We start from the raw sequence: 72,089 nt of genomic DNA, 5'->3' as shown, positions 1-72,089 counted from the left end.
CAGCAATCGCAACAATTATCCCAACAATCGCAACATCAATCGCAACTACAACAAACGGCCCAACAACAACAACAACAACAACAGCAACTACAACAATCATCCCAACAACAATAATAACCGCAACAACAACAACAACAATCAGAAGCAGCTATGCCAAAGGTGTGAAAAGTATCACTCGGGGTTCTGCACCAAATTTTGCAACAAGTGTAAAAGAAATGGTCATAGCGCGGCGAAGTGTGAGGTCTACGGACCAGGGGTTAATAGAACGAAAGGAACAAATGGTGTCGGAACGAGTAATGGCGGAGCAAGTAGTGTCGGAGCAAGCTATGCCAATGTAGTTTATTATAAATGTGGAAAACCGGGCCACATTATTAGAAATTGCCCGAACCAGGAGAACACGAATGGACAAGGCCGCAGAAGAGTTTTCAATATTAATGCGGCAGAGGCACAGGAAGACCCGGAGCTTGTTACGGGTACGTTTCTTATTGACAATAAATCTGCTTACGTTTTATTTGATTCGGGTGCGGATAGAAGCTATATGAGTAGAGATTTTTGTGCTAAATTAAGTTGTCCATTGACGCCTTTGGATAGTAAATTTTTACTCGAATTAGCAAATGGTAAATTAATTTCAGCAGATAATATATGTCGGAATCGAGAAATTAAACTGGCTAGCGAAACATTTAAGATTGATTTGATACCCGTAGAGTTAGGGAGTTTTGATGTGATAATCGGTATGGACTGGTTGAAAGAAGTGAAAGCGGAGATCGTTTGTTACAAAAATGCAATTCGCATTATACGAGAAAAAGGAAAACCCTTAATGGTGTACGGAGAAAAGGGCAACACGAAGCTACATCTTATTAGTAATTTGAAGGCACAAAAACTAATAAGAAAAGGTTGCTATGCTGTTCTAGCACACGTCGAGAAAGTACAAACTGAAGAAAAGAGCATCAATGATGTTCCCATTGCAAAAGAATTTCCCGATGTATTTCCGAAAGAATTACCGGGATTACCCCCACATCGATCCGTTGAATTTCAAATAGATCTTGTACCAGGAGCTGCACCAATAGCTCGTGCTCCTTACAGACTCGCACCCAGCGAGATGAAAGAACTGCAAAGCCAATTACAAGAACTTTTAGAGCGTGGTTTCATTCGACCAAGCACATCACCGTGGGGAGCTCCTGTTTTGTTTGTCAAGAAGAAAGATGGTACATTCAGGTTGTGTATCGACTACCGAGAGTTGAACAAACTTACCATCAAGAACCGCTACCCACTACCGAGAATCGACGACTTATTTGATCAACTACAAGGCTCGTCTGTTTATTCAAAGATTGACTTACGTTCCGGGTATCATCAAATGCGGGTGAAAGAAGATGATATTCCAAAGACTGCTTTCAGAACACGTTACGGTCATTACGAGTTTATGGTCATGCCGTTTGGTTTAACTAATGCACCAGCTGTGTTCATGGACCTTATGAACCGAGTGTGTGGACCATACCTTGACAAGTTTGTCATTGTTTTCATTGATGACATACTTATTTACTCAAAAAATGACCAAGAACATGGTGAACATTTGAGAAAGGTGTTAGAAGTATTGAGGAAGGAAGAATTGTACGCTAAGTTTTCAAAGTGTGCATTTTGGTTGGAAGAAGTTCAATTCCTCGGTCACATAGTGAACAAAGAAGGTATTGAGGTGGATCCGGCAAAGATAGAAACTGTTGAAAAGTGGGAAACCCCGAAAACTCCGAAACACATACGCCAGTTTTTAGGACTAGCTGGTTACTACAGAAGGTTCATCCAAGACTTTTCCAGAATAGCAAAACCCTTGACTGCATTAACGCATAAAGGGAAGAAATTTGAATGGAATGATGAACAAGAGAAAGCGTTTCAGTTATTGAAGAAAAAGCTAACTACGGCACCTATATTGTCATTGCCTGAAGGGAATGATGATTTTGTGATTTATTGTGATGCATCAAAGCAAGGTCTCGGTTGTGTATTAATGCAACGAACGAAGGTGATTGCTTATGCGTCTAGACAATTGAAGATTCACGAACAAAATTATACGACGCATGATTTGGAATTAGGCGCGGTTGTTTTTGCATTAAAGACTTGGAGGCACTACTTATATGGGGTCAAAAGTATTATATATACCGACCACAAAAGTCTTCAACACATATTTAATCAGAAACAACTGAATATGAGGCAGCGTAGGTGGATTGAATTATTGAATGATTACGACTTTGAGATTCGTTACCACCCGGGGAAGGCAAATGTGGTAGCCGATGCCTTGAGCAGGAAGGACAGAGAACCCATTCGAGTAAAATCTATGAATATAATGATTCATAATAACCTTACTACTCAAATAAAGGAGGCACAACAAGGAGTTTTAAAAGAGGGAAATTTAAAGGATGAAATACCCAAAGGATCGGAGAAGCATCTTAATATTCGGGAAGACGGAACCCGGTATAGGGCTGAAAGGATTTGGGTACCAAAATTTGGAGATATGAGAGAAATGGTACTTAGAGAAGCTCATAAAACCAGATACTCAATACATCCTGGAACGGGGAAGATGTACAAGGATCTCAAGAAACATTTTTGGTGGCCGGGTATGAAAGTCGATGTTGCTAAATACGTAGGAGAATGTTTGACGTGTTCTAAGGTCAAAGCTGAGCATAAGAAACCATCAGGTCTACTTCAACAACCCGAAATCCCGGAATGGAAATGGGAAAACATTACCATGGATTTCATCACTAAATTGCCAAGGACTGCAAGTGGTTTTGATACTATTTGGGTAATAGTTGATCGTCTCACCAAATCAGCACACTTCCTACCAATAAGAGAAGATGACAAGATGGAGAAGTTAGCACGACTGTATTTGAAGGAAGTCGTCTCCAGACATGGAATACCAATCTCTATTATCTCTGATAAGGATGGCAGATTTATTTCAAGATTCTGGCAGACATTACAGCAAGCATTAGGAACTCGTCTAGACATGAGTACTGCCTATCATCCACAAACTGATGGGCAGAGCGAAAGGACGATACAAACGCTTGAAGACATGCTACGAGCATGTGTTATTGATTTCGGAAACAGTTGGGATCGACATCTACCGTTAGCAGAATTTTCCTACAACAACAGCTACCATTCAAGCATTGAGATGGCGCCGTTTGAAGCACTTTATGGTAGAAAGTGCAGGTCTCCGATTTGTTGGAGTGAAGTGGGGGATAGACAGATTACGGGTCCGGAGATTATACAAGAAACTACCGAGAAGATCATCCAAATTCAACAACGGTTGAAAACCGCCCAAAGTCGACAAAAGAGCTACGCTGACATTAAAAGAAAAGATATAGAATTTGAAATTGGAGAGATGGTCATGCTTAAAGTTGCACCTTGGAAAGGCGTTGTTCGATTTGGTAAACGAGGGAAATTAAATCCAAGGTATATTGGACCATTCAAGATTATTGATCGTGTCGGACCAGTAGCTTACCGACTAGAGTTACCTCAACAACTCGCGGCTGTACATAACACTTTCCACGTCTCGAATTTAAAGAAATGTTTTGCTAAAGAAGATCTCACTATTCCGTTAGATGAAATCCAAATCAACGAAAAACTTCAATTCATCGAAGAACCCGTCGAAATAATGGATCGTGAGGTTAAAAGACTTAAGCAAAACAAGATACCAATTGTTAAGGTTCGATGGAATGCTCGTAGAGGACCTGAGTTCACCTGGGAGCGTGAAGATCAGATGAAGAAGAAATACCCGCATCTATTTCCAGAAGATTCGTCAACACCTTCAACAGCTTAAAATTTCGGGACGAAATTTATTTAACGGGTAGGTACTGTAGTGACCCGAACTTTTCCATGTTTATATATATTAATTGAGATTGATATTTACATGATTAAATGTTTCCAACATGTTAAGCAATCAAACTTGTTAAGACTTGATTAATTGAAATATGTTTCATATAGACAATTGACCACCCAAGTTGACCGGTGATTCACGAACGTTAAAACTTGTAAAAACTATATGATGACATATATATGGATATATATATATAGTTAACATAATACTATGATAAGAAAACATATCATAAAGTATATTAACAATGAACTACATATGTAAAAACAAGACTACTAACTTAATGATTTTTAAACGAGACATATATGTAACGATTATCGTTGTAAAGACATTTAATGTATATATATCATATTAAGAGATATTCATACATGATAATATCATGATAATATAATAATTTAAAATCTCATTTGATATTATAAACATTGGGTTAACAACATTTAACAAGATCGTTAACCTAAAGGTTTCAAAACAACACTTACATGTAACGACTAACGATGACTTAACGACTCAGTTAAAATGTATATACATGTAGTGTTTTAATATGTATTTATACACTTTTGAAAGACTTCAATACACTTATCAAAATACTTCTACTTAACAAAAATGCTTACAATTACATCCTCGTTCAGTTTCATCAACAATTCTACTCGTATGCACCCGTATTCGTACTCGTACAATACACAGCTTTTAGATGTATGTACTATTGGTATATACACTCCAATGATCAGCTCTTAGCAGCCCATGTGAGTCACCTAACACATGTGGGAACCATCATTTGGCAACTAGCATGAAATATCTCATAAAATTACAAAAATATGAGTAATCATTCATGACTTATTTACATGAAAACAAAATTACATATCCTTTATATCTAATCCATACACCAACGACCAAAAACACCTACAAACACTTTCATTCTTCAATTTTCTTCATCTAATTGATCTCTCTCAAGTTCTATCTTCAAGTTCTAAGTGTTCTTCATAAATTCCAAAAGTTCTAGTTTCATAAAATCAAGAATACTTTCAAGTTTGCTAGCTCACTTCCAATCTTGTAAGGTGATCATCCAACCTTAAGAAATCTTTGTTTCTTACAGTAGGTTATCATTCTAATACAAGGTACTAATCATATTCAAACTTTGGTTCAATTTCTATAACTATAACAATCTTATTTCAAGTGATGATCTTACTTGAACTTGTTTTCGTGTCATGATTCTGCTTCAAGAACTTCGAGCCATCCAAGGATCCATTGAAGCTAGATCCATTTTTCTCTTTTCCAGTAGGTTTATCCAAGGAAATTAAGGTAGTAATGATATTCATAACATCATTCGATTCATACATATAAAGCTATCTTATTCGAAGGTTTAAACTTGTAATCACTAGAACATAGTTTAGTTAATTCTAAACTTGTTCGCAAACAAAAGTTAATCCTTCTAACTTAACTTTTAAAATCAACTAAACACATGTTCTATATCTATATGATATGCTAACTTAATGATTTAAAACCTGGAAACACGAAAAACACCGTAAAACCGGATTTACGCCGTCGTAGTAACACCGCGGGCTGTTTTGGGTTAGTTAATTAAAAACTATGATAAACTTTGATTTAAAAGTTGTTATTCTGAGAAAATGATTTTTATTATGAACATGAAACTATATCCAAAAATTATGGTTAAACTCAAAGTGGAAGTATGTTTTCTAAAATGGTCATCTAGACGTCGTTCTTTCGACTGAAATGACTACCTTTACAAAAACAACTTGTAACTTATTTTTTCCGACTATAAACCTATAATTTTTCTGTTTAGATTCATAAAATAGAGTTCAATATGAAACCATAGCAATTTGATTCACTCAAAACGGATTTAAAATGAAGAAGTTATGGGTAAAACAAGATTGGATAATTTTTCTCATTTTAGCTACGTGAAAATTGGTAACAAATCTATTCCAACCATAACTTAATCAACTTGTATTGTATATTATGTAATCTTGAGATACCATAGACACGTATACAATGTTTCGACCTATCATGTCGACACATCTATATATATTTCGGAACAACCATAGACACTCTATATGTGAATGTTGGAGTTAGCTATACAGGGTTGAGGTTGATTCCAAAATATATATAGTTTGAGTTGTGATCAATACTGAGATACGTATACACTGGGTCGTGGATTGATTCAAGATAATATTTATCGATTTATTTCTGTACATCTAACTGTGGACAACTAGTTATAGGTTACTAACGAGGACAGCTGACTTAATAAACTTAAAACATCAAAATATATTAAAAGTGTTGTAAATATATTTTGAACATACTTTAATATATATGTATATATTGTTATAGGTTCGTGAATCAACAGTGGCCAAGTCTTACTTCCCGACGAAGTAAAAATCTGTGAAAGTGAGTTATAGTCCCACTTTTAAAATCTAATATTTTTGGGATGAGAATACATGCAGGTTTTATAAATGATTTACAAAATAGACACAAGTACGTGAAACTACATTCTATGGTTGAATTATCGAAATCGAATATGCCCCTTTTTATTAAGTCTGGTAATCTAAGAATTAGGGAACAGACACCCTAATTGACGCGAATCCTAAAGATAGATCTATTGGGCCTAACAAACCCCATCCCAAGTACCGGATGTTTTAGTACTTCGAAATTTATATCATATCCAAAGGGTGTCCCGGAATGATGGGGATATTCTTATATATGCATCTTGTTATTGTCGGTTACCAGGTGTTCACCATATGAATGATTTTTATCTCTATGTATGGGATGTGTATTGAAATATGAAATCTTGTGGTCTATTGTTACGATTTGATATATATAGGTTAAACCTATAACTCACCAACATTTTTGTTGACGTTTTAAGCATGTTTGTTCTCAGGTGATTATTAAGAGCTTCCGCTATCGCATACTTAAATAAGGACAAGATTTGGAGTCCATGCTTGTATGATATTGTGTAAAAACTGCATTCAAGAAACTTATTTTGTTGTAACATATTTGTATTGTAAACCATTATGTAATGGTCGTGTGTAAACAGGATATTTTAGATTATCATTATTTGATAATCTACGTAAAGCTTTTTAAACCTTTATTGATGAAATAAAGGTTATGGTTTGTTTAAAAATGAATGCAGTCTTTGAAAAACGTCTCATATAGAGGTCAAAACCTCGCAACGAAATCAATTAATATGGATCGTTTTTAATCAATAAGAACGGGACATTTCATCGGTCCCACCACTTTGGTCTCGGGGGTAAAATTTTCAACGTTATCGTTTTCCCAAGAGTACCAATTTGTCACCCTTACTTCTTCTTCATCCATTGATGGATCGATGATTTCGTCGGTAGAGGCTAATGTGTCGATATGTTGTGAAATTGGTAAGACTGAATAAAAAGTATCATCGGGATAGTTGGTGATTTCGGAGCTCTCGAATTCATCAAAATTCGATGATATGAGATTTTCTTGCACAATACTCCTCAGATCAACAGGTGTGTAGTCTGATAGAGTTTCAGCTTGTCGGTTTACAAACTCGCTCATTTGTTCATTTTGAGCATTGAGTTCTTCGAGTTTAATTTTCATATTGTCTAATAAATTTTCAGACACGTAATTTTCCTCGTCTACTGGTTGTTGAGTTTGGAAATATTCCTGGGAATAATCCCAATTTGAATTGTATTCTTCATAATCATTCCATTCAGGTTTCGTGGGTGCGTAATTTTCCATAGGAACGTATTAATAACATTCCCATGTTGAGTGATAATCTCCACAGATTTCACAACCAGTTATTGTTTCGTCATTCGTGATCCAAGATTGACCGAACGAATTGTCATCAACACCCGTTTGAGAGTATTGATTTAATTGATTTTTGATATCAAAAAGAGTTTCCATAGCCTTGTTTTCAAAATTTTCCATTTTATTGCGATGGCCAAATTTTAGCTACAATGTGGTGCATTTACTAATTATCCTATTAGTTATAAAAATAGAAAAACTTATATAAGTTGTCCAATTAATAGACTTTTCTGCTTTTGCCCACGTTTCGAATAGCCAAAAGATGCATCAGGGAGCCAGAACCCTTTAAATCGGAAGCTCACAACTCAGCCACTAACAAATCCAACTATTACTACGAAGCAGAAAATTGTCAACGTCCACTAATTTAACCACTTAAATAATTTTTCTTTCCGTTTGAGATATTAGATAAGAAATAGAGAAAATTTCTAAGTCCTAAAAACTAAAGCGTCGAGAAATAATAAAGAAAAAGAATGCGCGTCGAAAAACGTCAAAAAATAAAAATAAGAAAATAGCGCGTCGTAACTTAAAAGGCACTAAAATTTTAAAATGGCGTCGCAAAATTCTAAAACACCTAAATCTTAGTCTAAAGAAAAGGCACTTAAGGAATTTTACGGCAAAGCCTAAGAATCTAGAAATAAAAATAAACCACGGCAAAAACTATGACTTAAAACTAAGTACGAGCGATAAAATACAAATATTACGCTAAAACAAATAAAAAGATACAAAATATAAAAAAATAATCTTAAAGTTGTAAAAAGTACAATTTTTATAAAAATATTATTTTTATATATTTATTTTATAAGAGTATTGATTTAAATATATAAATAAAATTAATTAAAACTTAATATAACTAAATAATTAAAATTAAATATTAATTTAATTAAAACCTGAATCTTAATTAATTAATAATAATAATTATTACACCGTATTAAATGCGATTAGGGTTTCTGGTCTGGCAGGTCAGGGCGGCTCCGCGAGTCGTGGAGTTTTAAGCCTGCAAACTCCGCGAGTCGTGGAGTTTGAAAAACGTGTTTTTTTTAAATTTTATATTATTTTTCTAAAAATATATATAAATATATTTATACAAAAATAAATTAAAAATATAGCGTTTCGCCGAGTTCCCCGGAAGCGGCGCCAAAAACTTGATGTCGTAGCGTGGGGGTACGAAATAGTTTATATTTTTACTAGAAAATGCTATTAAATATGCTACAATTTTACACAAGTTTTAATTATTTATTTACAAATGGGATATACCTAAACCTTGCTACAACACTATAGGCAGTGTACCTAATCGTAGAGTAGTATAGTTTTTAGGAAGTCCGGTTCGTTCCACAGGGAGCGGGCTTATTGCACACTATATTTTTAAACAACTATATTTGTACAAAATATATATAATTATATATAATAATATATAAAAGGGGGTTTACCGTTTAATGACTGGTTTGTCGATTTATATTTTAAGCGAAGCGTATAGTAAATGACGATATTTAAATAACAATATAAAATAAATAACAATAATTAAAATGACAATAAATAAAAGTACGAGGAAATATGAAATAAAATATATTATGCTTATTTAAACTTCCGTAACCATGATGGTTGACGTGTTGATTTTAGTTTTATGCCCATGGGTTAATTGTCCTTTATCCTGGATTATTTAATATGTCCATAATAGTCCATCAGTCATAAATATAAAGAGCGAAAGCCTTCGTCAAATTATTCTTATTCCCGAAGTCAAATATTCCAACTAATTGGGGATTCGAATTGTAACAAGGTTTTAATACTTTGTTTAATGAATACACCAGGTTATCGATTGCGTGTAAACCAAGGTTTTACTACTTTGTTAACAATTACACCAATTACCCTTGAATGTAATTCACCCCTGTTTCAACAAGTCTATTAACTATTAATCAGTTCCGTGTCCGGTAAAATGAATAATTATTGGTATTTATAGATAATCCGCCCACCGTACCCAGTCAAGCGTATGTGGTTATATATAAATACGTCAAATTATAAGTTTGTATATTAAATTAATAAGGTATTGTTTAGTTAATATAAAACCCATTAATAGCCCATAGTCTAATTTCCACAAGTGTGGTTCTTTTATCCAAACCCCAATTATACAAAGCCCAATTACCCAATTTTAATATTTTTAGCCCAACATCATGATTACTTCGGTATTAAATAAGCATAATAATAACTTAAGTACGAGACATTAATTTAAAAAGGAGAACATAACTTACATTGAGTATTTATCGCGTAGTGTTACACGGACAGAATTTCGACTTCAAAAACCCGTAAAATAACCTTTACATAACCCGAACTAATCTAATATAAAACTACCCTATACTATATATATATATATATATATATATATATATATATATATATATATATATATATATATATATATATTATTTATTACAGAGTATTATTATTATTATTATTATTATTTTATGTATTAAACTCGGCAGAATGCATGGCCTTTTATAGGCATTTCTGAAATTTCAAACTCCGCGAGTCGTGGAGTTTTAAGCCTTCAAACTCCGCGAGTCGTGGAGTTTGATTTTCCAGCTCACAATTTTTTGGATCTTAGCTTGTCGACGTAATTAAATAATAATATAATATATAAATAATTTTAAGAATTATTTAAATATTATATTTTATTTATGTGCATAGTTGACTTGTAATTTTTGCACCGTTGCGTCGCGCGTTGAGAGTTGACTCATGTCCCGGTTCCGGATTTTCGAACGTCCTTGCGTACAATTTAATATCTTGTACTTTGCGTTTTGTAACTTGTACTCTTGTAATTTTTAGACGTTTCTCATCAATAAATTGAACCTTTTGAATTGTATCTTGTACATTTGAGCTTTTTGGATGTTTGTGTCTTCAAATCTTCGTTTTCGCCTTTTGTCTTCGCACTTATTTATTTAAACAATTACAATGAAAATATAATACAATTACATATGAAAACCTATTATTTAGGAGGGATATTGCTATGAAATATATGTTCCTTTTTAGCCTTATCAATCGACGCCGAGGAGGTGCTTCCAAAAATTCGAAGTGTTCTTTACACATGAAGTGATGCTTCGACAATGACTCTTGTATATGTACGTTGCAAGACTCGAGTTTAAAGAAAGAATTGTTTGATTGGGGGGAGATAGAGATTTAAAGAAGATCCTACATCATATGGGGAGTTATTCGAATCATGCTATGTAAACCAATAGCATTCAACAGATATCTAGGGAGGAGATTGTTGTCTAGCAATTGACAAAGGTTGAAGTTGATAAAAGCTAATAGCAATTGTTCGAGACTTTGAAAGAAATATCCATTTACTTTCAGGGGGGAGCTTCTAGAGTTTTGACATTTCGTCTCAAATCAAGCAAATTCTACAAGCTATTCGCAATGGATATCTAGGGAGGAGAATGTTTTCTAGCGATCGAAAAAGGTAGACGTTGATGAATGCTTCAAGAAGTATCACAACTAAGTCAAGGGGGAGGTTACTCGATAGTGACCGATAGTGATGAAGTTGGTGATTCGATAATTCATTCCGCTGCGCACCACTCTGATAAGACCGTTGAAGAATCAAGATGAAGATCAGATCTGGGATTCAAGATTCGGCGGCACATACTTTATTTGAATAGGAATTAGTTAGTTAGCATAGTTTTTCCTTTTATGTAATTTTGTATGTAATTTTGTATGTAATTGTGACAGGGAGCAATTTTTGAAACATAATCTATCTCATGGGGGGAGATTGTTGACACCCTGAAATGAGCCAGATTATGTTTCCTAGTCATGTAATGTGGGTCCAATATGTGTGGCTATATATTGGACCTCATGTCTCCCTTTGCCACTTGCTTGCACCATTCAAAGCCCTTGGTATGAAATAAAGATGTTGACCATTTGACTTATTCTCTCAACATTCATACCATGTTCATCAATATTCATACACATTCATTGTTTATAGGGACTAACAGAGTGATTTGCTACCTATTTCGTATAGAAAGCTTAGGTTAAAACAGTCTAAAAATTCGAAATTGATTTCAAACCCATCGTGTTCTTCGTTTCACTACAGAGTATATTTTTTTTTATTATTCCGTCAGTTAAAATGAAACACTTATGGGTACTCTGTTTCGTTATATATATTAAAACAAACAGATTACAGTTGTCACAAAATTACAAACTGTTTTCGTGATTTAATTTGATGAAGAAGTTGTTAAACAGAAAACGAGTTTAATAGATGTTAGATTCATATAATTATAGATAAATTGAAACAGAAGATTGGATGAGATGGTGTTTGGGTATGCAAGAGATCGAGAGTTCGAGCTCGGTCTGAGGCATTTCTTTTTAGAGAAACTTTTATAAGGGTATACTCTTTTATTTTATTTCTATTATTATTATTATTATTATTATTATTATTATTATTATTATTATTATTATTATTATTATTATTATTATTATTATTATTATTATTATTATTATTATTATTATTATTATTATTATTATTATTATTATTATTATTATTATTATTCTTATTCTTATTATTATTATTATTATTATTATTATTATTATTATTATTATTATTATTATTATTATTATTATTATTATCACTGTTATTATTATTATTATTTACTAGTATTATTGTATTATTAAATTATTAACATTAATATAGATTATATTATTATGATTATTAGTATTAACATTATTATTATTAGTATTATTATTGTATTATTACTGTATTATTATTGTTATTATTAGTTATTGTTAATACTACTAGTATTATAATTATTATAAATATTATAATTAGTATCGTTAACATAGTTATAAGAATTATAACCAGTATTGTTATTATTATTATTATTATTATTATTATTATTATTATTATTATTATTATTATTATTATTATTATTATTATTATTATTATTTATTATTATTATTATTATTATTATTTATTATTATTATTATTATTTATTTATTATTATTATTATTATTATTATTATTATTATTATTATTATTATTATTATTATTATTATTATTATTATTATTATTATTATTATTATTATTATTATTATTATTATTATTATTATTATTATTATTATAAGTATTATTATGATTAGGATTGCGAATTGATATTATAGCAGCTTTAGTTATTAGTTAGAAATTAAACATGAAGACTATGATTATGATTAACATATGTATTGTTATTAATATTGCTTATTATTAAGTATTATGTATTATTATCAAAATTATTATTTTCATTATCATTATTATTAAACTTTTCATTTTATTAAAAATTACTGTTTTTATCATAAGATTTATCATTAAAACTATCATTAATATTATTATTAATAGAATCATTAATATTATTATCATTATTATTAATACTAGTATTATCATTATTATTTTAGTATTATTATAATTACTATTTTAATAAACAAATGAAATATATATATATAAAATATTTAATACATATAACATAACAAAACAAATATTCTTATATACAAAATGGAAATATAAAAACATATATATATGAAAAATGAAAAATGAAAATCTTGTGGTCTATTAAAATATTGAAATGATTGTTATGATAAACTAATGAACTCACCAACCTTTTGGTTGACACTTGAAAGCATGTTTATTCTCAGGTATGAAAGAAATCTTCGTTGTGCATTTGCTCATTTTAGAGATATTACTTGGAGTCATTCATGACATAATTCAAAAGACGTTGCATTCGAGTCGTTGAGTTCATCAAGATTATTAATAAGTCATTCATAGTTTGGATATATTATGAAAGGGTATGCATATCTGTCAACTTTCGATGTAATGGAAGTTTGTCTTTTAAAAACGAATGCAATATTTGTAAAATGTATCATATAGAGGTCAAATACCTCGCGATGTAATCATATGTTATTGTATTCGCCCTTGTGGATTAGGACGGGTCGTCTCACTAGGAGTCTAATCAGACCCCGAAAAACAGCAAACAAGTGCTCCGGTGGGTTTCTTGGTGCTTGATGCTCATCACAGTTCTCATCCTTGATGCGTGTAAGCTTCATGTGTACAACTCTTTGATGTTTTAGCATCACTTTGACCAAGTTTCAACTATCAACACACAATGTCAAGACTAAGCAAGAATACAACTGACTTAAGAGTTTTAGAATGATGATGAACCAAGGTTACATCATGTTCTTAGTCTTAACACAAATACAAGTTCTATCTACAACTAAAGTTACAAACTTTCATTCAATCAAACAAATAAGAACATAAATTTGATCAAACAAAGTAATAGAACCCTAAGCTAGAGAGCTTGGATCCTTTTAACATAAGTTATGAGATTTCAAAGCTAGAAAGCTTGAATCTTTTATGTTCTTGAAGATCTTCAAAGCAAAAGGCTAGATCTTCAAGTTCTATGAAGATCATAAACACAATTTTTGATCTTTTAACAAAATAAAAGAGATCATAAGTTAGAAAACTTAGATCCAACAAAAGTAATGAAGATTCAAAGCTAGAAAGCTTGAATCTTGAATGTTCTTGAAGATCTTTAAAACCTGAAGCTAGATCTTCAAGTTTCATGAAGATCATAAACACAAGTTTTGATATTTTAACAAAAATAAAGTGATATTAAGCTATAAATCTTAGATCCATTAAAGTAATGAAGATTCAAAGCTAGAAAGCTTGAATCTTTAATATTCTTGAAGGATTCAAATCAAAGTTTGAATCTACAAGATATAACAAGATCAGAAAGCTAACAAGCTTGATCTTATAATGATGATGATGATGTCGTGATTTAGAGAAGAAGAAGAAGAAGAAGAAGAAGAAGAAGAAGAAGAAGAAGAAGAAGAAGAAGAAGAAGAAGAAGAAGAAGAAGAAGAAGAAGAAGAAGAAGAAGAAGAAGAAGAAGAAGAAGAAGAAGAAGAAGAAGAAGAAGAAGAAGAAGAAGAAGAAGAAGAAGAAGAAGAAGAAGAAGAAGAAGAAGAAGAAGAAGAAAATTTAAAACTTACACTTTTTAGAGTGAGAAAGACTAGAGAAAAAATTAGAGAGTAAGTGTGTGTAAAATGAGAATGAGATCAAGTGTGAAATGGAAGGAAATAGCTTGGTATTTATAGTGGTGGTGAGGGGTGGTGGCCGTGGGGTTTGGGTGGACAAGGGGAATACCTTTTTGCTTTTTGGTTATTGGTGGTCTAAAGGTGGTTCTTATTGTTAGGATCCCATGCAACATTTGTGATAATGGTTAACAAAAATGCTAGTATGTTGGCTCTTATAATTGGGTTTTTGTCCTACATCTTAATGGGTCATAATCCATTTAAAATTGGGCTAATTAAATGGTCCATTAGCTAGAGTAGGGTGGGCTAAAGTCCAACAAGGTAGAAAGTCTAACAAGACTAACAAGTGAGCATAAATAAATTACTAAGCGTAATTAAGCAACCAAAAACCCAAGTAATTGTTATTAGGAAATAACAATTAGTATTACGTAGTCGTAATATTCCAATTACGACAAAAGTTAAACGTGTACCAAAACATATAGCTCGTTCTAAACGTCAAGTGACACTAACGATCATAAAAGCATTCGGGGATCAAGTTAAGTAACTAAGTACTTAATGGCACGTTGTATGGTATTAACGAAAGTAATTAACATGAAATAAGATCCCAGAATATAAACCAACACAGTATGCACAAATACGCAGTTTCGTGAAAGTAACAAGCACAAAAGTAAGTCGAAAAAGTTGGGTCGTTACATTGTATTCATTACACTGGTCCTAAACGCCCCTGTCATAAGACATGTCACTGGGTACTGCACTAGGCTTAAAGATTCTGAATAGACAGCAACATCCCTTACCCCCGATGCCCATGCAGTGTGACTACAGGCATACATGTTCAGACGGCTCATCCAGTTGAGCGACTCGGTTGGGTGACGTATTAACATTCCACAATGGTCTAAACTTTCTTAAGCATAATAGAATACATGGTTTACCATATCCGAGAGACGTGATGTGTTTCAATGCTTTCGTTAATGATTGGTTTTAAAAGATAGTTAGACCCTTAAAAAGAGTTCAACCATAAAGAACACCATGGCCAAGTCAAGCTGACTTCCATGAACATGTTCGGTTATCCTAACGGTCCAATCCTTTATGTGTCTAAACAAACAGTTCCTTAATTAACTAAGAATCCCTCAAGCAGGGTGCAATGCTTGAGACCACATTATGGTGCAGTGTACTAATCAACACTTACTGGGTTCCATGGCCTTACTTAGCAGAGGTACAGCTTACAACAACCGTTGTGCTTCAGCGTGCATGTACAAAGTTTATATTCTTGGTGACTACACTAGCATGGTTTAGGACCGACAATGTACTAAGGGTCTAGTCAGATGTTTTACTACGAAAGGTTCCTCAGTCGGAATCCAAAGCTCGATAGACTTACTACAACCGGTGTGCCTCTGTCAATTTTACATTGTATCCGATAGACTTCTCTTACCAAGGGGTGACACAGATAGTGTACTCTGAATCGGGGTTCGCGACTTCCCAATAACAGAGCCAATAACTACGTCCTATTAGTTGGAAAAGCGATTGAGTTTAAAGAATAATTGGAAAGCATTTCAACGACATACACAAACCATAACATTATTTCAGCATTATAACTGCTTACATCATAGCATACACTAAAGATAACTACTAGCTAATCATGGCAACAATATCACAGAACATAATGATAGAAGACATTATACAAAGATAAGGGATAGAAGTACCAGTAGATTAAACGAGTCCCGAATACAAAAGTGACAACTTCAAGACTCCAGACTGCTCCTAATACAATATTCGGTGTTCTTCTCCGGGTACTAATTTTTTGCACGGAGTCAAAGGCATTGAGAGTATGACTAATATTGTACAAGAGAGAGAAAGAAGTGAATTGAAGTATGTGTTGGAATGAATGACAAAGACCCTTTAAAAAGGCACAAAATTTTCCTACAAACGGCTGGCAGGCCGTTTGGCAAGCCATTTGCAGGGCCCGTTTGGTCAGGCAAGCCGTTTAATGAGGCCGTTTGATCTGGGTGTTTGGCAGGCCATTTGCCATACTGTCAGGCCATTTGGCAGCCCTTTTGGCAAGCCGTTTGGCTTGTTGATTCCCTGGATCATAACTTAATTTCTTGTCTTTCACCGTTTTCACTCTAGAATCTTCGTTTTATCTCCGATTCTCTTGATTCTTTTTGCACCGTCTTCGTAATTACTTGTTCTTCAATTCTAACTGATGAAATGTGTATTTTGCCAACAAAGTTCAAATCTTTCTTGTTTTTGGGCCTTGATAACGGGGTGAAAACGTGACTTTTTAGCCGATATCAAATATCCCACACTTAGACTTTGCTTGTCCTCAAGCAAACTCTCATTTCCTTAATAATCTTTTTGGAGTTTCTTTTCTAATAGCCTAAGCGGTTTGGTTTTATTATAAGAGTAAAAGATAAGGTGAGTCATCTATGTTATGATTGAAACTATCTCTGCAAGCATGCGAGGAGGTTACATGACATAGTGTAACACCCCGCCAAAATCGCCATTGACGCGGATGTTAACTCTGGTCCCAGTGCTCGCCTTGACTTCTAAGTAACAGCAGAGTTCTACAGTGAAAGCAACATATCTAAGTACCTGAGACAAAACATGCTTAAAAGAGTCATCCAAAAATGGTTGAGTGAACAACATAGGTTTAATAATTACAGTAAGTTTTTAGACCACAAGATTTAATTATGAGGTTTAATCAGTTCGGTAGTAGTGCTTGTGTATATGATATCGAAACTAACCAAAAGTTACCCTAAACACATCACGTTCGTGTCGTTGAATTATTATTATGTATCCATTGAACAGTGGTCATCCGGATAGAGACGTCACTCTCAATAGTGCTATTCACAATAACTAAGCTTACCATTATTCTAGTAATTAACAATATCATGGTAGGGATTTAGCATGAATCAAAGCATGTTAGCAATAGTTTGAACTGATCAAAATAAAGTTTGAGTACTTGTGTCTAAGCGTAAAATAGTTTGAAAGCAAGCATGTGTCTCACCCCAAAGTTGTAAAACAGTTATGAAATAGTAAAAAGAGGGGCTATGAAGTTCACCTTAATAGCAGATAGATATTCCATGCAAATTATATGATCGGAGTGTTGAACACGGAGATCTCAACCTAGAGATATTATGTTCGATTAGTTAATGTCTAATAGACATAAAGTTTGTTTATTAATATAGTAAACTATATTAACAGTGACCGTTCTCGAGAAAAGTTATATTTATATAAGTGATAATATACTTAGTGTACTTAGGTGTTATTATATAAATAAGTGTATAGATTATACTAATAATAGTATTATTATTTAATAAATCAACTATTATGTATACTTATCATTATATGTTACATATATATAAATATGCTTATATGATATATATATTCTTTATTTATTTTCATACATATATATATTCATAACTAGGTGATATATATGTATAATATATGTAAGTGTTATATATATACATTAATGTAAAGGTGGTACATATATATACTTATAACTTCTTCACCCTTTATATTTTACTAACATATCATACATACACATGTATACATACACACGCATGTACATATACATACATATGTACACATTCATATACACGTATGTATATATATACATATATTCACAAGCATATACTTACAATATACACATGTACATACGTACGTATGCATGCATGCATGCACGTATATTACTATCATTATCATTATTTTCTAATCTTCATTTATGTACATAAGATCATAAACTTTTAATCATAACTTAACCTAATACTTTTAATGTACAATCTTATTAATCACATTCAAAAACTAGTTCACTTTTATTTAAAATCATAATCATAATCTTTAACTTATTAATCATATTCATAAACCTTTAATTATCTAGTTTAACTCATACCCTATATCATTCTTCATATTCATAATACTTATTCTTAATAATTAACTTCAAAATCGAGATCAATATTAACCACCTTCTTATACATAATCATTAATCATTAATCATGTTTTACATGCATACATTACTTCATAATTAAAATCTTTAACCTATTCATAGCTCTTAATCTTTTATCTAATAACCTTAATCTTATTACAACCCACCACTTATATTCATAATAATATTTACTATATTCATAACTCATGTTTATTTATCATTCCCATGTTCATGTTTGAAGCTTTATTCATATTCATAAATACTAAAATACAACTTAAAGAATTTAAAGAAAGGTATTAGTATTATTAACTTAGAATATTAGAGATACCTTAGGAGTAATCGATCAACTAAATCAAGTGTGTGTGGGTGTGTGAATCCTTCGACCAAACAGCAGCAGGAGCAACAAAAAATAGCAGCAACAGTGACGCAAACAGGAGGATTTTGGGCTGTTTTGTCACGTAGAAGAAGAAGAAACAGACAGGAAAAGACGCAGCAACAAGCAGCAACACAAGTCAACTTAAATGGCTGTTTTAGGTGTCGACTTACAGCAGGAACAGGAGCAGGAAGAGTTGACTATAAGGGCTGTTTGTGTGGTGAAGTACAACTGCAAATAGCAGCCTGTTGTGGATTGAAAAAGACAGCAAAATAGCGACTGCAGTGGTGCTTTTAGCGGGCTGTTTGGGCTGTCAAAACACAAGCGAAAAAATAGAAAAAGGTTGTTTTGGTGGCGGCTTGTAACAGCAACAAAAGAGGCTGCAGGAGGGCAGTTTGGGACTGTCTTGGGTGGCGGTTTGACAGCAGAATATCTGCTGTAGGTGGCGGCGATGATGAGCTGAAAAAACGCAGCTACATGTGGGCGGTTGAGGGCTGCGATGGCAGCCAAAATCGGCTATGTTGGTGGGCTGTTTTGGTGCAGAAGAGAGTCGACTAGGATGGTTGTGGGAGAGGTGCAAACTGCCGAACAATAATAATAAAGAGGGAAGTTTGTGGGTTTATTTTTGTGATGCATATTAGGGAGCTTAATGGTTCTTTTTATATGGGATTAACAAGAATCATAAACACATTAGGATTACTAAGAGATAAGGCTTGAAGAGGGATTAAGATTAGGATTAGGAATTGGAACCAGATTAGGGTTAGGATTAGCTAGCATTAGGTAACTTAGTTAGCAAGTTTCTTTTTTTTAAACTAAACCGTCCGAGTTTTTTTTTATATTTATTATTTATTTTTATTTAATTCAGCTCATATTCATTAATTATATAACTTATCTAATTTTTTAGTTACTTTTATTTAAAATACATTTTATTTTATCATTTTACATTATTTGTCTATGTCTCTTATTAATTTTATTTAATCTTCAAAAGTTTTACATTCAACTAAGATTACTTCAAGTTTAATAATTTAGTTGTTAAACACTACAATTTAATTGTAAAGCTAATTATATAACTTTATATAATTTTGTTATATATTTTCTTATATACAAAATAACTTAATTAGGGTTAGGGTTTAATATTCAATATTAAATGGAATTAGGGTTTACTAGTTAATAATTAGGGTTTTAGTATTATTTACTTTATGTATTATATCCGGATAACAACCCTAATGCTAATACTCAAAGTATGACCTTGAAACCCTAAGGGAAATTTGGTAAATTTATAAGGGAAAAGTGAGGGTTGTTATAGTACCTCCCCGTTAATTTAAACTTCGTCCCGAAGTTTCAGTTGAGAAAAGATTGGGATATTTCCACTTCATTTGGTCTACACGTTCCCAGGTATACTCGGGGCCTCTACGCGAATTCCAACGGATTTTTGGCAATAGGAAATGTTGTCCTGTTTCAAGTGTTGATCTCACGATTAATAAATCCTACAGGTTCTTCTCTGAAGTGCATTTTATTATCAAAGCGAAGGTTATTCAAAGGAATAACAGGAGTGTCATCTGACTAGGTTTCCTTAAAAGGGATTGTGATATTTTAGTCGTACAAGCATTTCAGTGAGTTGGATACCTGAAATGTGCAACGAACATTACTAAGTTTATTTGAAACCTTGAGCACTTATGTCGCCATTAGGGCAGACAATCAGAGAGAGTTACTTGGAGATCACAGCCATGTATTTTGATGCATGACTTGTGTTTGATATGGTTGGTGTTTAGATTTTAATTCCGGAAGATTAACCATAGGCATGATGCCTATGATTTTCAAGGAAGGCAAAACGAGATGCCAGCCAAGGGGTCATTAATCTGGCTTATATGCAAAGCAAGCCATAATTACTAAGATGTCCTCAGGATGGTATGAGTGATTAATGAAAGATATCGTTCAGTGTATTATAATACATGCGAACTTATCCTTGGAAATAGTTTTTGACAGCACGTTGTGGAATGTAACTTTATGATCATGATTTCAGTTATATGTCAAATCAGGAATCGAAACTTGACTAAGATAGCATCCAGTTGCAACCCATGAAGGAATAAATGTTTAGAGTAACCATATAAATGTTGTAAACATTTAAGGTACTCCTTTAGAGAGGACAGCGAGGATCATAAATTATATTCCTGATAGGAAACCGTAGGAAAGGTGTGATCTCTTGATGAGAAAGACGTTCTCGCACAGATGGCAAGTCAATCTATCATTCACTTATGAGTTTAAGTGCGGATGAAAAGAATTATGAATCATTGACTACAAAGAATGGCTTACACCGGGTGAGGAAATATCTGAGAAATGCTTTCTTATGCCAAATGATATTAAATCATAGAATTGACGTTTTACGAGGTTGTTGTGGTTTATCCGTGAGATATCAGAAGTAAAATCGTCTCAACGGTCAACCTTACAAAGGGAAAAGTTACTGAGAACATAGAGTTTTGAATGATGAACTCAACGGCAAACTACATGGTGTAGAATAATACGAAATTTTTTATATAAACAAGCAATGAAAATTTTTATAGAAGTTCGAGTCGTTTAAGGTGACAATTTAAAAAAGAAACGAAGTTCTAAGTACAACTAGAGTTATGTACAACATGTACTATTTTACATAAAATATCTTTTGAATAAAAGAATTGATTTGAAAAAGTGAGAGTATAATTTTATATGTACTAGTCAAAAAAATAAGTAAAGGTAAATTTTATTTACTTTATTATATAAACATATACGATTTATAAAATTTGCACGAATGGTAGTAAATAAATTTATAAAATTTTGAGAGGATCGCACAGTAAAATAGTGTATGTAAAATTTTGGCAAACAGAATTTTTCATATTTCGGAGGTTACGAGTTGGAAACAGATCAATGAAGATCGGGTGAAGGTATTTTGAAAATTTCGAGTTATTTTTAAGCAAAAATATTGCGAGGTAATGAAATCTATTGCATTTAAATACGGTTGTTGACTATTATTAGGACATATGTTCTTGGAATTCAAAATGTTCATGTGTGAAGCTGTTGCTGACAAGTGAGGTATGAATGGCAGAGTATGAGAACGTGATAGTGGATGTGGTGTTTATAATATCTTCGTTTGAATATTCAAATGAAAATCTTACGTGTGGTTGTCTTTTATCTTCGACGGGTTTCCTAATGGGTTTATAAAAATCTATACTAGGAGCGTAATTGCAGATAACATGAGGCAAGCTTCGAAGAAGTTTCGGGGGTGTCACTTTAGATCACTTAAGAACATGCATCCTTCCTTCTAGCGGGGGATGTGATAATTAAGCGTCAGAGATAGGTTGTTTAAGAAAGAAAAAATGCCAAGCTTTACAACTTTTGTGGCATAGGAGAATTTGTTAATCTACTTGATGTTTTGCGAGGTGTATATGAAATAGCTTATATTTTACTAGGAAATACTATTAAATATGATACAATTTTACACAAGATATTTATTTATTTATAGAATGGATATACCTAAACCTTGCTACAACACTTATAGGCAGTGTACCTAATCGTACAGTAGTGTAGTTTTTAGTAAGTCCGATTCGTTCCATAGGGAAATCTTTTAAACAAAGTTTAACGCTATATTAGTTTTAATTTATAAAAATACAAATATATATATATAAGTAATATTTTTATTATAAAAGGGGGTTTTTACCGTTTAATGACCGGTTTGTCGATTTCTAAAACTTTAGTCACAGTTAAAACCTAATGTAAAATATTAAATAAATAAAAGACTTAATTTAAAGCGTAAAGTAAATAACCATAATGAAATTGCAATAAATAAAAGTGCGATGAAATAAAATTGCGATAATTAAAAAGTACGATAATTAAAAGTGCAATTAAATACAATAACAATAAATAAAAGTGCAATAATTAGAAGTGCAATTAAATATGAAAATAAAGGAATTATGCTTATTTAAACTTCCGTAATCATGATGTTTGACGTGTTGATTTTTAGTTTTATGCCCAAGGGTTAATTGTCCTTTGTCCTGGATTATTTAATATGTCCGTCTGGTTTTTGTCCATAACAGTCCATCAGTCATAAATATAAAGTGCGAGTATCCTCGTTAAATTATCCTTATACCCGAAGTCAAATATTCCAACTAATTGGGGACTTAAACTGTAACAAGGTTTTAATACCTTGTTTAATAATTACACCAGGTTATCGACTGCGTGTAACCCAAGGTTTTAATACTTTGTTATCAATTATGCCAAGTATCCTTGTACATAATTTCACCCATGTTTTAATAATTCCATAGACTATTAATCCATTCCCGTGTCTGGTTAAATGAACGATTATTCGTACATATAAATATCCTGCCCATCGTGTCCGATCGAGTGTATATGGTTATTTATAGGGACGTCCAATTGTAAATATTTATATTAAAATTAACAAACTATCATTTAGTTAAACAAGTATAAAGCCCATTAATAGCCCATTGTCTAATTTCCATAAGTGTCGTTCTTTTGTCCAAACCCCAATTATGGTACAAAGCCCAATTACCCAAATTTAAATATTTAGCCCAATATCATGATTACTTCGTTTTAAATAAGCATAATAATAACTTAGCTACGAGACATTAATGTAAAAAGGTTGAACATAACTTACAATGATTAAAAATAGCGTAGCGTTACACGGACAAAATTTCGACTTACACCCTTACAACATTCGCTAACATACCCTTATTATTAGAAATTAAAATTAAAATTATAATATATATATATATATATATATATATATATATATATATATATATATATATATATATCGTATGTGAGATAGAGAGATGGATTGATATATATATTTTACGTTCACCAAACTGCGAATTTATAGGCATGTGAACTGAAAAAGGAGCTCATGCGATCGCATGAGCTTTGCTCTTCAAGGCCATGCGATCGCATGGCCAGCTGGGGAGGCTCACATGTCTTTGTTTTTTAGTTTGCCGACGGTTTATAAATAATAATATAATATATAAAAATTTTAAGAATTATTTAAATATTATATTTTATTTATGTGCATAGTTGACTTGTAATTTTTAGTCCGTTGCGTCGAGCGTTGAGAGTTGACTCTGGTCCCGGTTCCGGATTTTTGAACGTCCTTGCATATAATTTAATATCTTGTACATTGCGTTTCGCGTCTTGTACTCTTGTAATTTTGAGACGTTTCTCATCAATAATTGGAACCTCTTTAATTGTATTTTGTACTTTTGAGCTTTTTGGTCGTTTGAGTCTTCAATTCGTCGAATCTGTCTTTTGTCTTCACCTTTTATTATTTAAACGAATATCACTTGTAAATAGAACAATTGCAACTAAAAGCTTGTCTTTCTTGAGGGATAATGCTATGAAATATATGTTCGTTTTTAGCATTATCAAATATTCCCACACTTGAGCGTTGCTTGTCCTCAAGCAATATAGTCTTGAAATATACTAGAATCACTTCTTTATTCTTCACACTTTGTACATCAGTGATTTCTATACGTTGGTATAAACAATAGTAGTAACGATGTGGTTTACAGTCCCACATGACTATAAAATTTAGATCCATTAGGGAAATTGGATCTTTATGAAAACTGATGTGTGCAGCGGTGTATACGAAATAGTATTATTTTTAATATGAAATACGACGAAATATGATACAAGTTTTTTTTATTTATATAGATGGGATATACCTAAACCTTGCTACAACACTTATAGGCAGTGTACCTAATCGTAGAGTAGTATAGTTTTTAGTAAGTTCGTTTCGTTCCACAGGGAGCTGGCTTATTTTACACTATATTTTAAATAACTATATTTGTACAAAATATATATAATTATATATAATAATATATAAAAGGGGGTTTACCGTTTAATGATCGGTTTGTCGATTTTATATTTTAAGCGAAGCCTAAAGTAAATGATGATATTTAACCAATATAAAATAAATAACAATAATTAAAATGACAATAAATAAAAGTACGAGGAAATATGAAATAAAATATATTATGCTTATTTAAACTTCCGTAACTATGATGTTTGACGTTTTGATTTTAATTTATTGTCCTGGGTTAATTGTCCTTTGTCCTGGATGTATTTGAAACATATCTGGTTTTTGTCCACAATAGTTCATCGATCATAATTATAAAATGCTCGGCAAATTTAACCTTATGCCCGAAGTCAAATATTCCAACTAACTGGGGATTCGAATTGTAACAAGGTCTTAATACTTTGTTTAATGAATACACCAGGTTATCGACTATGTGTAATCCAAGGTTTTAATACTTTGTTAACAATTACACCAATTACCCTTGAATGTAATCCACCCCTGTTTTAATGAGTCCATTGACTATTAATCCATCCCCGTGTCCGGTCAAATGAACAATTATTAGTATTTATAGATATCCCGCCCATCGTGTCCGATCGAGCGTATGTGGTTATTTATATCTACGTCAAATTGTAAATCTCTATATTAATTTAATGAGGTATCATTTAGTTAATATAAATCCCATTAATAGCCCATAGTCTAATTTCCACAAGTGTCGTTCTTTTGTCCAAACCCAAATTATGGTACAAAGTCCAATAACCCCATCTTTAATATTTAGCCCAACATCATAATTACTTCGGCTCAAATAAGCATAATAATAACTTAGTTACGAGACATTAATTTAAAAAGGAGAACATAACTTACATTGAGTATTTATCGCGTAGTGTTACACGGACAGAATTTCGACTTTAAAAACCCGTAAAATAATCTTTACATAACCCGAACTAATCTAATATAAAACTACCCTATACTATATATATATATATATATATATATATATATATATATATATATATATATATATATATATATATATATATATATTATTTATTACAGAGTATTATTATTATTATTTTTTATATTTTTACTCGGCAGAATGCATGGCCTTTTATAGGCATTTTGATTTCTGACAGCTCCGCGAGTCGTGGAGTTTTAAGCCTGCAAACTTCGCGAGTCGTGGAGTTTGAAAATCCAGCTCATATAATTTTGGAACCTTGCTTGTCGACATAATTTATATATAAATATAAAATATAAATAATTAATATAATTATTTATATATTATATTATATTCTTGTGCATAGTAGACTTGTAATTTTTAGTCCGTTGCGTCAGGCGTTGATAGTTGACTCATGTCCCGATTTCGGATTTTCGAACGTCCTTGCGTACTATTTTATATCGTGTACTTTGCGTTTTGTAACTTGTACTCTTGTCATTTTTAGACGTTTCTTATCAATAAATTGAACCTTTTGAATTGTATCTTGTACATTTGAGATTTTTGGACGTTTGTGTCTTCAAATCTTCGTTTTCGCCTTTTGTCTTCGCACTTATTTAATATAAAGGATTACAACTTACAATAGGAAAATTACAACTAAATAATTTACATATTGGGAGGATATTGCTACTAAATATATGTTCATTTGGAGCACTATCAAAAACATTTGATCTTTTTGAAAATTAAATCTAGCTTTTACCCTAGATAAGTTTTCCGGAATAACCCTTCACCGGTGTTTGCAAATTCTTTTTGTGGGTTTGGTGGGTTTCAAATTTGAAAATTTTAGCTCAAAACTTGTGGTTTTGTGTCACCCACTTGCTAACCTTGTATTGGGAAAGCAACACGTCCAGCATACTTGCTCCGAATATTACCTTTCGGTAAACTACCGTCCGGTTGTAAAGGAAAGCGTTGAACAAGCAACTGTTAAGGCAATGTCCCCTGACATGCTTTTAATTATGGTCTATAACGTGTCGGACGCAATTACTATCCTTTGTAGGAGCAATAGTAAAGCTCACCCGTATAATTTACAGTCTGGCACAAGGTCCTGTCTTTGACCATGCTATGCAACCACCGTTCTTACGGTTGACACCCGATTTGGTTAGGTGACCTAATGAATTCCAGGTGAATTCCTAGGATTTTACGTTCAATGGTAATGAACGCATTGAAAAATGGGTTTTCAGAAAATAAATCGATTTTAATTTTGATCAAAATATTTTCGCGTTCAAGCTCGAGTTTAGATATCATTGAATTCCATGAGTTTGAATTCTCAATCTTTAAAGTCAATCTCAAGGATTGAGTAATATCAGTCTTAAAAGCTGATTTTTGATCTTTTAAGGAGATTATCCTTTTCTGGGGATCTGATTCATTAGTCTTATCTAGCTAATTTGCACGGCGTCCTCCCCATTTTACAAGACAGATCCTCTCATGGTTAGGATAAGTCTGACCACTTGGCGACCCTGTTTTATGCTGAGGTCCGTGGATTTCCTGCTGATTTTAGTGATGACTTTTCTAGATTTTTTGTCAACCTACAGCTGGTCTGGACGACAACTTCATGACCTACATCAAGAAGCGCGTTTCTTTTTCAGAAGACTTTACTTCCTTTTAATGATGGAATTGATTCATCGTGTAGATCCATCTCTCTTACAGTAAATCGGGTAAAACTTTTTAGTTTAGTCCAAAACAAAAGTATCTTCAATTATTTGTTACAGAAATATGTGACATTTGTTTAAGATAACTTGGTAAATTTTCCCACACTTGGCTTTTATTTTCTTTTATTTGCCTTTTTATTGTCCTCTATTCCATTTTAAATGAATTCTAACATTTTGGTTTGTTTCTCAATTTATGTCCTTTCCGAGGTAACAATAATTTCGGTGTTAACACCTAGTTTTATCGTTCATAAATATGTATAAACATGATTTTGAGTTCATTTAATTAAAAATTTTGAAAAATTTTACTAGAAGTGGGTAGTCAGTATATAAGACTAGGGCTGTTCTTTGTTATCAGAGAGCACTAGATTCTAATACAACTACTACGTTACTAGTATTTTTAATGGTAACCAAGTGTTTAAGTTAAAAATTTAAAATCCGAAAGAATTTAACCCCTTCCCACACTTAAGATTTTGCAATGCCCTCATTTGCAAGAAATCAGTAACAATTTAAATTATTGAGGGTGATTAGCGTAGAAAAATGATTAAATTTTACCAAAGTTTCTAAACATATTGGCGTTTGTTTGCTGAATGATAAATGGTGCACATCATTTGTTCATTCCATCTTGTTGTTTCATCATGTTTGTTTTTCGTTTTGTCGTCAAAACTAGCTTTTGCTGAACTTAATGCCAGTCTTTAAAAATGCGCTGTTTTACCCTGTTTTGTACAATCGATAATATACATACATACAAATATAAACATGCATGGCAATTTGAAATGGGACTTAATATCCCACTTTCAAATCCTAAATGTGAAATATTAGTACACAATAATAATAAAAATGATAAAAATTACATAAATATATCCAATAACATAAGTTTAAACATGAATAAGTAAAAAGATAAAAACAAAAAAATCATAAAAATAACCAATGGAACCAAATCAGTCTGGATAGGGGTTCCAGTTCATCTCATCAGGTGGGTTCCATTGTTGGTTATAGGTGTTCTGATAGGCTTGGTTATAGTCATACCGGTTAAAGGGTGGTCGGATGTCGGGGTTGTGTGGCGGAAAATGAGCAGGTCGAGTAGGCACGTAGTTATTTGGTACCTGATATGATAGCTGGCTCATGATTTGGTGCTGATGAACTAACCAGCTATCGTGTTGGTGTCGCCTATAATCCTCGTATACTTGCTCAGAGTTTCACTGCTCGTACATACTATGTCTGGCCGCGCTCGTCATTGCTTCCTCATATATACGAACGTGGACGTCAAGAATAGCATCTCGAAAGACATCCCTAATTTCTTTTGCTTCCTCCATTTCCTCGTCTGACCCTCTCTCTACCTGAGGATGATTACCTTCACAGGGCAATGCCTGGTTGCGTCTACTCTTCAATACCTTAGCACCCACATAAACCTGCAATCCTATGGTCTCATCCTGTTCTCTACAAAGCTGTAATGGACCCCCTTGGTTCCTATCAACACCTAAATACTCTCCAATGAGAGTAACAAAAATACCTCCTCCTATTATACTCCCGTCCTGCATTCCTTCTACCATTTTAGATAAATAAAAACCAACACAGTAAGGGATATTAACAAAGCTTCTCGGGTCTCGAATACACTTTAGGTAAAATAAATCATGTAAGGTCATTTTCTCCTTATTGTGACCTCTCTGTGTAACCGAGTTAGCCAAAAATCTATGAATTACACGAAGCTCGGCTTTGTTAATATGTAAGTAGGAGTGCTTTCCTCCCAGTGTAAAAACATTATAGTTTGACATACGCCTCCAAACGGCGTTCGCGTCAAAGTTCCTATCTACCCTTTCACCACGATAAATCAAACTCATACAATCGGGTAGTAGCAATTCACTAGGAGTGTAAATCTGTAATGCCCTGGCCATGTCCATCATGGACATTCTGTACATCCTACCGCCAAGGATAAATCTAAGAAAACTTCTATCATCTAATCTATCTACATCTACATTTAACGCTATAGTACTCATTAACTCAACACACCATTCCTTATATACAGGTCTACGAATGGTGAAAAGACGTTCCCAATCTGTAAAAGAAGAACTGCCATACTTTTGAATCAAATGCTATCTAACACGGTCAGCTAGATGGACCATTTCTAAAGGATTCCAATCAATTACCCTTGGCACCTCTACCTCTTTTGTTACTAATTTGAATTTATTACTTTGATATGATGGATAATCTCTCCATCGTCTATCGAATCTCAAATTAGGATGCAATGTGTGTTCAGGAATCGTTGGGTATTCTACAGGTGGATGTGGCGGAAATACTATGAATTCATTCGGTAACTGTAGCGGATCATAGTAGGGTACGTGCTGACAGGCTGTTGTTGTGGTTCCTGTTGTAGTACTTGTTCAGGTTCTGGCTCGTATTGCATTTCTGGTTCTGGTTCTGGAGCTGGAGCAAGTCGTCTAGATGATGATGATCCTGAACCTCCAGTATCAGCTTTCTACAAAACACATTAAACACAAAATTTGTGCATCCAAATATGCATTAGTGTTAGCAAAATAACAACTTAAATTAACCACAATAACATGTTAAATCAAACTTAAACTTATACGCATTTTCACAATTTTTACAATTCTACACTTTTTCAAATAAGCATATATGAAAATGTAGACAAAGTTCATAAGCATTTAACTCAAATAACATGTCAAAATAGTCATTACTAGCAATTAAACAAGTCTCAAATGGCAAATATATCAAATTAATCAAGTTCATGAATTTTGGACTTAAAAAGTCTACTTTAATCTCCAAAAATCATGTTTAGGATCAATGTTTTGATCATTTAACTACCTAAACATGTTACACTACTCAATTTAGCAATAATTCATGACAAAAATCGGCCATAACCTGTTTATATCAAAAAGCCCCAAATTGCTCAAGAACACAAACCCTAGATTTCTAAAATTTTTGAAGTTTTTGACTTCAAATCATGTTAAATAGCATCAATCTAGGTTATACATGCATAAAATACTCATAATTTAACACTAATTACACTAGAAATTAACAAAATTGCATTAGGTAAAATATTGGTAATTATCACAAAAACTAGAAAATTTATGAGTTTAGGGGTGTAATTGTTACCTTTTTGCTGAAGAATGAGAATCTAGGCATGATTAGAGCAAGAGATTTGATGAATTACGGTGAAAAATTGCGAATTTTAGAGAGGATTTGAGTGTATTTTCGTACGTGTTTGTGTGTTGTGGTGTTGAAGACAGAACAGACTGAGCTGCTTGTATCAGGCCTGATTTCCAGCTCCATGCGATTGCATGGAGTTGGAGTTCAATTCCCATGCGATCGCATGGGTATCCGGGAACAGTACTTTGGCCTTTTTTATTATATAAAACCTTATACTTAATAAAACATAAAATTAATAAAATTTTAAAAATTTGTTTCTTTTTAGGATGAGGGCGTTTCGGATCGTTGTCCTAGTCCGTCCCTCGACAAAATTTTAAAATTTGTCAATTCAAAGCGCGATTTTAAAAGTAAAGATTTTTGGGTTTTTTAATGTTTTTGGCATACTTTAGTTCAATAAGATTAAAAATAATGATAATAAAAGTTCTCGTCCCTCCCTCGGGTAAAGCAATTTCGGTTCAACGACCTAGTCTTCAACTTACGACGAATTTTAAAAATCATATTTTTAACTTACGAAATAAAGTAAATTTTTGTTTTAAATTCACACCAAACTTAAATTTAAAATGCATAAAATTATAAATTCATATTAAAAATTCACACCAAACTTAAATTATAAATGCATAATTAAAAATTCATATTAAAAATTCACACCAAACTTAAATTATATTTTTGTTTTTATACAAACAAACTTATATTAAAAATATTAATTTTTCAAATATTTACAATTTTAAATATATTGATTTAAAAAGTTTACAATATTATTTTAATATTAATTTTAAAAATAAAGTAAAAATAAAATTAAAAATCTTTTTGGCTTTTATCCCAATTTAATCAATCAAATATTATCAAAAATATGCGCCCGTCTTTTCGGTAAAGTAATTTCGGTTCATAACCTAGTTTAACTCATGACGAATTTTTGAAATATTTTGGGTTGATTGATTAAAGATATTTATACCTTAAGAATAAACGGTAAATTTCGCAGTGATGTAGTAAATTTTTGTATGATATCAATAATTTCGGTCGCAAGACCTAATTTTATTGAATACCAATTTAATACTTTATAGCGAACAATTTAGCGTTTATTATCAAAAGGTTAAAAATAAAAACTGTACATACTTACCTGTGAAATATATTTCTTAGTGATATGCTCTAGCCCACTCATAAGATAGTCGGACTAATTGGTTTTCCATGGCTACATAGGCGTAACCTCGAGCATTCAACGTTTTTTCTTCTAAACATATAAACGGTCCATCTCTGCATAGCGTAACAAATTTGGTATTTGAATAGGTTTGATTATTTGAACATTTACCTTCGTGTGACCATTTTCCGCATTTATGACATCTTTCAAGGTGTCGTGCTCTTCTTTTCGCTGCGGATTTTGATTTTCCTTTACCAAATTGTAACTTATTATTTTCGCATCTGGATTCTTTTCTTACTCCGTCCAATTTACCTCTGATTGATGATACTATTTCACTTGGAAGTGTGTCATTATTACGTTTAGTGATCAAATCGTGTAGCATTAGACCATGGTTTAATTCACAGGAAGTCTTCATCTCGTAAAACCTAATAAAATAAAAATTCAGAATGGGGGGAGAAGACTAGTTCTTTAGGGTCTGCTAGGGAAAGACCATTCGGGTTCCATTTTCGAGAACTACACGAAAACAGAAAATCTAACTCTAACAGAAATACATATTATCCTTTAAAAACTTGATTCTCCCCACACTTAGTTAGCTGTGGTGTCGAAATTGTGATTAACTTCGTTGTCAACTTCCATTGGACTATCTATGTAATGTTTAACTCTGTGACCATTAACCTTAAATTCAATCCCATTTGAATTTATTAATTCTATTGTTCCGTATGGGAAAACTCTTTTGACTATAAATGGTCCAGACCATCTTGATTTCAATTTTCCAGGAAATAGCTTGAATCGTGAATTGAAAAGAAGAACTCTGTCTCCTTCTTTGAATTCTTTTGAACTTCTGATTCTTTTATCATGCCATTTCTTCGTTCTTTCTTTATAGATTAACGAATTTTCGTATGCTTCATTTCTTAATTCTTCTAATTCATTTAGTTGACTTAATTGTGGACGTCCAGCTTCATGTAAATCAAGATTACATGTCTTCAAAGCCCAAAATGCTTTGTGTTCAATTTCTACTGGAAGATGACATGCTTTTTCGTAAACGAGTTTAAAAGGTGTGGTTCCAATTGGAGTTTTGTAGGCTGTTCTAAAAGCCCAGAGTGCATCCTCCAATTTTATGGACCATTCCTTCGGATTTGATCCTACAGTTTTCTCTAGAATACGTTTTAAAGCTCGGTTGGTATTTTCAAATTGTCCACTTGTCTGTGGATGATATGCAGTGGAGATTTTATGAGTTACTCCATATCTTTTGAGAACTTTCTCAAGTTGATTACTACAAAAATGAGTTCCCCGATCACTTATTAAAGCGTTTGGTGTTCCAAACCCAGCAAAAAGACGTTTTAAAAAGTTGACTACAACTCGTGCATCGTTAGTTGGGAGAGCTTGTGCTTCCGCCCATTTAGATACATAATCAATGGCTACGAGAATGTAGAGATTATTATGAGATTTTGGAAATGGACCCATAAAGTCAATACCCAAAATGTCAAATACTTCACATACTTGAATGACATTTTGTGGCATTTCATCACGTTGACTTATTTTTCCGGCCCTTTGACAAGCATCACAGGATTTGCAAAGAAGGTGTGCGCCTTTGTAAATTGTAGGCCAATAGAATCCAGCATCATAAACTTTTCTTGCTGTGAGTTGAGGCCCATAATGCCCTCCTGTTGGTCCTGTGTGACAATGGTTTAAAATTTTACTAGCTTTATCTCCGAATACACATGGCGTATTATTCCATCGGGACAACTTTTAAACAAATGTGGATCTTCCCAGAAATAGTGTTTTATATCACTAAAGAATTTCTTTCGTTTTTGGTACGACAATCCTTTTTCAAGGAATCCACATACTAAATAGTTTGCATAGTCTGCAAACCATGGAATTTCATTATAATCTATCTTCAATAAATATTCATCAGGAAGATTGTCTTGTATGGCCGATTCATTTAGAACTTCTAATTCGGGATTTTCAAGACGAGAAAGTTGATCAGCGGCGAGATTTTCTGCTCCTCTTTTATCTCAGATTTCAATATCAAACTCTTGTAAGAGTAAGATCCAACGGATTAATCTTGGTTTGGCATCTTGTTTAGAAAATAGGTATCTAAGAGCAGAATGGTCGGTATAGACCACCGTTTTAGCTAGAACGAGATATGAACGAAATTTGTCAAAAGCAAAGACAATAGCAAGGAGTTCTTTTTCAGTAGTTGTGTAATTTGTTTGTGCTCCTTGTAACGTCTTACTAGCATAATAAATAGGTTGAAATCGTTTTTCAATCTTTTGTCCTAAAACGGCTCCCATTGCAAAATCACTTGCATCGCACATTAGTTCAAATGGTAGATTCCAATTTGGAGTTATCATAATCGGCGCATTAGTGAGTTTTTCTTTAAGAATATTAAAAGCTTTAATACATTCATCTGAAAAGATGAATGGAGCATCCTTTTCTAGGAGTTTATTCATAGGAGTGGCAATTTTAGAAAAATCTTTTATGAAACGTCGGTAAAAATCGGCATGCCCTAGAAAACTCCTAACTCCTCTAACATTGGTGGGATGTGGAAGTTTAGCAATTACATCTACTTTAGCTCTATCCACTTCAATTCCTTCCTTTGAAATTTTATGTCCAAGAACAATGCCTTCTTTAACCATGAAATGGCATTTCTCCCAATTAAGAACTAGATTTGATTATTCACATCTAATAAGCATTCGTTCAAGATTAACTAGACATGATTCAAAAGTATCACCGAAGACTGAAAAGTCATCCATGAAAACTTCCATGCATTCTTCTATTATGTCGTGAAAAATTGCCATCATGCACCTTTGAAAGGTTGCAGGGGCGTTGCAAAGTCTAAATGACATGCGTTTGTAAGCAAAAGTACCATAAGGGCACGTGAACGTGGTTTTTTCTTGGTCCTCGGGTGCTATTGGAATTTGAAAATATCCAGAAAAACCATCAAGAAAATAATAGTAACTATTTTTGGCTAATCTTTCGAACATTTGATCAATAAAAGGTAAGGGAAAGTGATCTTTTCTGGTGGCGTCATTTAATTTTCTATAATCAATACAAACACGCCATCCTGTTACAGTCCTAGTAGGAATAAGCTCATTTTTCTCATTTGTGATGACAGTCATGCCACCCTTCTTAGGTACGCATTGAACTGGGCTTACCATGGACTATCAGAAATTGGATAAATTAAACATGCATCAAGCAGTTTAATAATTTCTTTCTTAACAACATCTTGCATATTCGGATTTAGTCTTCATTGGAGTTGCACATACGTTTTATGACCTTCTTCCATAAGGATTTTATGTGTGCAATACGAAGGACTTATTCCTTTAATATCATGAATCTTCCATGCAATGGCTGGTTTATGAGCTTTTAACACAGAAATAAGTTGAGATTTTTCATTTTCAGTAAGAGAAGACGATATTATTACAGGTAATTCAGATTCACCATGTAAATAAGCATATTTCAAATGGTTTGGAAGTGGTTTTAACTCTAATTTTGGTGGTTCTTCTATCGATGATTTATATCGATATCTGTCTTCTTCTTTTAGCATTTGAATTTCTTCTGTTGTTGGTTCATATCCATTAGCCATTAGTGTATCTAACATTTCAGTTTCATCAATTGGTTCAGTTCCTTCTCCTAAAGAACATTCTCCTGTTCCTTGTAATTCTGGAAATTCTTCTAACAATTCTGCATGTGATTCTATAGTTTGAATATAATAGCATGTATCATCTGCAGATTGTGGTTGTTGCATTGCTCTATCAACTGAAAAGGTAACACTCTCGTCCTCTATACTTAGGGTCAGTTTCTTACCGAACTCGTCTATCATTGCTTTAGCCGTGTTTAAGAATGGTCTTCCTAATATGAGAGGAACTTGAGAATCTTCTTCCATGTCCAGAACAACAAAATCTACTGGAAATACTAAAGTACCAACTTTAACTAGCATGTTTTCCATTATCCCTCTAGGATATTTTACTGATCTATCGGCTAGTTGTATGCTTATTCTTGTTGGTTTCAATTCTCCAAGGTATAGTTTAGTGTATAGTGAATACGGCATTAAATTTATACTAGCACCTAAATCTGCCAATGCTTCTATTAAACTAAGACTTCCCAGAAAACATGGAATTGTGAAACTTCCTGGATCAGATTCTTTTTCTAGTATTTTATTCAATAGCACTGCAGAATAATTAGCATTCATAATAACAACCGAGAGTTCTTCCATTTTCTTTCTATTCGAGATTAGATCTTTCAGAAATTTAGCATATCTAGGAATTCCTGAAATCACATCAATGAAAGGAAGATTTACATTTATCTATTTAAACATATCCAAGAATTTGGATTGCTCGGCTTCAAGTCTCTATTTTTTCATTTTACTCGGGTAAGGAAGTGGTGGTTGGTATGGTTTAACATAAGGTTTAGCTTTAACTGTGTTATCTTCATTAACCTTTTCAACTACCGGTTCTTTTTCCTTATCTTGTTCAGGTTGTGGTTCTTGTGGAGTAGGAATAGCTTCATCAGAAATTACAGGTATTTCAGGTGGTTTAAGTGTAATACCACTTCTTGTGGTAATGGCTTTAGCTGTTTCATTCCGGGGGTTAGCATTTGTATCACTAGGTAGACTTCCCGATTTTCTTTCACCTATTAACCTTGCTAGGTTACTTACTTCTTATTCCAGATTTTGAATAGAAGCTTGTTGATTTCTAAATGCTTGAGCATTTTGTTCATTGGTTTATTTCTGAGATGTGAAAAACTGAGTTTGAGATTCAACTAGCTTCGTCATCATATCTTCTAAATTTGGCTTTTTATCATCGGTTTGTGGTGGTTTGTTTTGAAAATTAGGTCTTTGCTGATTGTAAGTATTATTGGATACTTGTTGATTACTAGGACCTTGTTGGTTGTTATATGGAACATTTCGATTATAATTCTAGTTTTGATTGTAGATTGGTCTTGGCGGTTGATAATTATTCTGATAATTATTTCCAGGCCTTTGGTTTAGATATGAAATATTCTCTCTTTGTTCCATTGTTAGTTCAATACTGAGACAATCTTTTGTCAAATGTGGTCCTCCACACTGCTCACGACTAATTCGTATTGAGTGGATATCTTTAGTCGTCTTTTCCATTCGTCTCTCGACAGCATCTATCTTTGTAGAAATGGAATCTAAGTGATGGCTAGAATCAGCTCTAGCTACTTTAGATGATCTAACGATATCTTTTTCTTGGTGCCACTCATGTGAGTGGGAAGCAGTGTTATCAATAATTTTGTAAGCATCAGTTTCTGTTTTCTTCATAATGGAACCACCAGCTGCTATGTCTATGTCTTTCCTTGTAGTGATGTCGCATCCTTGGTAGAATATTTGTACTATTTGACAGGTGTCTAAACCATGTTGCGGACATCCTCTCAATAACTTTCCAATTCTGGTCCACGCCTCATATAGAGTTTCATTTGGCTTTTGTGTGAACGTAACAATTTCTCCTTGAATTCTCACGGCTTTAGATGCCGGAAAGAATTGTTTACGAAATTTTTCAACTAAAACGTCCCATGTATCAATCGCCCCTTCAGGAAACGATTCCAACCAATCTTTGGCTTCTCCTTTTAAAGTCCAGGGAAATAACATGAGATATATCTGTTCATCCTCAACTTCTCTTATTTTAAATAGAGTGCAGATCCTATTAAAGGTACGAAGATGTTCATTTGGATCTTCCTTCGGCGCACCACTAAATTGGCATTGATTAGTTACCATGTGTAGAATTTGTCCTTTGATTTCATAATCTGGCGCATTAATGTCTGGATGAGTAATTGCGTAACCTTGGCCAGTGCGTTTAGCTCTCATTCGGTCTTCCATACTTAGAGGTTCCAGATTCTCCATGATTGAATTTGTTGAATCTGAATCACTAGAGGATTCTGATTTAATGGTTCATTCCTCAACAATCTCTGTTTGAATGATTGGTGGTTCCGGAGGAAAAATTAATGGTGCAGGATCTATAAATTGTCCCTGAATATTCTCCGGATTCTCAATTGTGAGATCGGGTTCAAAAAATGGATTATTGGAAATTTGAATTGGAGTACTTGGTCGACTGGATGACGATTCTAAAGAAAAATCAACGGCGACAATATTTGCTAGATGTCTTGATCGAGTTACAGGTGGTGAACGTACAAAAGGTGATGAACGTTTTGCTCGGTGCATTCACTGAATATCCTATTAGTTTTTAAAAAGAAAGAAAAATTATATAAGTTATCAAATTAATAGACTTTTCTGATTTTGCCCACGTTTTGAATAGCCAAAAGATGCAGCAGAGGGGCAGGATTCGTTTGGTCTCAATATAATTGAGTACTGTTTGGCTCCAATAACTCGGTCCACGTACAAATTCAACTATTACTACGAACCAGAAAATTTTGATGTCTATCAATTTAACCGCTTAAATTTTTTTTCGTAAATTAAAGAAATTTAGAGAAGAAGTACAAAATAGAATTTAAGTCCTAAAACTAGAATGTCGAGAAATAAGAAAGAAAAAGAGCGCGTCGAAAAACGTCGAAAAATAAAAAGGCGAAAAATAATAGGCGTTGAAAAATAAAAATAAGAAAGTAGCGCGTCGAAACTTAAAAAGGAACTAAAAACTAAGAATTAAAAGTTGCGTCTTAAAATATTAAAGCTTAAAAGGAATTCTATATCTCAAAACGACAATAACTTAAAAAGGGTACTAAAACTTAAAAAGGCGTCGCAAAATTCTAGAGCACCTAAATCTTAGTCTAAAGAAAAAGCACTTAAGGGATTTTTACGGCAAAACCTAAAAATCTAGAAGTAAAAATAACTATGGCAAAAACTATAACTTAAAATTAAATATAAGCGAAAAATACAAAAATTACACTAAAACGAATAAAAAGGAACAAAATATAAAAATAAACTAAAAGTTGTAAAAATTACAATTTTTATAAAAATATTATTTTTATATTTTTTATTTAATAAAACTATTAATTTTATAAATTATTTAAACTAATTAAACTAAATATACAAAATAATAATAAAAACTAAATTATATAATAATAATAACCTATTTAGGGTTTAATTAATAATAATAATAATAATAATTACGTAATGATTGCAGTTTAGGGTTGCTTGTGGCGTGTCAGGTGCTCTCATGCGATCGCATGAGATTTTGCCTTCGGGCTCATGCGATCGCATGAGCTAAGGTTTTGGGCCAGGTTACGGGCTGTAACAGTACGGGCCTCGAGTGATTTTTTTGTTTTTTTTGTTTTGCTGTTTTGATTTATATATTTATAATATATATTTATAATTTAAATAATACTTATATTTTTATAAAATAAAGATAAAAAAACTTTTATAGAACTTAAATATTTAACAAACTCTTAAAAATATTTATATTTTTGTTTTTCATTTTATATTTTTGAATATATTATTTAAAACGTATTTTTACAAAAACGTATTTTTATAAAAGTAAACTTAAAAATTAATAATTTTTTTTATAGCGTTGCGCTTCCGGCGTTTTATATTATTTTTATACTTGATGTTATGCGAGGTGTATATGAAATAGCTTATATTTTACTAGGAAATACTATTAAATATGATACAATTTTACACAAGATATTTATTTATTTATAGAATGGATATACCTAAACCTTGCTACAACACTTATAGGCAGTTTACCTAATCGTACAGTAGTGTAGTTTTTAGTTCACGTCGGCCAAGCGTCATTATATTTCACTAATTCATACTTCCATTCCAAGGTCACTCCAAAAAGTCAGGACACGTGATCAAACTTAGATAGTTGACGTGGGAATGTTGACTCATGAGTGACATCCCTTCGTGTGAGTCAAAGTATACTTTGAATCACAATGGCGAAGGTAGGGCATAAGATATGTATGGATATGATAACAATCTCATACTAACTGATCCTTTAGAGTCAGGATCGGGTAAGATGATAGGGTTTTGGCTTGATATCCTTAGGAAAGGATACAGAATATCAAAAGAGGTAAAAGCAGGTACTAAGATGATTGGCATTATAAAGATTAAAGGAAAGCGCTTAAAACTAAGGCAGGAAAAGTTATAGACCTAAAGATTGCTAAGGCACCCACATAAGGCACACATAGAATGCAATCCTGGTTCTCTATAACAAGCCTTGGCTCTCCTAAATTACATAATGAGATAGGTATGGTGGCATTCTATTGTTGGAATACAAGTAAGTCATGGCTCTTATTCTAAGAGTCAGACGTGTAAGTATAGTTTCTATAGCAAAGTGTTTCTAAAGATTTTGAATGGTATAGGAGTTCTAGGCATAACAAATATAAGTGAACTTAATGCACATAATCTAGAATGTAATGCAAATAATCAATGCAAATGAACAACTCGGTTATAGACTAGACTCACTAATGCATCCTAACTATTCATGTTAGTCATACTAATGTAACCTAGTTCCCGATAACCAGAGCTCTGATACCAACTGTAACACCCCGCCAAAATCGCCATTGACGCGGATGTTAACTCTGGTCCCAGTGCTCGGCTTGACTTCTAAGTAACAGCAGAGTTCTACAGTGGAAGCAACATATCTAAGTACCTGAGACAAAACATGCTTAAAAGAGTCAACCAAAAATGGTTGAGTGAACAACATAGGTTTAACAATTATAGTAAGTTTATAGACCACGAGATTTAATTATGAGGTTTAATCAGTTCGGTAGTAGTGCTGGTGTATATGATATCGAAACTAACCAAAAGTTACCCTAAACATATCACGTTCGTGTCGTTGAATCATTATTATGTATCCATTGACCAACGGTCATCTGGATAGAGACGTCACTCTCAATAGCGCTATTCACAATAACTAAGCTTACCATTATTCCAGTAATTAATGATATCATGGTAGGGATTTAGCATGAATCAAAGCATGTTAGCAACAGTTTGAACTGATCAAAATAAAGTTTGAGTACTTGTGTCTAAGCGTAAAATAGTTTGAAAGCAAGCATGTGTCTCACCCCAAAGTTGTAAAACAGTTATGAAATAGTAAAAAGAGGGGCTATGAAGTTCACCTTAATAGCAGATAGATATTCCACGCAAGTTATATGATCGGATTGTTGAACACGAAGATCTCAACCTAGAGATATTATGTTCGATTAGTTAATGTCTAATAGACATAAAGTTTGTTTATTAATATAGTAAACTATATTAACAGTGACCGTTCTCGAGAAAAGTTATATTTATATAAGTGATAATATACTTAGTGTACTTAGGTGTTATTATATAAATAAGTGTATAGATTATAATAATAATAGTATTATTATTTAATAAATCAACTATTATGTATACTTATCATTATATATTACATATATATAAATATGCTTATATGATATATATATTCTTTATTTATTTTCATACATATATATATATATATTCATAACTAGGTGATATATATGTATAATATATGTAAGTGTTATATATATATATACATTAATGTAAAGGTGGTACATATATATACTTATAACTTCTTCACCCTTTATATTTTACTAACATATCATACATACACATGTATACATACACACGCACGTACATATACATTCATATGTACACATTCATATACACGTATGTATATATATACATATATTCACAAGCATATACTTACAATATACACATGTACATACGTACGTATGCATGCATGCATGCACGTATATTACTATCATTATCATTATTTTCTAATCTTCATTTATGTACATAAGATCATAAACTTTTAATCATAACTTAACCTAATACTTTTAATGTACAATCTTATTAATCACATTCAAAAACTAGTTCACTTTTATTTAAAATCATAATCATAATCTTTAACTTATTAATTGAAGGTATTTCATATGCCCGAGAGACATATTAAATTAAATGTGGCTAATATGTTATGATCCAAGTCGGGTCATACCCAATAACAAACTTACCGACACCTTATATGTATTTTATTTTAACGATTGGTTCGTTTAAATAAATACGCGACACTTGAATTTAGAAAATAGGTTTTCTAAAATGTTAATCACTTGAGATAAATTATTTGGATAATTTATATATAATTATTTATGGGTTTAAATAATTAGTATGTGTTATATTTTATAAAAGGCTTGTAAAATATATAAAAAAAAAACTAGTATCAAATACAAGGATTTTAAGCTAGCTTTTATAAAATTTATGTATTGACAAAATTGCCCATGGTGGTGGACGTTTTTGGTGGTCTTCTAGGCCACCCATACTTGTCTTTCTTGGTACTAGTTAACACATAGAACAAGGGAGCATGCTTGGCACAAAAGACCAAGGGAATGTCTTGTTAAAAATACATATCAAGTGAGAAAAACAAAAAAAAATGCACATAATAACACTTTGAAAGAAAAAAAAAATTCTGCCATATACTCCTCTAAAAAGCCGTAGGTTTTGAGGGAAGAACAAGAGTGTTCTTAAGTGTTTACAAGTGGATATTCAAGTATCATAAAAATCCTAACCACAAGGAGGTGTTGGCAACAAGTTTGGGGTATTACAAGCTTGAGGTTTCAAGTTAGAAACTTACATATTCATCTTCATCTTCATCATCTACATAGCTTCTTCACCCTCATTGATTTGAGGAGGTAATAACCTTAATCTAGCTCTTTTACATTTAAGCATATGTTCTTGACTTTACCTATTTTGGAATTCAAGTTTAAATGGTTAAACACATAAAAAATTGGTTTAATAAAATGCTTCCGCTTTAACTTTGATTCATACTTGGTTATGAAACTTATATATATATATATTTATTGAATTCCCTCAATGGTATCTAGAGCCGAGGTCATAGAAATATGCTTCTTGTTTTTTTTTGGCTAGAAAACCCATTTTCTTTACAAACTAGAAACATGCATGAAACTAGTATGTAAAAAAATTTTGGGTTTTGGTGGGGGTGATGTTAGGGCCGAAAGTTTAGGGTTCCAAAAGTGGGTTTGGGACTTTAAATTTTGGCCAAATTTGTTGTTAGATGTTGTTCACAATCAAGCCTTGACCTTATGTATGTTTGGTTGCATATTCATGGTTGTTATGATCATTCATTTGGTTTGTAATAATTTGTGATTATTTCATTATTTTGGTGATGTAATTTATTCTATTTTGGCATGTAAAAATAAAGTAGGTTGTATTTTCCTTTTACTAAAAAAAAAAAAAATGTATTAGGTTATATATTTTTTTGTAAAAAGAAATGAAGATCCAAGATGATAAATGAAGAACACAAAGATGGAGCATATGGATACAAGAGCTAGTGGGAGATTGGTAAATCTCTTACTATTGTGTTTACCCTTAACCGGTAACACTTGTTTTCGGCTAAACAAGTGTTTACCACCTTGACTTGATTGTGGACAATTTTGTTTTGCATGCGTGGTTGTTTTAATTCTTGTATGATTGTGGATTGTGCATGTTATAAGTACAAGTTAACAACAAGCAAAATGTAAATTTAAAAGGTTAAATTAACAACAAGCAAAACGACAATTTAAAAGGTTAAATTGAAAAACGACAAAACGATAATTTAAACGGTTAAATTGAAATGACTATATAGTCACTAATAAATGGTTATAATGACAAGATGACAATGCATATAAAATGGTTTATACAAGTTTAAATTGGACATAAAACTTGGCATGAAAAATGGATTTTCAAATGGACCACACACTAAATGCATGTTAGTGTATGGAAATTGTGTTTTCTTAAACTAGAATTTAGGAAAACTTAAAATCCCTTATTAACAAGGTAAACAAGTTAAACGCCATCCTTTTGTGTGACACTTAAGAGTGTTAAGGAACTCATGATGGGATAAAGGTCACCTAACCGTCATGAGTGAACTAATATGAATAAGGTACACTTCGCATATATGTGGGATAAAGGTCACCTAACCACTTGTATGTTAAGTCTACATGTTTACACAAGTAGGACGACTTGATTTGGGAATCATGAACTTAGGGTCACCGAAGCATGAGGAACAAATAGGCGTTGATGGGATTAATATGCCATGCAAAAGGATTGCATGATCCCATAACTTAGAAGTTGCAAAAGGATTGCAATTGTCATTATGACTACCTAGCTAAATCAAATGACGGGATAAAGGTCACCTAACCGAAATTTGATTTACCGTTGGATTCTAATATTTAATAAAACAAATTAAAAGGGTATTGTTTATTAAAATAGAAATCGATACTTAAAATGAACTTTGATTGAATTTTGTAGATGGCCGCTAATAACAACAACAACATGAACAACGCACCACTCAACTTTAACAACCTATCGTTACGGTCTCTCCTCGAGAAAGACAAACTCAACCATACAAATTTTATGGATTGGTTCCGCAATCTTCGGATTGTCCTCAAACAAGAGGATAAAATGTATGTGCTTGAGGACCCCATTCCCGATCAACCGGATGAGAATGATGTGGAGGCAATGGCCTCTTACGATAAGTATTGCCACGACTCCCTTCAAGTCTCATGCTTAATGCTTGGGACTATGATACCCGAACTCCAAAAGGATTTCGAGCATCATAGCGCTTACGACATGATAACACAATTGAAGGAGATGTTTCTCCAACAAGCACGTGTTGAGCGTTTCGAAACGGTTCGGGCGCTTCATGCTTGTCGTATGGACGATACCCAATCGGTTTCATCTTATGTACTTAAGATGAAAAGCCTTATCGATCGTGCTAACCGTCTAAACCTTAACATATCTAATGAGTTAGCCACCGATCTTATCCTTAACTCCCTATCAAAGAGGTTTGATCAATTTGTAATAAATTACAATATGAATGGGATGGATAAGAGCATAGGTGAGCTTCACGGTATGCTAAGAACGGCGGAAACAAGCATGGGTAAAAGGGCTTTACCCGTATTAGCAATCGATCAAGGTGGGTCTAAAGGAAACACCTCTAAGCCTAAGGCGGCTAAGAGGAAAGGACCCGCCTATCAAGGCAAAGGGAAGGGGAAGATGGTTACCCCAACCATCAACAAGGCCAAGAAGCAAAAGGTCACCGAGAAGGCAAACCCCAAGGAAGACCCATGTTTCGGTTGCGGTGAAATGGGTCACTGGAAACGAAACTGTCCGGTCTATCTTAAGGAGTTGAAGGACAAGAGGGATGCAGGGCAAACCTCAGGTAATATATATATGGTATATATAGAGCTTAGTATTACTTCTTCTAATACATGGGTATTAGACACGGGATGTGGAACTCATATTTGCAATTCTTTGCAGGGGTTCAAAAGAAGTGATCATATGGCGGGAACAACAAGTCTCTATATGGGCAATGGTGCAAAGGTGCATGTTAAAGCTCAAGGAGATTTCGTTTTGAAGCTTCCAAGTGGATTGGAACTTATTTTAGAAAATGTTTTGTATGCTCCGGATTTGTGTAGAAACATTATTTCTATTTCTCGCCTAAAACAATGTGGTTACAATGTTAATTTTATTGATGATGATATTCATGTTTCTAAAGATAATGTATTCTATTTCAAGGCTTTGCCTTCAAATGGAATTTATGAATTGGTTCATGATGACGCATCATCGAGCTCTATATACCATACTAGCACCAAGAAACTCAAAAGGGATTTGAGTGAGTCCTATTTATGGCATTGTCGCCTTGGCCATATAAACAAGAATCGAATGCATACACTTCAAAAGAATGGACTTTTGAAGTCAAATGAGATAGACTCATTCGATGTATGTGAATCTTGTTTACAAGGCAAGATGACTAAAGCACCTTTCAAAGGGACTTATGAAAGGGCTAAAGATTTATTGGGATTAATACATTCGGATGTATGTGGACCCTTTAAACCCATGACTAGGAATGGTGAAAGATACTTTGTTACTTTCATTGATGACTTTAGTCGTTTCGGATATGTCTACTTATTAAGACACAAGGACGAAACGTTTGAAGCATTCAAGGAATACCAAAACGAAGTACAAAATCAACTCAATAAGACAATTAAGGTACTTCGTACCGATAGAGGAGGTGAATACCTAAGCGATGCCTTCCAAGATCATCTTAGGAGTTGTGGGATTATCTCACAACTTACTCCACCCGGAACACCCCAACTTAATGGAGTTTCCGAAAGGAGGAACCGAACCCTAATGGATATGGTTCGATCTATGATGGCAAGAAGCTCGTTACCTCTATCATTCTGGGGTTATTGTCTATGCTCTGCGGCTCGTATTTTAAATATGGCCCCAACCAAGAAAGTGGAACGAACTCCTCATGAGATGTGGTTTGGAAAACCTCCTTCTCTTTCATACTTGAAAGTATGGGGATGTGATGCTTATCCTAAGCGCCATGTAGCTAATAAGTTACATGCTCGATCCACAAAGTGTATCTTCATAGGATACCCCAAGGATGATATGGGATACTATTTCTATGATCCGACCGAGCAAACTGTATTTGTTGCTCGAAAGGCGGAATTCCTTGAAACCAAATTCCTAATGGAAGGTAATGGTGAAAGGAAAGTAGATCTTGTAGAGGTACAAGATCAAGTTGATGATACACAAATGGTTGACACTAGCACTCAACAAGAGGATGTTGAAAATGATCAATTGGATGATCAAAGTACACAAGACATTCGAAGATCTAGTAGGACTAGTAATCCTCCTGAGAGATATGGTTTTCTCGTGGATGGTTGCTATACGGTTGATTTGGATGAACCGACAAACTACGAAGATGCTTTATCAAGGATTGATAGAAACAAATGGCAGGAAGCCATGGACGCCGAGATGCAATCCATGTATGAAAACCAAGTTTGGGAGCTTGTTGTGCAACCTCCTAGCTCTAAGCCAGTTGATTGCAAATGGAATTTCAAGAAGAAAACCGACATACATGGAAACTTGGATACATACAAAGCTAGACTTGTAGCAAAAGGTTTCACTCAAACTCAAGGGGTTGACTATGATGAAACTTTCTCGCCTGTGGCAATGCTAAAGTCTATCAGGATATTATTTGCCATTGCTGCTCACTATGACTATGAAATATGGCAAATGGATGTCAAAACCGCTTTCCTAAATGGATATCTTGAGGAAGATGTCTATATGGTACAGCCCGAAGGTTTTGTTGATCCAGAACATCCTGAAAAGGTATGCAAGTTAAAGAAATCAATCTACGGATTGAAACAAGCATCTAGAATGTGGAATCATCGTTTTAATGAGGAGGCAAAGAAATTTGGCTTCATTAAAAATGGTGATGAAGCTTGTGTATACAAGAAAGCTAGTGGGAGCTCTATAATGTTCCTTGTGCTATATGTGGATGATATATTATTATTTGGGAATGATACTACCACAATGCAAGAAGTCAAAACTTGGCTAATGAGTTGCTTCTCTATTAAGGATCTTGGAGAAGCACAATACATATTGGGGATTGGGATCTATAGGAATAGATCCAAGAGATTAATAAGTTTAAGTCAAAGTACATACATTGATAAAATCTTGAAAAGGTTCAAGATGGAAAGCTCTAAGAAAGGTTTGGTACCTATTCAAAGAGGAACCGTTCTCAGTTCATCTCAGTGTCCTACCACGAAAGATGAACAAGAGAAAATGAAGAAAGTCCCATACGCATCTGCTATTGGGTCTATCATGTATGCAATGATATGTACTAGACCGGATGTGTCATACGCTCTAAGCATGACAAGTAGATACCAGAATAACCCAGGAAACAGTCATTGGATTGCTGTCAAAAGTATATTGAAATACCTTAGGAGGACTAAGGATATGTTTCTAATATATGGGTCTGGTGAGGAGGAACTCGCTGTAAAAGGTTACGTGGACGCGAGCTTCCAAACTGATCGAGATGATTCTCGATCACAATCCGGTTATGTCTTCATATTAAATGGTGGTGCGGTCTCTTGGAAGAGTTCGAAACAGGATGTTGTTGCGTTATCCACTACAGAGTCGGAGTACATTGCAGCCTCACTGGCAGCTCAGGAAGCTGCATGGATGAAGAAATTCATCGACGACTTAGGAGTGGTCCCTTCCATTCAGGACCCTCTTGAGATCTTTTGTGACAACGAGGGTGCGATTGCTCAAATCAAGGAACCTCGTGCTCATCAAAAGACTCGTCACATTGAGCGGAGATTCAACTACATTAGGGATGAGGTTGAAAAGGGAAAGATATGTATTCTCAAAGTTCACACAGATCAAAATGTTGCGGATCCTCTCACGAAGCTTTTACATGGGCCAAAACATGAGGGACATGTTTGTGCGTTAGGGCTTCGATATTCTAGTGATTGGGCATGATCTATTTTATGTATTGTAACGGAACGAACTAGTTCAAACTCATTAATATAATTATGGTATTAATTTAATTATGAGTCATGTTCCAATTTTGCATATTTTATCCATGAATAAACTATTATTCTAAATTCCGTAGTTGATCACATTTGTGGGAACAAGTGTGAGGTCTAGACTATTATGAACTTGGATTGGTTAACATTCAAAGGGTGAATGTGGGGCAAGGTTGCAACCAAGGTTCATAGATATTTGTGGGACACAAATATTGGAAGACCCGCTCTCAAGATTTACTATATGGAGCCTTTGTGGTTGATCACATGTAATCTTGAGTAAAGGAGAATATCATTATATCCTCTGACCTGAGACACATATTGGGTTCAGATATTCACCGAATATTGTGCCTTGATTCCTTTCTTCGCTATTCTGAAAAGGTAGCTCATAAGGGAGGCTTCAGGTATGGTACAAGGTGTAGTGTCTAGGACGTATGTAGTCAAGATGGAATTTGTTCCTCTTATTCGTTGAGAGTCAGATGTCTAAGGCCTGATAAAGTTAAATCTATAAGAGAGTGGTCACTCTGTATCTCTTGGATTTAACATGACATCTAACCACAAAAGGATATATTGAAAGATTCACCTAATCATATTCGAGATGGGAACTCGAAAGGGATGATGTTATTGAATGGCACTAAGTCATAACATATTGGGGGTGATGGACGGTCGTTAGGTGGTATCCGTCACTTGCATTAATTTCTTATGTCTCTCGTGCAAGTGGGAGATTGAAGGTATTTCATATGCCCGAGAGACATATTAAATTAAATGTGGCTAATATGTTATGATCCAAGTCGGGTCATACCCAATAACAAACTTACCGACACCTTATATGTATTTTATTTTAACGATTGGTTCGTTTAAATAAATACGCGACACTTGAATTTAGAAAATAGGTTTTCTAAAATGTTAATCACTTGAGATAAATTATTTGGATAATTTATATATAATTATTTATGGGTTTAAATAATTAGTATGTGTTATATTTTATAAAAGGCTTGTAAAATATATAAAAAAAAAAACTAGTATCAAATACAAGGATTTTAAGCTAGCTTTTATAAAATTTATGTATTGACAAAATTGCCCATGGTGGTGGACGTTTTTGGTGGTCTTCTAGGCCACCCATACTTGTCTTTCTTGGTACTAGTTAACACATAGAACAAGGGAGCATGCTTGGCACAAAAGACCAAGGGAATGTCTTGTTAAAAATACATATCAAGTGAGAAAAACAAAAAAAAATGCACATAATAACACTTTGAAAGAAAAAAAAAATTCTGCCATATACTCCTCTAAAAAGCCGTAGGTTTTGAGGGAAGAACAAGAGTGTTCTTAAGTGTTTACAAGTGGATATTCAAGTATCATAAAAATCCTAACCACAAGGAGGTGTTGGCAACAAGTTTGGGGTATTACAAGCTTGAGGTTTCAAGTTAGAAACTTACATATTCATCTTCATCTTCATCATCTACATAGCTTCTTCACCCTCATTGATTTGAGGAGGTAATAACCTTAATCTAGCTCTTTTACATTTAAGCATATGTTCTTGACTTTACCTATTTTGGAATTCAAGTTTAAATGGTTAAACACATAAAAAATTGGTTTAATAAAATGCTTCCGCTTTAACTTTGATTCATACTTGGTTATGAAACTTATATATATATATATTTATTGAATTCCCTCATTAATCATATTCATAAACTTTTAATTATCTAGTTTAACTCATACCCTATATCATTCTTCATATTCATAATACTTATTCTTAATAATTAACTTCAAAATTGAGATCAATATTAACCACCTTCTTATACATAATCATTAATCATTAATCATGTTTTACATGCATACTTACTTCATAATTAAAATCTTTAACATATTCATAGCTCTTAATCTTTTATCTAATAACCTTAATCTTATTACAACCCACCACTTATATTCATAATAATATATACTATATTCATAACTCATGTTTATTTATCATTCCCATGTTCATGTTTAAAGCTTTATTCATATTCATAAATACTAAAATACAACTTAAAGAATTTAAAGAAAGGTATTAGTATTATTAACTTAGAATATTATAGATACCTTAGGAGTAATCGATCAACTAAATCAAGTGTGTGTGGGTGTGTGAATCCTTCGACCAAACAGCAGCAGGAGCAATAAAAAATAGCAGCAACAGTGACGCAAACAGGAGGATTTTGGGCTGTTTTTTCACGTAGAAGAAGAAGAAACAGACAGGAAAAGATGCAGCAACAAGCAGCAACACAAGTCAACTTAAATGGCTGTTTTAGGTGTCGACTTACACCAGGAACAGGAGCAGGAAGAGTCGACTATAAGGGCTGTTTGAGTGGTGAAGTACAGCTGCAAATAGTAGCCTGTTGTGGATTGAAAAAGACAGCAAAATAGCGACTGCAGTGGTGCTTTTAGCGGGCTGTTTGGGCTGTCAAAACACAAGCGAAAAACAGAAAAAGGCTGTTTTGGTGGCGGCTTGTAACAGCAACAAAAGAGGCTGTAGGAGGGCCGTTTGGGACTGTCTTGGGTGGCGGTTTGACATCAGAATATCTGCTGTAGGTGGCGGCGATGATGAACTGAAAAAACGCAGCTACATGTGGGCGGTTGAGGGCTGTGATGGCAGCCGAAATTGGCTGTGTTGGTGGGCTATTTTGGTACAGAAGAGAGTCGACTAGGATGGTTGTGGGAGAGGTGCAAACTGCCGAACAATAATAATAAAGAGGGAAGTTTGTGGGTTTATTTTTGTGATTTATATTAGGGAGCTTAATGATTCTTTTTATAGGGGATTAAAAAGAATCATAAACACATTAGGATTACTAGGAGATAAGGCTTGAAGAGGGATAAAGATTAGGATTAGGAATTGGAACCAGATTAGGGTTAGGATTAGCTAGCATTAGGTAACTTAGTTAGCAAGTTTATTTTTTTTAAACTAAACCGTCCGAGTTTTTTTTTTATATATTTATTATTTATTTTTATTTAATTCAGCTCATATTCATTAATTATATAACTTATCTATTTTTTTAGTTACTTTTATTTAAAATACATTTTATTTTATCATTTTACGTTATTTGTCTATGTCTCTTATTAATTTTATTTAATCTTCAAAAGTTTTACATTCAACTAAGATTACTTCAAGTTTAATAATTTAGTTGTTAAACACTACAATTTAATTGTAAAGCTAATTATATAACTTTATATAATTTTGTTATATATTTTCTTATATACAAAATAATTTAATTAGGGTTAGGGTTTAATATTCAATATTAAATGGGATTAGGGTTTAGTAGTTAATAGTTAGGGTTTTAGTATTATTTACTTTATGTATTATATCCGGATAACAACCCTAATGCTAATACTCAAAGTATGACCTTGAAACCCTAAGGGAAATTTGGTAAATTTATAAGGGAAAAGTGAGGGTTGTTATACATAGGCTAGCTTTCACGGGTCACTCAAATCACACAAGTGTTTAGGGTTCCCTATAGATCTAAGAAATGAATTCACTCATAGCTAGTCATGCTGCACCCATCGTCATAGGCTTGATAAAGACTCAAATCCTTGTTGCTAACACGAAAACGGTAGTAATCTTAGCTTCTAGGCCATTTGTCAATGATGGAGAAGGAATTTTGGAGTGGTAGTGAAGTTGTTTTTGAGGGGTGAGATAAAAGGGTAATGTAGTCTTCATACAGACTTTTAATTGGATAGATAGGAGTTCTGAAGTGTTGGAGAAGCACTTTTGGACTTTTCTTCATTTGATAATCATTTTCGGTCAAGTTCTTCTTCGGCATTTCTCTTATTAAGTTCTGCTCCTTTTCAGAACTTAATATATATATATATATATATATATATATATATATATATATATATATATATATATATATATATATATATATATATATATATATATATATATATATATATATATATATATATATATATATATTAAAAATTTCATCTCGAGAAACTTTTTGCTGGTAAACTTTTTCAAGACCTTTGCCATGATAATTAAGGGGTTTATAACATCGGGTTTTCGAAAAGAATCTCGTTTTCTGGATTTTTCGAGTAATAGTAAAGATCATGTGGGTGTGGTGGTGGAGTAGAAGTAGTTGAGGTGCGAAAGGCTTATTTTTGACAAATGGCTAGCTCTTCTGATTATAACTGAATCACGTTTCGCTACTTTGCAAATGTAGATCTAAAGCAAGTTCTGATTCTGAGTACAGACATCAGCACTCTCAACGGAAAATAGTGAAGCATTAAAGATGAATGCTGGTCTTATTTGGGGTGCCTCACCATAATCAATTTAGGTCGATAATGCCTTAGTCATGCAATGCTCTATTAGAGATTTGGTTCAACCTAACAAGATTTCCACCCTACTTAAGCCTTATTTTTTTAGATTTTCAAAAATACTTTTTCGAAAAGGCTTTCTTTTGCAAAAAAATTTGAAATTTGGCTTAAGGACTTGGAATCTTCATAATGGGTTATTTTAATATAGCATAAAAAGATTATACCAACATCCCACACTTAGATGAACATTGTCCTCAATGTTCCTAGTGTATCCCACACTTAGGAGTTTTAGTTGAAGATTTGGGAGTATTTGTCTAGTGTTTTAATTGGGTTGTTATCCCACACTTAGTGATAAGCTAGGATGTGGCATAGTTCGAATCTTGAGCTAGTAGTGAAAATAAAGAAATACCCCTAGCAGATGCTGCTGGCTTCCAATCCTTGCATCTTTTATTGATCGGCTAATTTGTCATCCTTTATTTTTCTACTCTACTTTATTGAACGGGTTGCCTCCCGAGAAGCGCTTTTGTTTAAGGTTGTAATGACCTGGAATTTTCTGACCAAATTATACTTATGAGATTAATATTTACATAAATTAAACCATACCAACATGATAAGCAATCCAAATTGTTAAGACTTGTGTTTTTGAAAAGAGTTTTACACAACGTTTGACCGTCCAATATGACCGATGATATCACGAACTATATAACATACGATAATTATACGTTTGTGTATATATATGTATTTATATATATTTAACATGATCTAAGGATGGTTTAACATCTCATTGTGTACTAATGACAATGAGTTATAAGTATATTTTGAAACTACTAACTTAAGTTTTCAAAACGATAACTATACGTGACATTCTTTGATATATATATTTATAATCTATAATGCTTATACATGTATCGTATATATAATGTATTTAATCACTTTTTAAGGACTTAAATACATAAAACAATATAAGTATATTCATAAAAGATAGCTATATTTGAATTCTCGTTCCGTTTCCTCAAGATTTCTATACGTATATCTAGGGTATATGTACCCGTATCATACCCAGCTTCTATACGTATTTACTATTGGTATATACACATCAAATCAACATCCTAATCAAAATTATTACTGCCCTAGATATGAGGTAACTAGAATTTGTCAAGTAGTATGAATTATTAGTAAGAAAACAAAATTAGGAATCCTTTTCTTTCTTTATAAACTAAAAACATTTTTATAAATGAACACCATTTATTCACTCCATTTTCTCATACCTACACCCTCATTTCTCTCTCAAAATACTCCTAACTTCATACTTGATCATCTCCAAGCATTTTCCCCATCATTTAGCTTCAATTACAAGCCTTAAACACCATAAGAAAACTCTTTCAAGAACATATCAAAATAACCACCCATTTGAAGAAGCTTACTTCCAACCTTTTGATCTAACTCCACCACTCTTTGATTCCAAGATTATTTCTTATCTTTTGCAGTAACTTTATCCAAGTAACTTGAGGTAGTAACCTTGTTCATAATCTTATTCAATTCATATTCATATAGCTATCTTATTTTGTGGTATAAAATTTTAACAACAAGAACATAGTTTGAATGATTTCAAACTTGTTCGCAAACTAAATAGATCCTTCTAACTTGACTTTTAAAACACTTCAAGACCTGTAATATATCATAATAATATGCTAACCTAACAAGATATAACTTGGTTTTACAAAGAACATCATAAAAACTGAATCTACGTCGTCGGAGTGCAACCGGGGGCTGTTTTGGGTTGGATAATTAAAAACCATCTTGAACTTTGAATTGGAAGTTCATGTTCTGGAAAAATGATATTTCTTATGAATATGTTAACACATAAAAATTTCATGGTTTAACTCAAAGTGTAAGTATTTTTAGAAAAATGATCATTAAATATTGTTTTTATGATGGAAAATAATCACTTTCATAAGTTTCACCAAAGTTTGACCTATAACCTATGATTTCAAATACAAACTAAGGTAATTTCAGTTCATATTCTTAAAATTTGACTCGATCCAAGGAAGTGGCAAGTTGAACCAACAAAAACGGAGTTGTAATGAAGAAACTACGACTAAAACAAAATTGGGTATCCGAAGCTAGTTTAGCTACGAAAATATTTGGAGAAAAAGTAAATTAATCATATCTTTTCTAATTAATATAATATTTTATATATAATTACTTATGATTTGATTTTATATATTTCAGGACCACCCGTAAACAACACGAGAAGATTAATCATAAGACCTCATGATTGTACGCAACACGTCATTTGACAACACGGTACTTTATGTATGCAACACGTCATTTGACAACATGGTACCATGGGTCGAGATTAATTCTGATCAATACGAATACGATGGGGTCTTTATTTATTTTATTTAAGCAACTAATTGTGGACCACTAACATCGGACTGCTAACTACAGACTAAGAAAAATATTAAAAGTATTAAAAGTATATATATATATGTAACGATTACTTAAAAAGAAAATATGTTGATATATTATATATATGGTTACGTTCGTGATATCTATCGGAGACCAAGTCGAATTAAATACCTTCAAGGAAAAAGTGTGTTTCATTTGCTCCCTTTTTAATTGCTTTTGCAATATATATTTTTGGGCTGAGAATACATGCGCTGCTTTTATAAATGTTTACAAAATAGACACAAGTACTTAAAAATATATTCTACGTTGAGTTGTACCACTGGCATATTTCCCTGTAGCTTGGTAACTACTATTTACATGGGTATTGTAAAAGCGAATCCTGTTGATAGATCTATCGGGCCTGACAACCCCAACCGGACTGGACGATCAGTATTCAACGGTTGCACAGTACTTCATTTTGGTGACTACACTTGGTACGGTGTAGTGAGATTTCATAATAAAGAGAATATGCGACGTTGATTAAATGTTAAGTATGGTTTCCAAGTGCTCAACCACTTAGAATGCTTTACATACACTTGCGTGTGTATTATGTTTATGATTATGAAATCTTGTGGTCTATTAACATATTGAAATGATTGTTATGATAAACCTATGAACTCACCAACCTTTTGGTTGACACTTTAAAGCATGTTTATTCTCAGGTACGAATTAAGTCTTCCGCTGTGCATTTGCTCAATATAAAGACATTACTTGGAGCCGATCATCGCAATGGGACCAAATGTTGATGACTTCGTCCAGGTGGATTAGGAAGGGTCCTTTCAGTTGGTATCAGAGCTGTGGTTGTAGCGAACCAGGTCTTGCATTAGTGTGTCTAACTAGTAGTTGTTAGGATGCATTAATGAGTCTGGACTTCGAGCGTGTCTACATGTCAAAAGTTTTGCTTATCAATTCTAGTCGGAAATCATCTGCTTATCATCCTTAGGAAATTACCTGCTTATCATTCATAAGTCTAGACATGTTTTACTGCATTTACTGCATTGATAGTGTATAGATGAATTCTTATCTTAGCATATCTGTTATTGCGAACTTTGACTGATATCTTTTCAAAGATTCTCCATAATTTACGGGATTTTGGTATTATATATACATATGTAAATTATGTACTGAAGAGTACCAAATCTAACTCCTATAATCTATTCTATACCAAAAATTCATTTTCCCCATTATACAAGATGGATTCCGCATCTAGTTCGAATTCTTCAGATTCTGACAGTTATGCCGATATGAATTTCCATTCGGGCTCCGAAAGCAGCGTCACCGGAATGGATCAACCAATTTCCCATCATCTATTCTGGATGAATTGGGGATGGGTTCGTAATATACTAAATCACTGGAGACAAGAAGAAGGTGATCCATTTCATCCACCAAATTACCCTCTTGGCGATGAACCTGAAGCACTTACCGGCGAACCTATTCGAAACACCATTTTCTCTCTCATTTCTAGAGTATCTCATCACGATTATATATTATCCCATATTACAAATCTTGTTCATTCGCTCGCTCCAACCGCCAATCATCCCGGTGTACTAGCAGAAGTTACCGAACTTCGCACTCGCGTGACGGCTTTGGAGAACATGGTACGAAGGTTGCAAACACCAGCAGCAGCACCAGCAGCATAATCAGCACCACCATCAATAACATTAATAATACCATCATCACCACTAACAAACAACATCCGCATCACACGTCTCGACATCATAATCTGTCCCACAAACATCAACATCATACGCACCATAGATACCAAGGAGTACCAACAATAATGAACGATGAAGTATTGATCCATAACTTCATTGATATTCTGCGAAGAATATGTGGTTTCAAAAAGTTTTAGAGATTTATTATTCTAGCTCAAACCGAAAAGCAAATGAGATTAATATCATATTAACTCATTAAATTCATGATTTCATCTGAAGAAAATATATATGTATATATGTTTTCATAAAGATTGTAATTAAAAGTTCTTTTGTACAAAATATTAATGGTGAAATTTTTTTTTTAACGGGTAGGTAATACCCGAGGAATAATTAGATTTCATCTTAATAAGTTACATTGTACATTCGTCGAAGCTGATTCAACAGTCATTTACTATCCTACTTACAACCACCGATATACGTATCCGTTCACCGCAAAATAACCATTTTCATTCAATTTCATATTTGGATTTTGACTTCCCAGAATCCAACAAGTGGCATATGAAGAAAACATATGACAAAATAAAATCTGTTAGAAACAAACAAATTAACTATGAAAATTTTTGTTAAGAATCCACGCTAACTGTTCCAGCTAACTGTTCCTAGCTAACTAATTACATTTTATTTATCGCAGTTTATTTATCGCAATTTAATTATCGCACTTTTATTTATCGTCATTTAATTTCTATAATTATTTTACGCACTTTAAATATCGGAACACGTATACAATATTTTGACATATCATATCGACGCATCTATATATATTATTTGGAATCACCATAGACACTCTATATGCAGTAATGATCGAGTTCTCTATACAGGGTTAAGGTTGATTCTACAATAATATATATAGTTTGAGTTGTGATCGAGTCTGAGAGGTATACGGGTCATGACATGTATTAATTAATTCGTATATTATATATTAAACTATATATGAATTATTGGACTGTTACTGTGGACTATCGACTGTGGACTAATGACATTGGACAATTAAAATGAATTAAAATATTGATTATAACATATGAAACTAAACATTTCTTCAAGATTGCCACTTGATTTCATCTTAAACCTCATTGTATCTCGACGATTACAATCAGCGTTCAAATCTATCATGATTCTTAAAAACACCTCAATCGAGAGGATAAACCAACCGCACTTCATCTACGGAAGAAAAGATTGATGCATATAGTTATGCACCTGAAAAACCCTCGGAAACTGAGTAAACGTTTGACACGTATCTGTTCTAGTTCCTTTGACATTGTTATTACCGAAGATCGTTTTGCAATCCCTTTCCAAAGTAGCTAATTTTGTCACAGCTCCAGCAAGTCAACTCCGACTTTTCATCCGAAACAACTTTAACCGCGATATATATGCGTATTCTTTATTGTTACTGGGGAACCTTTTATATTCCACAATATTACCATCAGCGATTAATCATTCTAAAAACACAATTCTCCTGAAACTACCTCGGTTTGATAACCGATGACCCATATCAGTTAACTTTGAAAATGCTGACGAAGCAGCATGTTGTAGATGATCTTAATGGCCAAAAGTTTGATGATAAAGAAAGGAGTGTTAGGAACGTTCGATAGAAAATTTAGTACCAAAAAGCGGATTATGTGAAACTATGAAGAAAGCCGTGGACAAATCACAAAGAATAAGTTTGCCTTCAAAGAATCCAAATGATTCTGTGCCTGCTAAAATCGTTAGCAAACATCTTATTTCTCAACCTTCACAGACAAATCTTCTTCATCATCCATTGATATTAGAAATTCTAAGATATTCTCGTATGTTCTATTATAAATATCCTCCATATTTCTGGCGATATTTTCACAACTATTCTTATCTGAGATCATTTATCTCTCCGTAATATCTGCAACATAAAAGAAACTGTGTTAGTTTCTAAATTCTGAAACCTTCGAGTTTAAAATATGAATGTTTTGAAGTAGTGTTGGGAACTGAAGCATGGATTAGTATAATATAATGACACTTGATCAACGTCATTATATTACAGTAAGTCATGCTGAATTTCTAATGAAGCATGATGATTCACAGTACCGTCATCATGTGCCATTTACACGACTCTTACATTCTATCTAATCTCTAAACATATCAAGAGAATATTTTTCTGGATGGCTCGGCCTTCTCCAGGATATTCTGGTAATTTAACAAATCAAAATCGTTCTATTACCATTTTCTTCTTAGAGCATTAGCTATGTTCATTCTGAATTTCATATCGACGAATTCCGGACCATTACTCACTTGACTCGAAGTCGGGAAGAGAAAACGAAAGCATGAAGCTCCGAAAAATAATGAAGAATATAAACTTCGATAATAACCCCGAAATTACAAACCGTGTATATCGATGCAGATAGCAATATAGAGACACGGGAGAATTAGAAACACTATAAACACAAGAGTATAGTAGAAGTAAATAGATTCTTCTGGTGGTAGATGAAAAAGAAGAATGACAGATATAAAAGTTAGGAGTATATCAAGAATCAGGACTGGATGGAGCATATTGATGAATGCTTTAAAGTAAGAATCAAGGGAGAAAGAATAGAAGGTGTGAGTCGTGGAAAATAAGAAAACGAAGGGGTGAATTTATAATGAAATATCCAACAGAGCAATCGAAACAGATTATTGCATATAATCAAAGAAGATCCTGATTTCCTTAATCACCAAAGAACCAAATCTTATTACATAAGATTCTTTTTAAATCCCTTAAATCCCAGAAATCAATCATAACTACGTCATCGGTTAAGACGAATATATTTTACTCATGTCACTCTTTTACGATAGTCTCATTTATATTCTTCGCATAATCGAATCGTTTTATCTACATTACTCAATGATGATAAAACTACATTATCACCTTATATTTGTCATGAAAACCTTCTTATTGTTATCCATAACAACCTCTATCAAATTTCGGGGTAGAATATCTTTAACGGGTAGGTACTGTAATGACCCGGAATTTTCCGACCAAATTACACTTATGAGATTAATATTTACATAAATTAAACCATACCAACATGATAAGCAATCCAAATTGTTGAGACTTGTGTTTTTGAAAAGAGTTTTACACAACGTTTGACCGTCCAATATGACCGATGATATCATGAACTATATAACATACGATAATTATACGTTTGTGTATATATATGTATTTATATATATTTAACATGATCTAAGGATGGTTTAACATCTCATTGTGTACTAATGACAATGATTTATAAGTATATTTTGAAACTACTAACTTAAGTTTTCAAAACGATAACTATACGTAACATTCTTTGATATATATACTTATAATCTATAATGCTTATACATGTATCGTATATATAATGTATTTAATCACTTTTTAAGGACTTAAATACATAAAACAATATAAGTATATTCATAAAAGACAGCTATATTTGAATTCTCGTTTCGTTTCCTCAAGATTTCTATACGTATATCTAGGGTATATGTACCCGTATCATACCCAGCTTCTATACGTATTTACTATTGGTATATACACATCAAATCAACATCCTAATCAACATTATTACTACCCTAGATATGAGGTAACTAGAATTTGTCAAGTAGTATGAATTATTAGTAAGAAAACAAAATTAGGAATCCTTTTCTTTCTTTATAAACTAAAAACGTTTTTATAAATGAACACCATTTCTTCACTCCATTTTCTCATACCTACACCCTCATTTCTCTCTCAAAATACTCCTAACTTCATACTTGATCATCTCCAAGAATTTTCCCCATCATTTAGCTTCAATTACAAGCCTTAAACACCATAAGAAAACTCTTTCAAGAACATATCAAAATAACCACCCATTTGAAGAAGTTTACTTCCAACCTTTTGATCTAACTACACCACTCTTTAATTCCTAGATTATTTCTTATCTTTTGCAGTAACTTTGTCCAAGTAACTTGAGACAGTAACCCTGTTCATAATCTTATTCAATTCATATTCATATAGCTATCTTATTTTGTGGTATAAAATTTTAATAACAAGAACATAGTTTGAATGATTTCAAACTTGTTCGCAAATTAAATTGATCCTTCTAACTTGACTTTTAAAACACTTCAAGACCTGTAATATATCATAATGATATGCTAACCTAACAAGATATAACTTGGTTTTACAAAGAACATCTTAAAAACTGAATCTACGTCGTCGGAGTGCAACCGGGGGCTGTTTTGGGTTGGATAATTAAAAACCATCTTGAACTTTGAATTGGAAGTTCATGTTCTGGAAAAATGATATTTCTTATGAATATGTTAACACATAAAAATTTCATGGTTTAACTCAAAGTGTAAGTATTTTTAGAAAAATGATAATTAAATATTGTTTTTATGATGGAAAATAATCACTTTCATAAGTTTCACCAAAGTTTGACCTATAACCTATGATTTCGAATACAAACTAAGGTATTTTTAGTTCATATTCTTAAAATTTGACTCGATCCAAGGAAGTGGCAAGTTGAACCAACAAAAACGGAGTTGTAATGAAGAAACTACGACTAAAACAAAATTGGGTATCCGAAGCTAGTTTAGCTACGAAAATATTTGGAGAAAAAGTAAATTAATCATATCTTTTCTAATTAATATGATATTTTATATATAATTACTTATGATTTGATTTTATATATTTCAGGACCACCCGTAAACAACACGAGAAGATTAATCATAAGACCTCATGATTGTACGCAACACGTCATTTGATAACACGGTACTTTATGTACGCAACACGTCATTTGACAACATGGTACCATGGGTCGAGATTAATTCTGATCAATACGAATACGATGGGGTCTTTATTTATTTTATTTAAGCAACTAATTGTGGACCACTAACATCGGACTGCTAACTACAGACTAAGAAAAATATTAAAAGTATATATATATGTAACGATTATGTAAGACCCAAATATTTATTGTACATATTGTATTTATGGTGTACGATGCGTGTATGAAGTGTACGTGTTGCTTGCTCGAACGCCAAAGGAAACTGGACGTTGTCTGAAGTGACAAGGTGTGTACGTATCTTTTCAACCCCAAATAAAGTTTTTGTTGATGCTTCAAAGCCTTACCATTGGAAGGTAAATGTTATTACGTTTCCAACGATATTTGATTCATCGAAAACGGAGCTACGGTCAAAAAGTTATGGCCAAAACAAGTTTCTGAAAACTGACCTGTAGGTTGGAGCGGCGCTCCACCTTTCGGCGCGGCGCGCTGAACCCGTCTGATGTAATTTTTAGCCTTTTTTAAAGGTTTAAATGAAGGGTACTTTGGTCTTTTCACTTGGGGTCGGTTTGGGGTCATCAAAGCTGATCTAGAACTCCATTGGAGCTCATTTCTCACCCACACAAACACTCCCATCCACATATAGAGAGAGAGGAAGAGTTCTAGAGTGAGAGAGCTTGAATTGGAGAAGAAGGAGCTTGAATTGATCAAAGTCTCGGGTTTTAAAGTTGTTCACCTCGTTCCTAGCTACGTTTTGGTTGTTGTGGTAAGTTCTAACTCCGAATTTCATTGTTTGATTTGATATTCAAAGTTAGGGTTTGAACTTAAATTGTTAAGAAACCCATTTAAACTCATGAAGTGAGTTTAGTGATGCTAGTAATCTGGTTTATTGTTAGTGTTGGTGGATTTCGGGTTGGTGAACAAATTGGCCTTGATTAGGACTTGTAATTGGGTTTAATCACTAGGTTTAGTGATTATGGAAGTGTTGGAATACTTTTAGGTGTGTTTGGTTGACTAATTTTGACTAGAGTCAAAATTAGTGTTTGGTGATGATTATGACCCAATTGTCGATTTAATAAGGTTTATAAACTTAAAATGGATTAAGTTGAAGTATAAAACCGGGTTAAATATGTTTTGGTGTCAAAACTTGTAATTGGTGAGATTTTAACTTTATGGGTCAAAATTAGGGTTATGGCCGATTTTGAGAACGATAGGTGTTTAACACTTGTTTTCGGGTTTAATTGGCATATTAGGACCATTCTCACTTGTGTTAGTGATAATTGGTTAGTTTGGGCACGGGTGTGCTTGGAAGTGCATTTGGGTCGAAATTGCACTAAGTGTTGTTTTGGGTTGGTTTGTAAATCCACTCTAAGTGTGTTGATGTATTTGTGAAAATGGAATAGGTACTTTCCATTGACGAGTTGCGGATTATTCGGTGGCATTTTTCAAGGCGACAAGGTGAGTGTTAATATCCTATATGCATATGTATGTGTAGGATGGGTGCGGGTCGGGTGAAGTGGTTCTCGGTTATAGAGCTCACTTTACATATAGGTGGATTTGATGGTCTTGTGTATAGGTCCAATTGGCACGGTTGTGCATTTTGGTTGACCACCTTTGGCGAGGTGCACACTTTGTGTGTACGTTATCACATGGGCGTGTGATGTGGATTATATAACCCCAATGGCGAAGGGTTAATATTGTGAGTGGAGTAACTATACATGTATGTATATGGTATATTTATTTGTAAGCTATAGTATGACCCACGGAGCCGGGAATGCCATAGTGTGTGTGTGAATGTGCCATGATGTGAACCACGGTGCCGGTAGCATCATAGTGCATGTTTGAGATGTGAACCATGGAGCCGGTAGCATCGGAGTGTGAACCACGGAGCCGGTAGCACTATAAAATGAGGTGTGAACCACGGAGCCGGTAGCACCAAAGTGTGAACCACGGAGCCGGTAGCACTATAAAAGAGTATGACTCAAATGCGTAGTGACGTGAACCACGGAGCCGGTAGCGTCATAGCATTGCGTACGGTGTGAACCACGGAGCCGGTAGCACCATGACGCGTTTATGGTTAACCATATAGTTGTTTATGTATATGTTGTGATGTATCGTATTATGTTGTTGGATATTGTTAGCATGTTAAATATTGAATACGTATAATGTTGTATTGTCGTGATGTAGCTAACCCTCCGGGTGTAGCTTATTGGCATTGTTCACATCGTTGCTGGTGAACTTATATTTTGTTGATATATCTTTAGCTCGTTGCTTAGTGATCTTACGGTATGCTTAGACTAGCTTGCCTTTATGCTTGGATGCTCCGGTATGTGGTATTTGGTTTTGTGTGGCGTGTCCATTTTATGCATATATATGTATGTAGTATATTTTCACTCACTAAGCGTTAGCTTACCCTCTCGTTGTTTACCTTTTTATAGATTTGCATAGATTCGGTGGCTCGGGTAAGCTTGGGACTAGTGGACTCGCGTAGTTGCTTTAGAAGGCTTGCTTTTGGATTGATTAGGATTGGGTAGCGTATCCCCAATCGCCATGCTCGGCTTTATTTTGTGTTAAAAGTTGTGTGGTCGAAAACTTGAAATTGGTACTTAAATGGTAATTTGGGCATATGTGGGCCCGGTGTCGTAAAACCCTTTAGTTTTATCTATTACAATATGTTGTGAAAACCGTTTAGTCTAAATGTGTCGGGAAGTGGTCAAACATTTTCGCATTTGGGACTTTTTGGGACAGCAGCCTGTCCAGGCCCTTTTGCGCGCCCGCGGGGTCATGGCGCGCCGCGCCATGTGCTGCACAAAGAATTTTTTTTTATTCCGCATAATTGGTTGGTTAACGGGTTGGGTTGTTACAAGTGGTATCAGAGCATGGTCTAAGGGATTTAGGTGACTTGAGATATGTACCTAGACTTAGACTTTTGTGTGTGCTTAATTTGTTGCGGGACTTGTAGGATTACGGGTCGGAATAGGTTATAGTTAGTGCCTTGTTTGTAGGTGGACTAATGTTTATATTAGTAATGTGGATATTATTAATATACTTTTGTGTTGTGATAATAATTCTCGCGTGTGTTTATATCGCGTAGAATTTTGTTTGTGTTTGTTTATATCATCAAGCGAGGCGGTCGTTGTACTAACAAGTTGATAAGGCGTGTATGCGTAATAAGGACTTGCAAACCTTATTACGGGTGCAAATCATGTCTAACAAGTGATGTACGACGAGTGTTTAGCAAGATGGGACAGTGTTGTGCGTGTGGTCTATACGTTCGTGATCTAATCGTTTGCATCCCTTAGAATGAAAACTGAAAATGGATACGGAATGAGTGAGCCTATTCACGAAGGGAAGGATGATTTAACGTTAAAGATTGAGGCCGTGTTTGAGCAATATGTCTCGATTTTCTCCGGCAAAGTTAGGGAAGTAACTAAGGAGTTGGTCGAAGGATAAATGACGAAAATGGTCCGAGACCAAGCGACTAAAGTTGTAAAGGAAGAGTTTGAAAAGAGGTTTCCCAAACCTCGAGGTAGTGATGATGAAGATGTACATGCAAGGTTAGGATTACATGGTGCTCATGGTAAGAGGGCACGAAGTACGCCTGAAGGCGTCGGGAATGTGAAGAAGAAGAGTAAGAAGGGTTACAAGCTCACGTGCTTTAAGTGTGGGGAACGGGGTCATTTGGCACAAGATTGTACGGCAGTGCCTTTAGGCTCAATCAGGTGTTTCATTCGTAGTAAGCGGGCGGTTTACGTTTATGGTTCCGGTTTGCTCTCAGTAGAGTGTATAAGTGGAGTGTTGTGCCTTGATCGTATGGTGCGAATCCTTGGGTGCTTAAGCATTTTTGTTGGTATCGGGTCGTTAAGCTCGTTTGAGTGAGACCCTTAAAGTCTCAATGGTGTTGTGCATGTTACTGATATGGGTGATGTTCCTAATGGAAATACCCTATGGTGACGTTTGATTGTCGGGCGAAGGGCGTAAGACTTGGTGCAACCAAGCATTCCTTAGTATTTGGGAAATGTTTCTACCAAACCATGGAAATGGGTTTTGGTGTTCGGTCGTTAAGCGCGTGTTCGCTTTCACGTTGAAGTTGATGAACCATGAGGTTCGTCGGGTGGATTGAAATTCTTGAAATCGAGTGTTGATCTCGATGTATGTTGGTAAAGGAGTCTACGTGACGCGACATTAGGTGCCTTTTTATACCTACTAGCGTGGTGTTCGACTCCGATTGTGTTGCGGTTACATTGTACTTAGGGTACCGAAGTGAAACCCTTAGGTACATGAGCGATCAGGTGAAATTCGAAAAACTAAAGCAATTGGATGATTGTGAGTGTATAGTTCGTGTAAATTGTGGTACACTTTTTGTTCGAAGTGTTTAAGGATAGGTTAGGATCCTTGGTATGCTCAAAATTGAAGCAAGACGTGGTGATGGGCCGTGTGAACCCAATTATTGGTAAAGTCTGCCTTTGGTAGCATTGTGCGGGTGTACGAGATGCGGTTATGGAACGTAGTTCCAAGTGGAGGAGTTACACTCCCGCACGCAGAGGTTTTAGTGTGAGATTTCGGACAATGCTTTTGGTAGATCCGAAATTTGTGTCGGGACCTAGATTTGGTCGATTTGTGGTAGAGTACAATTTCGGATAAATTATACTTATGATTTTGGATTTGAAATATCACCAAGGTAGTAATGTTGTAAATCTCGTTGAGAGATAATGGACGGCTATGGTGAGCAAAGTGAAATCCCTCGGTTAAGGGATGTGCGTATCGGATCCTCTTTTAGAGAATTTTTGTTTTGTGCCTATGTTTGATATAGGCGGTTCTTGCTCGATTGTGTGAATGGTTAGTGGTATCCGTTAGGATTCACTATGGCATAGCAGAGCGTAATGTTACGTTACTCGTTGTTCGAGGCCAAAAGGGATCGTGGATTGGTGGAGCATGACCTTCGGGGTCCTCTGACTTCATCATGAGATCGTTGATTGGTGAAGCATGACCTTCGGGGTCCTCTGACTTCATCATGAGATCGTTGATTGGTGAAGCATGACCTTCGGGGTCCGCTGACTTCATCATGGGTGTAGTGTTATATCGGTGAAGCATGACCGTTGACAGGGTCCGCTGACTTCATTCGGTGTTGAGTGATCTATCGGTTGTTTTATACACCGATGGTGGGGTCGTAAGGACCGTGTGGTGTGATCTATCAGTTGTTTTATTCACCGATGGTGGGATCGTGAGGACCATGTTGTGTGATTAGTAGGGCGATAGCCGTGTTTCGCTCACATGTTGTTACGAGTGTGACAATAGTCGATTTTATGCACCTTAGGTTTAGCGTTGCCATAGTCGTTTTGGGCGCTTTTGGTTTTAGCCGTTGCTTATGATGTTAGGATAGTGGCGTATTGGTTGTATTGCGCACTACAAAGGATGTTTAGTGGTAAGTGTAATCCGTAAGGATTCATGTGGTTCGATCTTCAATGTTCGGATCGTTGACTTTAGGTTGAGGCTTGGTCACTTATAGCGTTGTCCTTGGTAAAGGTACGCTAAGGAAATGATATCTCGGTACGAGATTGGTTGAGTTTTTCCCGATATGGGGAAAAGAGCAGGTTTTAGTGCTCGGATAGTGGTTTTGATAAATCGCGGGTGATGATTTTAGTTGTTAAAGGTGATTCATTGGGAAGAATTGTCTAGGAAAGTTCGGATTGGAACTTAGGATTGAGGGCCGTTGAGAAGTTCCGGATTGGTTTAGTGGAGAAGATCCCGAGGACGTGATCGAGTTTAAGTGGGGGAGAGTTGTAAGACCCAAATATTTATTGTACATAATGTATTTATGGTGTACGATGCGTGTATGAAGTGTACGTGTTGCTTGCTCGAATGCCGAAGGAAACTGGACGTTGTCTGAAGTGACAAGGTGTGTACGTATCTTTTCAACCCCAAATAAAGTTTGTTTTGATGTTTCAAAGCCTTACCATTGGAAAGGAAATCTTATTACGTTTCCAACGATATTTGATTCATCGAAAACGGAGCTACGGTCAAAAAGTTATGGCCAAAACAAGTTTCTGAAAACTGACCTGTAGGTTGGAGCGGCGCTCCACCTTTCGGCGCGGTGCGCCGAACCCGTCTGATGCATTTTTCAGCCTTTTTTAAAGGTTTAAATGAAGGGTACTTTGGTCTTTTCACTTGGGGTCGGTTTGGGGTCATTAAAGCTGATCTAGAACTCCATTGGAGCTCATTTCTCACCCACACAAACACTCTCATCCACATATAGAGAGAGAGAGGAAGAGTTCTAGAGTGAGAGAGCTTGAATTGGAGAAGAAGGAGCTTGAATTGATCATAGTCTCGGGTTTTAAAGTTCTTCACCTCGTTCCTAGCTACGTTTTGGTTGTTGTGGTAAGTTCTAACTCCGAATTTTATTGTTTGATTTGATATTCAAAGTTAGGGTTTGAACTTAAATTGTTAAAAAACCCATTTAAACTCATGAAGTGAGTTTAGTGATGCTAGTAATCGGGTTTATTGTTAGTGTTGGTGGATTTCTGGTTGGTGAACAAATTGGCCTTGATTAGGACTTGTAATTGGGTTTAATCACTAGGTTTAGTGATTATGGAAGTGTTGGAACACTTTTAGGTGTGTTTGGTTGACTAATTTTAACTAGAGTCAAAATTAGGGTTTGGTGATGATTATGACCCAATTGTCGATTTAATAAGGTTTATAAAATTAAAATGGATTAAGTTGAAGTATAAAACCGGGTTAAATATGTTTTGGTGTCAAAACTTGTAATTGGTGAGATTTTGACTTTATGGGTCAAAATTAGGGTTTATGGGCAATTTTGAGAATGATAGGTGTTTAACACTTGTGTTCGGGTTTAATTGGCATATTAGGACCATTCTCACTTGTGTTAGTGATAATTGGTTAGTTTGGGCACGGTTGTGCTTGGAAGTGCATTTGGGTCGAAATTGCACTAAGTGTTGTTTTGGGTTGGTTTGTAAATCCACTCTAAGTGTGTTGATGTATTTGTGAAAATAGAATAGGTACTTTCCATTGACGAGTTGCGGATTATTCGGTGGCATTCTTCAAGGCGACAAGGTGAGTGTTAATATCCTATATGCATATGTATGTGTAGAATGGGTGCGGGTCGGGTGAAGTGGTTCTCGGTTATAGAGCTCACTTCACATATAGGTGGATTTGATGGACTTGTGTATAGGTCCAATTGGCACGGTTGTGCGTTTTGGTTGACTACCTTTGGCGAGGTGCACACTTTGTGTGTACGTTATCACATGGGCGTGTGATGTGGATTATATAACCCCAATGGCGAAGGGTTAATATTGTAAGTGGAGTAACTATACATGTATGTATATGGTATATTTATTTGTAATCTATGGTATGACCCACGGAGCCGGGAATGCCATAGTGTGTGTGTGAATGTGCTATGATGTGAACCACGGTGCCGGTAGCATCATAGTGCATGTTTGAGATGTGAACCATGGAGCCGGTAGCATCTGTGACGACCCGGAAATTTCCGACTAAATTTAAACTTTATCTTTATATTATTCTGACACGATAAGCAATGTTTGTTAAGTTAAATCTCAAGGATTTTAAACTATGTTTATACATTCATTTAAACCTCGACCAAATTCCAATGATTCACGAACCATTAAATGAACATATATGAATATGTATGTATATGTGTATATGTTATAAATTGAAAATGTCAATAAAGTATTTAAAAGTATAATGCTTTATATGAACGTATTTGTTTCAATATGATTATCGACGAAATTAAAAAAAAATATATTAAATGATTGAATTATCAGAAACATTGAATTATGATTACAAGTCTCTGTTGAGAGGTCCACTATGATTTGAGAAATCTATTCCTCTTAACGATATTCGGAATAATTTGTAAAGCTATTTATAAATAAAAATAAAAAGTGTCATTTACGAAAGTTATACAAAAGCTAGTGGAGAATTGGTTTCCATAATATTCTATTAATCTATTTTCAAACGTACAAAAACGTTTTCAGTTTAAAAAGAACTTTATTATTAAAACGTATATAACTTTTATAAATATCAAGAATCACTTTTGACAACTCATTACTTAACCAGTATAATAAATATAACGATATTTATATTTTATTTCATTAAATATATATAACGATTTAAATTAATATTATATATATTTATACGCGTATTATACATACATAGTTTTTATACTTTTACTATACTTTAACTTTACCTTTACTTTACTTTTACTTTACTTTAACTTTAATAATTCACTTTAATAATTCATACTTTAATAATTCACTTTAATAATTCATACTTTAATAATTCACTTTAATAATTCATACTTTAATAATTCACTTTAATAATTCATACTTTAATAATTCACTTTAATAATTCATACTTTAATAATTACTTTAATAATTCAAAAATCTATTATAAATAGAATTCAATAGGTTTCATTATTTCATAGAAACTTGAAAATATATTTCTCTAAACTCTCTCAATCGATTTACATACATATATATATATTTGCTCTGTATTATTTCAAGATATTATTAGTATACATAAAATATTACGACGGAGTGATGTCCGAGTGATTTCAAAATAGTTTTTTTGAATGAGTCGAAGCTAAGGAAATTATGGGTTATAGCTATGGAGGTGATGGGTATGGTTCATGGGTATGCTCGTGAGGTCAATCTAGTGTTTATCATCTCCGTTGCGTCTACGTACTTTCCTGCAATATTGAATCTCAATATTGATACGTGAGCACTCATAACTTAACTTTTATATATCAATAGTGTATCCCTGACTAGTGCTCGAGTATATAGGATTATGCATGCTTGTACATTCGATATTGTCCTTAGATAGGTTTGTTGGATCCTGAATTAGATACATATGCTACTGAGATAGGGTATATGATATGCATGTCATTGGAAAGCTAGCGAAAAATTAAGAACTTTTTATTTAGATATCGAATGGTTTCGATGAACGGATTTGAAGTTATAGTCAACTGAATTTTAGTATTATTGTTAAAATGATTATTATTACTATCGTCGTTATTATTTTAATAGAAATATCATTGTTATTATAAAATATCATTATTACTATTATGTTAGTATTATCATTTTATCATAATAATATTTTTAGTAAATATAAATATTGTTATTTTTTTTATAGAATAATAATAATTATTATTACAAAATAATACAACTTTTACTTATTATTATTATGATCAATATTATTTTATCAAATAAATAGGGGATACAAAGATATTTTTCACCACGCGTAATATAATTACATTAATAATACTTACCACTATAGTTTTAAGATATTAAGTGAACTTTATAAATTTTACTACTTAAGATATATAAAAGTATATTTTATCATATATAAACGTTAATATAAATTTTTATTAATAAATGACTTTTATTATTATAAAATCTAATAAATATATTTAAATATATAAAACGACTATAGTTAAGTTATATAATAAACATGTATAAATTTTAGAAGTTATTTTGGGTCAAGTTGACTTTTGTTGACTTTTGCATATTAGTCTCGAGCATTAGGATTGTGGTACACTATGACTTGACCAAAAATTGTTAGACAAATATTGACCAACATATAAATATATATAATTAATATAGGTTCGTGAATCCGAGGCCAACCTTGCACTTGTTAAATGACGTTATATGTATTTTTACTACGAAATACAGTATGGTGAGTTTCATTACTCCCTTTTTATATATTTTTGGGCTGAGAATACATGCGCTGTTTTATAAATATTTTACGAAATAGGCACAAGTACTAAAACTAATTCTATGTGGGTTTAAACCAGAAATATACCCTTAGCTTGGTAACATTAAACTACTTGTCTATGTACGGTAGGCGCGAATCCTAAAGATAGATCTATTGGGCCTGACAAACCCCATCCTGACTATGGGATGCTTTAGTACTTCGAGGTTATTTTAAACACACCTGATCTGGTGTACTTCAGAGGGTAAAACATGCACGTTAAGGCTTGTTACCGGGTGCCTACAATTTATAGAATACTCTTATACACTTGCGAGTGTACATATATTTATAAACGGAAATCTTGTGGTCTATTAATATATTGAAATGATTGTTATGATAAACCTATGAACTCACCAACCTTTTGGTTGACACTTTAAAGCATGTTTATTCTCAGGTATTAAAGAAATTTTCCGCTGTGCATTAGCTCATTTTAAGGATATTACTTGGAGTCATTCATGGCGTATTTTGAAAGACGTTGCATTCGAGTCATTGAGTTCATCAAGATTATTATTATGTCAATTATAGTTGGATGTATTATGAAATGGTGTGCATGCCGTCAACTTTCGTTGTAAAGAAAGTTTGTCTTTTAAAAACGAATGCAATGTTTGTAAAATGTATCATATAGAGGTCAAAATACCTCGCGATGTAATCAACTATTGTGAATCGTTTATAATGTATATGAACGGGTCCTTTCAGTTGGTATCAGAGCTGGTTTAATGCCATTTATTAGCGGGTTAATCGTAGAGGAGGTTCTCACAGTGTTACCTGTGACGAAGCATTGGCTCTTACTCCTCGCGATCCCTATTAGGGTTGGCTGTACTGCCGAGAGGCGGGCCGTAAAATCAGTGTCTGAGGTACGCTCAGTGGTCACAGGCGGTTAGCTGAGAAGGCACTGAGTGGGATGCGTCCCCAACTTTCAGTTGGTATCAGAGCGGTGGTCTTAGCGAACCAGGTCTGCATTAGTGTGTCTAACTGATAGTCGTTAGGATTCATTAATGAGCCTGGACTTCGACCGTGTCTGCATGTCAAAAGTTTTGCTTATAATTTTTG

This window comes from Rutidosis leptorrhynchoides, chromosome 3, assembly GCF_046630445.1.
Source record: "Rutidosis leptorrhynchoides isolate AG116_Rl617_1_P2 chromosome 3, CSIRO_AGI_Rlap_v1, whole genome shotgun sequence".
Taxonomy (NCBI): domain Eukaryota; kingdom Viridiplantae; phylum Streptophyta; class Magnoliopsida; order Asterales; family Asteraceae; genus Rutidosis; species Rutidosis leptorrhynchoides.
Note: the sequence above shows the minus strand (reverse complement) of the source record.